The sequence below is a fragment of the Myripristis murdjan genome, chromosome 14 (assembly GCF_902150065.1).
Source record: "Myripristis murdjan chromosome 14, fMyrMur1.1, whole genome shotgun sequence".
Taxonomy (NCBI): Eukaryota; Metazoa; Chordata; class Actinopteri; order Holocentriformes; family Holocentridae; genus Myripristis; species Myripristis murdjan.
Window position 1 is genome coordinate 12,015,164 of NC_043993.1, and position 71,790 is coordinate 12,086,953.

Below are 71,790 nucleotides of genomic sequence, written 5' to 3' on the forward strand. Positions count from 1 at the left end.
AAAAAAAAAAACACTTACTTGCACACATTGTATTGTAAATAATAGAGTATTTATGGACAGATATAGAAGAAATATCCCACGATAGAAGATGGACTATGCATAAATTATTCAGACATTGTTATTTCACATATTAAATAGCTTTATAAGATGCCATTATAAGAAAATTGCACAATAAAAAAGTAGTAAATATACTGCCTGTGGTGAATTCATATTCATTTCCTCGCCTCACGACGTCACGTGGCGCCGTGGCTTAGTTGGTTAAAGCGCCTGTCTAGTAAACAGGAGATCCTGGGTTCGAATCCCAGCGGTGCCTTTTTGACACAGTCAGTACAAGAGGGAACTAATGAAAGCGTTTTTCCGCCAAATCTGACGGAAAAAGGGTTATATTCTTTTCTGCTACTGGCAGTGCTGGAGTTATTATCTAACAGCTGAAGCACAGATCTTTGTAATTAAGAGTAGCTGAGGTGCTGAGCAGTAGGTTATTTTCTACTTAATCATCAAAGTCAGTATCTGAATTTGTTCTTGAAAAGACACAGTTTTGAAATTCAAGAGCTTGAAGCTGACAAGTGAAAAAATAAGGGAAACTGTGCATGGATTAAGAAATTTTGAGGGGCAGTGTCTTGATCTTCTACTTAATTTTTAGATGGATAAATAGATTATTTATTATCCTTTAACAAGGAAATTTACACACATACACGTAGGTACATAAATACTGTGAACACCACCCCATGACCGGATGAAATGTAGGTCTAGAGGGGAAAACTGAAGACATATTAAGGCTCTTGAGTTCCATAGTGATGCTTGAAAGTCTCTTGCATATTTACTGCACCGTGACTAATGGTGCGTTGTTGGGCATGAAGAAGAGAAAAGAACCTGCTGTACACATGCACCCAAAAACACAGTAAAAGTAAAATGTTTGTAAAAAAAAAACAAAACAATAATAATAAAATAATAATAATAATAATAATAATAATAATAACTATCACACTGTCACAGGTGTGCTCCCCATGTCCCCCAGGTACTCAGCCTGGTTCTCTTGGACCCATTGTCCTGCATGTTCTTGTTCCAGCTCTACTCTTGTACCGCTTATTGCTGGTTGATTGAAGCAGATTCACGTGAACAGGGCATCTGTGAAAGTGTGTAAGAGAAAGGCCGGGACAAAAACTTGCAGGAACGGCAGGTCCCTGACTGGGTTGAGAACCACCATGGCACCAGTCTCACTAAAAAATGTTTAAAACTGCTTCCTACACTGGTGTTTTCTAGGGTCTTGGCATAGTAGAGGTGCAGGATGAACCAACCACCAGTTAGAGCCAGTTTGGACTGAACCATTTTCTTGTTCTTCTTGCACAATCTTCCAGCACATATTAGTGAATCACTCCCATTAATAATTCACATTCTTGATTATTTTGGGTCTCACAGACTACCTGGCAAATGTTTTTGGTTTTGGTCCCAATAAAAAGCAGTTGCATTGGCAGTTCAAGGGACAACGTTCAATAAAACTACATATTTATAAGAAACATTATGAAAGAAGTTGGTTTTATTTTATTCTTTCTGTTTACTTTGGTATTCTGTAGATACTAGAGGCTAAGCTGAGACTATGGATTGCATTACTCATTAAATTATGTAATCAGGAATTGATATGTGGTATTGGTATTATGTAACATTCCCAACGTGGTCTTACCCCTAGGCAACAACACACTCACAAGCTCAGAGTGACAAATTGCCATGAGTTTTTACAGAATGCAGAGAGAAAACCATTCAATGAGCTTAATAAATACAGCCTAGTGATGTTTTAACAGAGCGCAGAATGATAATTTTAACAAAAGATGGAGGCCAGAATACTGCTCTGTGTATTTCAGTAATGACAAATTAAAGTATGCTATCAATCAGTTGACAGAATGCAGAATGAACAGCTTCAGGGACTTTATGATATTGTTGCATTCGAAGACAAACACATAAGGAAAAAAAACAAAAAAAACAACCGTAGTAATGTGTTTGCATCTTGACCATGATTTTTTTTTTCTTTGTTTTGTTGTCGTTGGGTTTTTTTGGCCTTAATACAGGTTGATGTGGGATGTGCCTGTTGCCCTACTTTGTGTCCAGCAGGTGGTGCAGGTTTCCCAGGGCAGCAACCACCTGCTGGACATATTAACACACTCAGAAGGGAGAGTCTGTTTCTTGATCTGTCCAGGGTTGACTTTTTAAACATTTTCCAGCTTTTAGATAACTTTGATTAATATGAATATTGTTTGAAAGTTGACTTTTGAGAGTTATATAGTGTATTTATGGACAGATTTAATGCACCAAATGGTAGTGTGAAAAATGCTGTTCTCTTACTAATTAATTAAGATGTTAATGGAGAGTTATTCACCACAAGCATTGTCATGCCATTTATTGTGACATAGCTGGTAAATCCCATTTCAAATAGATGCTGTCTCACCATCGTTTTCTGCGTTTGTGCTGTCCTGATAACATCCATACATTTCCCTGGGCAGAGCTGTTACAGTGTTATTTCAGCAGCTTTATCCCAGATGTTTAAATTCAGCTGATTGAAATACCAATCATTTCTATTTATTGCCATCTTGCCTCCTCTCCTTCTGTGCGTTTGCCTTGTCCACATCCTCAACTTATCCTTGTCAGCACAGTCCTTTCTTGTTGTGCACACCACTGCTGCATCGGTCTCATCCTGACAGGCTAATCTCCTGTTTCCCCCCGGACTGACAGCAGTGATTCAGGCTCCTGCAAGCCTGATGCCTGCAGGGCTGCCACCATCCTGTGCCATAGCATTACTGTGAGTCCACATTTTTGAATGTATATCTATATATATCTATATCTATATATCTATATCTATATCTATATCTATATCTATCTATCTATATCTATATCTATCTATATATATCTATATCTATATCTATATCTATCTATCTATCTATATATATATATATATATATAAAGCGTTAATATTAAGCGTTAATTTTCTTGATGAATTGCTGAATTTGAAGTCGTTCATGGAGTACTATGTAAAATGGCAATGAATCAATGACCCTACACACTCAAAAGACAAAAAATGTGGAATAAGTATAAAATGTGGAGTTCATAAATGACATGCTAGTTTCAGATTTTTGTCACTTGAGTCTAAACAGTCCTTACCTCATTTGCCCTTCAAATTTGCATATAGGGCACCTTTAAAATTCTATTTATTAAAATTGAAATGTGACCCATGTAGATTCAGCCTTTATACAATAGTGGTGAGTCTGTATGGTTCTTATTTCTGCCAGATCAAGTTTAGTTACTCTTTAACCAGTACCAATAGTAATAATAATGCAATACATTTATACAAAATTCACCCAATTTTGGGTGCATGTATATCATAACTGTCCAGGTCTAAAGGGATAGATTATGCCACTGTGAAACTTTCTCAGTGCAATACGTAATTTGTGAACTGGCCTTCAGTGCTTTGAATATCTATTATTACCATATGGACTGAACCCAGGAAAGCCTGTTCCAGTACATTCCTCTTATAATATTTCATTGATACAGTGCCCTCATGAGTGCATCTACCCGAGGTTATGCAGATTATGTTTTGTCGTCATTATTATTATGGCCGACATGAGTCATGCCCTTCCTGTAGAATCCAGTCAAAGTTTGTCCTCTGCACCTTCTTTTGAGCTGTAGGCAGGTCCACTCATCAACCAAAACTGCTGGCCTGTGATGTCTTCTTGGAAAATTTATGGTTTCTATATTGATGTCAAAGCAGATAAAACTGCATCTATTTCATTTTGCACTACATATCCTCTGGCTGCTTGTGTCGCTATTCAAATTCATGAATATTAATTTTGTGGCTTCATCAGTTTATTTTGCGAATATTGACATGTACTCGTTTGTGGTGGCTTATGATGCCCCCTCCAGGGAAATCACACTCTGGTGGTGACAGTGGAGAACTGTGGTATGTTAACTGAGGAGGAAAATTACCAAACGCCTTGTCAGGAAATGACTGGCCGCAACTGATGCATGAGGAATTAGGCAATTTTGATTAAATAACAAACTTAAAACACATCCGATCACTTACTGAACATTGAATAATTCTTCGGTGTGTTCTCTGCAGATATACACTCTCTACCCTGCCAGTCCCAACAAGAAGAAGAGTTTTTGTTCATGAGACAGTCCTTGATACCCAAATGGTCTGTGTTGGCAGGTTTGGCACGTGACAAGGAAGTTATAAATTTGAATATACCTTTGTTTGAACAGGTGCGTGAGTCTGTGCCCCTGTTTATGCATCTGTTTCTGTGTTTGTGTGTTATGTTCTCAGATATACAGTATGTGTTTTGAGGTTTTTGTGGTTCTAAGTTCTGTATGCCAAATGCTATCAGGCCCAAAGGGCAAAGGACAGGGCAAACACCAGCAGATGTGCATGTCTCTCTCCATGAGTGTGTGTGTTTGTGTGTGTGGTAGAGAAAAACTGAGAGAGAACAAGCACTTTCATTTATCTTTATCACAGTTTATTATGTCATAATGTTATTTTTGAAAACTTGCTGGAGTTTGAATAATTTACTCGCAACCTCCCACTTGACTCATTTTGCTGCTTTCACCTGTCTGGTTCAATGCTTTCAGATCAGGAGACATGGAACAGGAGAGAGAACATGGAGTACATGTAGAGAACTGATTCATAGTCAATCAGGAGCGACAAATCACTTTATTGTCTTTCTGGTGGTCTCGGTAGCTCTCCCTATTGGTTTGAAATGTCAGAAGGTAATTTTTAAAACATAAATAAATACACATGAACACTTAAGATAATCACCCCAACAAGTGCAGTTGTTTGTGGGTTATGTCTATACTGGCCTGATTTTCTCCCTTGTGTGTGTGTGTGTGTGTATTTGTGTGCAGGTACTGTGCGTATGTCCATGTCTGCATATTCTATTTGGACAGAGAAAGCATTGAGGCAGTTGAAGAAACGAAATCTCTAAAGTTTATTTGCTGTCTCTAAAATGTACAGAGGAGACTGTTGATATTTCTTACGCTTTGGAGAATGCTTTAAGGACAAAACTATCAGGAGCTAGCTGTGCTTTTAACCAGTCAAATTGCTAAATACTGAAAGCAGATGCTCATTACAAAGATTTGTATTTAACTTTGAGACTAAGAGCCTGTAGAGTGAATCCATCCTCATTATTCCTCTTGAAACTACTGACTCGGTCGATCCATCTATCTCTTCTCTGCCCGTGAAACATCAGATGTCTCTTCATACTTGCAGCCCAGCCAGTATTTTGCAATGGATCGTGGGTAAGGAGGCCTGGCATAGTCCACACGTTTTGTCTGCAGATCCACCCTGTAGTATTTATCTGGCAAACAAACACACAAACCAACAGATTGTTAATGGAGAAATGGTTCATTTGGAATATTTTGGATAGTGAATACATTTAAGATATATGGTACATACTTACCTCTCTTGAAAAAGTAGACATTTTGAACAGGCATGCTCCTCTGCTCGTGTGTGGTGCTGTCAGTGTTGACCTCGCTGTAGTCGCTGTAGTCACTGTAGTCGAGGTAGTCAGCAAACCAATCAACATAACTCCATAAATCCTCAAAGAACAGGGAGCGGCTCTGCCTTCCTCGCTGTCCACGTCTCCTGCTGGGCCTCTTCTTGCGACTGGCTCGTTTCTTCGCCACCAGACGAGGAGGGGGTGTGGTTTTGGGACCGAGGTAGACACGTCCCACCATGGCAGCATCTACAGGGGCCCTGATGCCCACCCAGTCCCGACTGATGAAATGAGGACCTTTGTGGTGACCCTCAACTGAATCAGGAGGAGAGATGTAGTAAAAGAGAGACGTGGGCTCAGAGACAAAGAGAGGATGAGCGAGATTTTAACATGTTTACACTCACTAGCAGCCATGTAGCTACTCATGCGGACACATCACAGTGTAGTAATTAAGAAATTAAAGATCATAAGTCACACACAGACAGGCAGACACAGAGGCGAGACTTACTGCCTCTAAAGAGATCTGCGAAGAGATCCTCCCATGTCTGGTCACAGAACAGGTTTGTGTACTGTGTGAACATCACCGATGGGGAGGACCTGGTCATGCGAATACACTCCTCATGGGACGGCTGGTGCTTAAACTCATATTGGTAATATTGCTCCCCTGCAGACAGAAAAACATGTCTTAGCTGCACAAAATGGGTCTCACAGACCTTTAACCTAAAAACGTAACACTTTTAAATCTTATAATCTAATTTGCAACTGATGTATAAAACCTATACTCAGTGCCCAATAAATGTCAGTTGATTGCTACTTCCCATGTTAAACTTGGCTCATTATTCTTCTATGCTGAAAAGTTTGGATATCGTCTCTTGGCTTAGCTAATTTATTTCGCAATGGGATTTTTTATCGTGTCATAAATAAGCACCTCTCACTCCATCGTCACGATTACTCAACATGTATGTTGTAGGATGGTGATGAGGCCATTTTACAGTAGATTAGGAGTACGTTTCCCATCAGTTCTTTTTTTAACCCACTTTTTCCTTCTCATGATGACAGAGAACCAGAGCCTATTCCAGCATACATTAGATGGAGGTACACCTTGAAAATGCTGATACCATAAACCATCTGCACACACTACCTTTGAAAAAATAGACCTTCTCTTTGCCGTGGTGACCCGGTGCCGGTATGGCGAATGCGGCGTTAACATCATCTGGAACTTTGTCAAAGCCGACTGAAATGTCCCGAGGGTAGTCGTCATCCAAGACATCGTCCTCGAACCTCCAGTACTTATTCCCCTGATAGGCCATAAACCCAAAGCAGTGAGGCATGATGGTACAACTGTGAGGCTCAGTTTTTAATACAAGCCATGTATGTCTTGGTGTTGCTGTCGTCAAAACTGCAAAAACTAGGGAACACATATCATGAATTCATACATGTTATTCCAATGATCAACCAGGACTGTGACTGCTGGCTAAATGAAAGTTTTTTTTTCTTCAGAAAATCCCTGATTCTTGTTTCCTGGTCTCTTTTACCTTCTTTCCCAATGTGTTTCTTATAAGGCAGCACAGCATTTTGCAGGTTAGGCCTTGCTGGTATGAGGCTTAGCTTTTTATTGTCTAGATCTTCTGAAAGGTTTGCCCTAAATTGTACTAAACTTTAAAGTAAAAAAAAAAAAAAAAAAAAAAAAGATGTTAAAATTGAGTTGTGTTGCACTGTAAGTTGTTTGGATACCCTAGACAAATCCATCTACAGTTTGGTGAAGAAATCCACAGCTCTCTTGATTGAAGGTATGCCAAATGAAAAAAAAAGTGCATTACTTGACTGTGATTTGCAGCAGAGAGGCAAGATAAGCTCTCGCCTGCAGAAAGATGGAGACTGTACCTTAAAGATGTATGTTTTCCCCTGGCAGTTGATGCGTGTGAAGGCAGCGTCGATGGGGCCGGAGATTCCCCACACGTCCTTGATGAGTTTGGGGTAACCAGGAACAACAGCGCTCTCATCCAACTCAAAGAAATATTCACCTGGGGGGAAAAGCAGAGCAAGAGGTGTCATGAGACCAATGCTATTTCCCTTTTTTCAGATATTTTAGGTTAAGATGAAGGATAACTTGCTATGGGTTTGAACAAATTCACAGGCTCCTAAAGCAATTTCAAATCACCATTCAATAAAGTAAAAACATACATAGTGGACAGATTTAATGCACAAAATGGTAGTGTGAAATAAGCTGTTCTCTCATTAATGAATTAAAATGTTAATGGAGAGTTATCCAAAATAAGCCTTTCATTTATTGTGACATTTGAAATAGATGCTGTCTCCTCGTCATTTTCTGCTTTTGTGATGTCCTGATAACGTCCATACATTTCCCTGGGCAGAGCGGTTATAGAAGTGGTATATCAGCAGTTTTATCATATATGTTTAAATTCAGCTGATTGAAATACTGATCATTTCTATTTATTCCCATCTTCTCTCCTTCAGTGTTGTTTGCCTTGTCCACATCCTCAACTTATCCTGACAGGCTAATCTCCTGTCTCCCCCCTGACTGTGTGTAGCCTATTCTGAGATAAGCTGCTCTTATTAATTACAATGTTAATGGAGAGTAATCCACCACAGGCCTCTATGATCCTGACCTTCTACAGTTCTCATTGTATTTATTATTAATTGCTAATCCTGTCATCCTTACTGTCCTTATTATTTGTATTATTTAGTTTTACTAGTGATCAGTTTTCTTCCTCTTCTTCTTCTAGTAATAGTATTGGTATACTTTGATATTATTATCGCAATTACTATACATCTGTATGTGGAACTTGCATTGTACTATGTTCTGCATTATATTGTATGTCCCCTAACTCTCTCTCTCTCTCTCTCTCTCTCTCTCCCTCAACCCAACCCGTTGAGGCAGATGGCTGCCCACCCAGCAAGTTCTGCTTTAGTTTTTTCCCTGTTAAAAGGGTTTTTTTTCTTTGCCATTGTCACAATGTTCTTGCTCTTGGGGGAAATTTTGGTTCATAGGATGAGTCAAAGTCTGTTGGGTCTCTGTAAATTGCTGTGAGATAGCTTATTTTTAAAGATTTTATGCTCTATAAATATAATTGCATTGAACTGAATTGAAGTGAACTGAGAGGCAACAGCAGAGAAATGCAGGAGACACACAAATGTAGATAAACATACAAATTCTCCTGTGTGCCCGTACTGCAGGCCTACCTCTGAAAGCATAGATCGACCCGTTCTTCAGCTGCAGGAAAGCATCGAAAGGCCGACCACTGCAGGGGATGGCGTCGGGGTCTGAGGGCAGGGTGGGTCCAGGTGTGGTGGTGGGTGGAGGGATGGTAGTGGCAGGTACTGTAGTCGTGTTGAAGGTCGGTGCGAGAGTTGTGGCAGCATCAACAGGAGTATTGTTTGTTGCAGCCATTTCCTCAGGTGTTTCAAAGGTGTCTCCACGAGCAACTGAAGGAAGAGCAGAGGAGCTTAACGTCACACAGGAGTTTGTGTCACATACATTTGTTTCTCCTTCAAGGCCAGGGGGCTAACTGTGTGGGAGTCAAGCAGAAAAAAGAGTGTATTTTGCCCTGACAAAGGAGTTGTTGGAGCAGAAGTAGACAGCATATTATTTAAGAGTATTATGAATTTTTATATGAAGTCTAACCCTTATCACAATATTTGACCTTCGAGAATCACATTCAAAGTAGTTATGTTTGTTTACTTTTACAGTGCAGTATAGTCAAGGCCCTCAGTAAAAAGGAAAACCTGCATTCGTTCATGTACCAAAATTTCTATTCATTATTGATTCACTGGTTGATTGACTGATTTACCAAGTCTAAATTTTTTATGTATGAACAGCAGCTCCGTTTGTAACAGTACATAACAAAAAAGAAAGTGGGACAAGAAACAAAGATGCATTTGCATAACATTACAGTCACTGAGGACAGTACTTAGTGCAGATATTAAGGCACTTCAGTGTACATTTCAGTTGGGATTGCGCTCCTCATTTATTTAACTTTAGGCTTGACTGGTTCACAAAAGTGTGTGTTTCAGTGTGACCATACTAAAACATGGAGCCCTTTATCTCTGATTTGATGGCATCATTGTCCATATTCAATGTTCAGGATATGTTTGGGGTTGGAGGCAATGTTGCTCACCAGCCTCAATATGTTATTATGGTAGAACAAAAGACAGATATTTGTTTTGCTGACTTTTCTTGGGGCAGACAGTGTCGTAGTCTCCGCAGCAGCTTCCGTAGTACACACACATGGAGTCACACTGGCATTTCCTCTGGGCGTTGAAGGAGCCACAGTGACCCACACAGGACTCTGTGGAAACACAGCTTGTTGTGTTACTATGATACAAAATGCTCTGCTGTGCCGAAACAATGTTTAAAGGTGGCTTAGGGATGACAAGACTGGTTATATTGTGACACTCGGCATTCGTCAAAGATACAGTAATTTGGCTAAAAAAGGTGAGTTTGTTGTTGCACCAGATAGGTTGGTGCATCCAAGGTAACTGTTCAAACAGCGCAAGCGTGCATGCGTGTGTATTTTTGTGATTAATGCGTTTTACGAATTGCAAGGCAAAATGTTTGAGAAAAACTGTACAATGCTTATGCACTGATCACAATATACTGTATGGGCAGCAGGGGCATCATGTTAAATTATTTATATACTCAGTATTATCAAATGCTGGTGTTACCTTTATACTTCTCTACCATTAGACAAGAAGAGGGGGTAAAAGTAGTACAACAGCCTTCACAGGCAAAAGCGATAAAATATTTCACATGCTTTTCTTTGATGTTCAGCTTATGACGTTTATTTTTAGGTGCAGCATGCCCATATAATAATTTATGAGCTATCTGATTAATTTGAACAGAGTGTTGCAGCTGAAATTATTAGTATAATTAGAGAAGGAGCACTTGAAAGACTTACGCTCTGCAGCAAAAGTGGTGGCCAAAACGAGCATGAAGGCCAGCAGAACCACCGTTGGCTTCATACTGTCTCACTGGAAAACAAATATTCCACTTTGATACCAACAAAACCCTGGAAGTTATAAACAAAATATGCAGGGATTATCAGCCGTAGAGAACCATGTGTTTCTCTGCCTGTTTACCAGCTGAACTAGCTATGCAGGGATGCAGAATCCTGTGCAGATGATCAATAGACATTTACCAAAGCCGTTGACCTCTGGGTGTCTGTTTTTCCGATTGGCCAACTCTTAGCTGCGGTAATCATTAAACTCTGATAGCTGATGTCTGGCCTGCCTCAGGGACTCGATGCTGGCATTTTTGTGTGCTGTTTTGCATAGAATTGAACCGGTGATTTAATCTCTCAGGTACTTTAAACACTCCTTCTGCAGCTTTTTTTTTTTTATTTATTTAACTGTGGGAGTCAATTGATAACAAATTCTTGTTTACAATGATGACCCACAAGAGGCCAAATGCCACATGACTGAGAGACGTGGAGGGTGGACTCATTACAAAACAACAACAAAAACAATACTTAAAGTATAATATGGTCAGAAAAAATGAGTACCATGGAGAAAAGATAAAAATGTGATTTTTTTTTTTTTGATTAGTGTAATTATATTGACGAAATGGAAAAGTCTGTGATAGGCTAGGAACATCGATACATATGCAGATTTGACTTGTGACTGAGTGAATGAGAGATGTAGCAAGTGGTCATCCGAGTTCAAACACCGGGTAACCAGGGCAGTCATTTTCCTCTATTGATCCATCCTGTAGAAAAACAACCCTTAGGCAAACACATATGGAGGACTAAAAGGGACAGAATGAAATAAATAAATACATCTTTAAATAAATACTTAAAAGTGTCATTAATTAATTAAAATGGGAATTAAATAAATAAATGTGTCATTAAATAAATAAATATGTCATTAAATAAATAAATGTGTCATTAAATAAATAAATGTGTCATTAAATGTGTCATTAATTCATTAAAATACCAGTTCATTTAATGTAAAAACATATATATAATTATTTCATTATTTATTTAATTATTTCATGGACCGGTGTTGCAGTGCTTCATGAATTAATTTTATCTGTCAAACTCACCCATCAAAGTCAGTGGGCGGGACTAACGTGAATCTAGCCCAATCGATTGCTTAGGTCTGAAGCCTGGAAGTCTGCCGGAGCCGGAGGAGTTCTGCTGAGAGCCTCTCCAGTTAAAGTTACTGCTTCTCTGAGTAGTTCTGGGCAACTTCTCACATTTTGTGGCTGCACCTATCTAGCACGCATCGCGCGCCGCAGTAACATTTGCTCCTGCAAATCCCCCATTTGCTTGAACCGAGTAAAGGTTGCGCCACCAAGTGTGTCAGAATATCAAATCAAATTAAATCAAATCAAATCAAGCTTTATTGTCATTAAGCTACACATACAGCAGTAGTGCACACAAAATGAGATAGAGTTTTTCACTTAGGATCCCCGAGTGATGGTAAAGTCAGCAGTTTAAAAGTCTAACAGCTTTCTGGAGGAAGCTGTTGCTCATTCTAGCGGTTTTGCTTTTCACCGTTTGCCTGATGGAAGCAGCTCAAAGTATTTGTGGAGCGGGGGAAAGGGGTCTCTGACAGTGTTCAGTGCTCTACTCCTGCAGGGATGGGATGTTTCCATGGAGCCATGTCTCCGCAAAAGCAAGCACACAGCAGTCTCTCTCCTGCGGGTGTCTTAGCAAGCGTAGCTCGTCCAGCTTGTTGTCGAGGGAGCGAACATTAGAGAGCAAGAGCCACGGTCCTGCTGGTCTGGAGGGGTTAGCCTTTAGCCTTTAGCCTGTAGCCTTTAGCCTGTAGCCTGTAGCCTGAAGCCTGTAGCCTTTAGCCTTTAGCCTGTAGCCTGTAGCCTTTAGCCTGTAGCCTGTAGCCTGTAGCCTGAAGCCTGTAGCCTTTAGCCTTTAGCCTGTAGCCTGTAGCCTTTAGCCTGTAGCCTTTAGCCTGTAGCCTGTAGCCTTTAGCCTGTAGCCTGTAGCCTGTAGCCTTTAGCCTGTAGCCTGTAGCCTTTAGCCTGTAGCCTTTAGCCTGTAGCCTGTAGCCTGTAGCCTGAAGCCTTTAGCCTGTAGCCTGTAGCCTGTAGCCTTTAGCCTTTAGCCTGTAGCCTTTAGCCTTTAGCCTGAAGCCTGTAGCCTTTAGCCTGTAGCCTGTAGCCTTTAGCCTGTAGCCTAGCGTGGATCCCGGCTCTCTTCCCCCTCCTCTGTTTACGTTTGCACCGCTTGCGCTCCCTCCTCTCCCTGGTGACTGCCGGTGTAGACGCAGGTAAAATCCCGTGCTGCCGTAGTGTGTCCACATCAAAGCAGAGAGCCTCAGTTCTTGCAGCGTGCTTTACCTGATGTTTAGTAAAGTCTCTCGGCTGTAGGTTATGCAACCTGAGCGTCTGGGTTAAGCAAAACAGTTAAAAACTTTCACTCTAGAATATGTTTACTTGCTCTGCATCAATCGATTATCTGAAGTCGATCTGTCTTGGCTTGCTGTGCCGGGTAACCAATCAGGTGTTAGGATCCGCCCACTGACTTTGATGGGTGAGTTTGACAGATAAAATTAATTCATGAAGCACTGCAACACCGGTCCATGAAATAATTAAATAAATAATGAAATAAATATATATATGTTTTTACATTAAATGAACTGGCATTTTAATGAATTAATGACACATTTAATGACACATTTATTTATTTAATGACACATTTATTTATTTAATGACATATTTATTTATTTAATGACACATTTATTTATTTAATTCCCATTTTAATTAATTAATGACACTTTTAAGTATTTATTTAAAGATGTATTTATTTATTTCATTCTGTCCCTTTTAGTCCTCCATAAACACAGGCCTTCTTCTCAATTTGGTCCTGATAACCAGAGTGACGTATCAAGATGAGAAAGAACAGGGAAATATTCAGTGTTTTTACAGCTTATTGAGTGAGGTTTACTACGTTGGAATGTGGCCAGCGTGTGATTCACTGATAGAGAGCGATCACTGGATGGCTTCAGCACCACGGAGAGAGGTGCCAAAGCCCAAGTCAGTGCATCACCACCATGCCAGTGCTGGGGGTCGTAACGCGTTACTGTAATCACATTACATTCATATGTAATGCAGTAATGTAACACGTTACTGCTCCTAAATTCAGTAATCACATTATGGTTACAAATCAAACAATTGTGGCGTTGCTTGCGTTATGTAAGTTCTTCAAATATCTTCATGGTTGCACAACAGTCGCCTGACCACTGACCTCTCAAGTCGTCACCTCACTTGGAGTTCCTGCAAGAGATAGGACAAAATGGCAGAGCAGTCTACAACTTTTGAGGGGTGCATATTACTCAAAATTTGTCACGCAAATGGAGAAGAATGTGATGGTAAAGTGCAATCTGTGGTCAGGCCAGAAACAACTTTACACTGCAACACATGTTAAGGTTTAACATTATATTGTTAACTGGCAGTTACGTGACAATGCATCTAAGGTGATGTTGTGGAGTAATGCATAAGTAATGTGAGATAAGATAAGATAAAATAGTCCTCACTGTCACTGTACAGAAGCCTGTACAAAGAAATTGTGTTTGCTACATCTGAATGTGCATTTGGGATAAAAACAGTAAAAAAAAACAAGCAAACAAACAAACAAACAAACAACAAAAAACAAACAAACAAACAAAAATAAAAACAGAACAAGTACCAATGATGTTATAAAATGAATAAAATAAGAGTACTAAACTAAAAGGAAGACAAGGAAGGGAAAGAGGATAACGAGTTGTGTCACAAATGACTTTCTACAGGGAATAACTGAGTAAAGTAATGCATCACTTTAAAAAAAAAAAAAAAAAAAAAAAAAGTAATGAGTATTATGTAATGCATTACTTTTTCTGAGTAACCACCCCAACATTGATCACCACAAGGTGGAAAGCTTGAGCCACCACAACCTTTTGGTCTCCAGTTGTATGCAAACTAAAAGAACAACATTACTTCCACATTCGTCAGCCAGTTGATCTCTAGCCATCTGTTAAACATTAAAAGTCTTGTATCAGCCACCGCTGTGTATTTTTATAGAAACAAAATGTCTCAATCAGAGATCATTGACCCTATCGTAGCCTTCCTCTATTATCACTACTTTCAGTGCCAAGTCCTCTGTTACCATTCTAGCAATGCGTAAGTCAGTCCATCTAACAAAGTATAGAGATGAGGAGCACATACATAGTGTGTAAAGAGTGTTCTTTGTAATATGAAGGTTTGATGAACACTGTGCAGACAAAGCCTTGATGGAAATCTTCCTCAGATGCAGTTTAACAGGGTAAGCAGGTTCACTGCAGGTGGACTTTTGTTCTCAGGAGTGCTCATAACCGTAAGAGTATATCTCAGCAAGGGCTATTATTACCTTGGACTGCCTCCATATCTCTATAAGCGCATTATCACTTCATCAGATGTAATAATTTATTAGGGTGGGTTACCCTTGAGATGTAGCTTGTCCACCTGACGTACAGTTGAAAGAACATGAAGTGAGAAGTGTGGTTGTGTAAGCCACCGTCATCTCACCAGAGTTTGAGCAGTGAGGCCTTTTATCTTTTCTTGTCATTAATCCTCTGATCCGTAACAACAGAGGTGTAGGCCTGCTTGCTGTTGTACAGTTATTGTCTTCCAATTTAGTGAGGGCTGGTTTGCCTGTCTTGACTTCAAAGGGCGCTTTTTTGAAAGGCCCGTATGAAGTGTGACTAAAAGAGATCCCTGGAATCACACACACACACACACACACACACACATATATATATTATTTGTACTATATGGAATTTGAGTGTCGACGAATTATTAACCTGCAACAATGAACTGTGATACTAAAGTCCTGCGAGAAGCCAGGACTTTTGTGATTCAGCGCTCAAACAGCTGCATATTGAATCTGAAATCTGAAAAAAAAAATCTCTAAACATCTTTTCCATTTAAAATTTAGAATTATTTAAAGAGGAATTCTGTTTTGTTGAAAAAGTCACATGTATCCACTCTGCAGGAGCTTTGAAAACTGCTGTATTGACAACGAAGCAGACCAGCTGTGACACTTTTAGAAAGTCAATTTGGACTCCTGGAAAATGTTCTGGTCTATCACTTTCAGTTTTTTCCCCACTGTTTCCAGGTCAGTCTCTCAATGACATCAGTGTGAAAACACAAATTACAAAGGGACACAAACCTTTTCCTCTTGTTCTACCACAGGAGCCAGGGGTACTTAATGTCGACACTGAGCTGTCCAGGCCATGAGAATACTTTTTACTCCTATATTGGTAGAATACAATGCTACAGAGTACAGAGGATTTTTATTTAAGGACAGTCCAAAGCATATTCAACAATTTTCAATGAGATCACACACATTTACACAATATTTTAGGATGATGAACTACATAACAAAAAGGAGGAGACTGTCCTCCAAAAAACGACTGTTTGCGCAGCAGATTTTTATGACCTACAGTTCCGTTTTAAAGCTAAGCGACCTCTTGCGGTCCTTTAAAAAACGACACTGTGGTGCAGTATTGAGGGAATGACAAACTCCATCGAACCGTAACCAAGTATTTTTAGTGGCTACCTTTAGATCACTGATGAAATGGTCCCGTGGGTCATAAGCATTACAAGTTCAGGAAACACTCCCGTCAGTCGTATTCAAGGGTTGGAGCAAAATCTGTACAATATACAACAAGTTAAAATGCATAAACACTCATTTCAAAGGTTATATCAGGGATGTGAATATCCTGGGGTCATCATTTATCACACAGCCAATAAGTTGGGAGATCAAAAATATCTCAGTTACATTCACACTTCTTTCATGGTCTTGTGATAGATTTTTTTTTCCTGTACTATATTTAGTAAGACAGTACTGACTAGATAATAGATCACTCCATGATGTAATTACTCCTTTTGTCGCTTTTTAAAATGTTTTTTTAGTATGAGTTTACTCACTGATTATCTGATGATGAATTATGTTGCACCTGTATTGACAGTTAAATAGTTATTATATATATATATTTCTAACCCCAAAGCTGTTTTAGTTATGGGAATATCACTGAAAGATATACGGTATAAAAGCACAGCCTATAGAGAATATGGAAAACATAAGCCAACTATAAACTCATTTTCCACCTAGCATTGTGCTCATACACTTCTTTATCATTTTGAATTGATCTCAAATGATTATATTCATTTTTTTTTAACATAATGCTTAGTCAATACACAAAATATTGTGTACAAAATAAGTTGCAAAGAGAAATAATGTTCAGTGTTGCAAAACTGAAGCCTAACCTTTATTTTAAGTCAGCTTACATGTCACATGGTTACAGGAACAGATAAGCATCTACTGTGTCATTTCCTCTTAATACTAACTAACCTCACACTTGCTATGATGGGATTCAACATCAGACGGTACTCACTGCAAGGAGTCACCTTGTGTCCTTAGACACAAATAGATTTTTATCAGATACAGCCAAGAGTAATATAATACAAGCATTTGTTTGGGTTTAATAAGGTTTGCAGATTGTTTTATGACTTTATTGATGCTATTCCAGGCAGTTATCTCAAATATGAACTGTAGGAATAAGTTATGTATAAAACAAGCGTTAGAAATCACTGAGGTCCTGTTTTAAATGTGGACATTTCTGAAGATTAGACTTGTGCCTATCAGTCTTTATGGTTTATGTTTTGTTTTTTTTCTAGTCTCTTCCTCCTGAGCTTGCTGTACTGTGTGAAGCCACTATATTCACATTGCCCTGTATTTGAGTATAGGCTTTTTGGGTGCTGCTAAATGATGGCTATCATACAGAGTAACATTTGGTGATTAACACACACCTTCCATGACTTGCACAGTGACTACACAGTTGTTCTGTTTAGCCACCATCACTTTCAGAGTTGCTCATAACTCAGCTTACCACTCTGAAGGCATCGTGGGGATTATAGCTTGTAAGTAAATTAAATAATCCATTCCTACTTATAACTCCCCTTTATAATATTTTGAAATTATTTTAATAACTGCACCTGTAAACCGTGCATGTAGCATTTCTGAGGAGGCAACAAAACACATTTGTGTTTTGTGACTTTTAGCATTATGTTTTTTCTTGTTGAATTCATAGTGGTCATCTTAATGCAAGGTGTTACATTACTTTATGTTACATTGCATTATATCATTTAGCAGATGCTCTTATGTAAAGCAACTTACATTTTGTCAGCAGTAGTCAAGCCAACTGTACGTCACAGTCCACCATGAGAGTAAGTACTGTTCATAGCTTTTTTGTACTTACTTGGGAATGAGGGCCTTCTATAATAGGTCTGTGCAATACAGGTCAAAACAAAACAAAAGCTCATTAGCTAAATAGTTAGGATCAGTGTGTGGTTTGAAGGCCTTATGTCAGCCCCTCAGTGCCTGCCTACTCCTGGCCTTAGTCTTGGCTGTGTCTATGTGCATGTGAATAACACCTGACCTTTGGTTATACCTTCCTCTAGATGATAAAGCTTTCTATTGTTTGGCTATCTCTCTCTCTCTCTCTCTCTCTCTCTCTCTCTCCCTTTACTTTTACCTTCCTCTCTACCTCAATATCTCCTGTCTCCCTCTCTGTCAAGGATTCAGTTAATGTTTGATAGCTCACCAGAGATATCAACACCAAATCAGCGTGTTATTAGCTTCATTACCACACAGGTTCTGTTTTAAGATCTCTGCGTGGAACTCGTCTCTCCTTTTCTTGAGCAGCCGCTCACCTGTGCTTTACCTCTGAGTTCCCTGGCCCAGGTGTGTGGCTGTAGGTGTACCTATCCGCTTCACCTGGAGTATTTGGCCTTTGTCAGCTTTCCGTTTAGTTACCTGGGAGATTACTGGATAGTTTTTCACCTGTTGGTTGATCTCTTTCTGGAGAATCATGTCAAGGTGGCTGTGGCACCACAGAAACTACATCATCATTGTCCTCACGCCGCTCCTCATCCTTCCCCTGCCGCTGCTCAGCCCAACACCAGTAAGTGTGTTTGTTTATGTGTGTGTGTGTGTACATGTGCGTGTGTGTGTGTGTGTGTGTGTGTGTAAAGCAAGGCAAATAGTGGCATTAGATTATTAACTGAGCTGTTAACTTCTGTATTAATGTGTTGATTGATGTCCCGCAGCACAAGTGTTGTCCAGAGGGGTTTCAGTGCCTTTGCAATCTGAAACAGACACCAAGTGCTTGTGATGTGGTCTGACGGTGGCATCGCATTTGTACTGTCTTCAAAGGCAGAGGATTCAAATAAAAAGAGAGAAATGTTTTGTTTATAATATTTAAAACCATTTAACACAAGCAAACGAGCCACGAGGCAAAAAAGCCGCACATGGATCGTGTTTTTTTTTTTTTTGTTTGTTTTTTTTTTAGCAGGACTGAGAAACAACAGGAAAAAGAAGAAGAAGACAAGCACAGATGCAACCAAATTAAAAGTAAATAGAAAATATATGCCCTGAAACAATACTGAAAATATAACTATTATATAAATTTTCTGGCTTTAGGTTATCAGTACCAGGCCAGAGATGAAGCAGATTAGTACATAATATACAATTGGTGAAGTAAAAAAAAACCTGTGTGCACGTGCATTTCAGCAATATTTAGTAGTAATATTTCAAATATTACTTCAATCCTTCAATACAGCCTGTTTCACTGACCTTTCAACTTGAAACTTGAAATTTATTAACAGTAACGAGAAACATAAATATTCTGTCTGACAAAGAAAACATGAAAACACCAACCTATTACACAGCAAATATCGCTTAACTGTGGCCATGTGTGTCCACGACACTTATCACTGAGCAGATCTTCAATGTCAACCACTAAAGACAACAAAACATCTCTTTCCAAGGCCAAATTCCATCAGAGGCACAGCCACCTAATAACCCTGAGCCCCCAACAAGTTCTGCCTAAATGTTTTCATGGAATATTGTGGCCCGTGTGTCTAAACGCTGCAGCTGGACGGCCCAAAAACATGTAGTCAGCTGCATGTGTGCAAAAACGAAGCTTCACAGACGTAAAGCTCCGTTTTTTCTTTTTTCTTATTTGCAAGTTGGTGATTTTCTCCAAATGCTTGAGAGAGAGTGGATGATGAACAACATGCTATGGATTTTAACACACATTTGAGCCCATATGCTTCGACAGAGGAGTGACAGTGCACCATTAAAGAGGGGGCAAGTGCAGAGGAAAATCATATCCAGAAATTACCACAGCACTGTTTGAATCAAAACATGATGAAAATGAACTAGGATTGCATTAAAGTATACATTGATCTATTAAACATATGAAATATAGGTACATTATTGTTATTTTCATGTATATAATAGCTCATATGCATAAATTCCATGCACATATATTACATATATGATATATGAAATTCATGTGTTATAATATTTATATTTAATCATTTTAAGATTCAATCAGTTTGATCCATTTAAAACAGGCTACTGACACTGAGCTTCTGGAGGCTAGTGGAAATTTTCACGTCGGGGAGTTTAAACAGTTTGTGTGAGCTGGAGTTATAGAGAGGACCCAATAAAGACTTATCTTGAAAGACAAGAACACCGCAAATTGTTTGTGTTTATGATCAAGGGTTACTGCTATCGGCATGTGTAAAGTCTTATTGCCTTTTAAAGAGATGCGGGAGATAAGATACAGATACATACAGTGGTTAGAGTTGCTGCTTGAAAGCTAAAATCTGTACTTTACTGTATGACTGTGCCTATCTCTTATGGTGTTAATGTGTATGTGTGCACCTGCTTTACTGTCTGGTAGTTACACAGATGAAGGATCTCAACTTATTTTGCATGCAAGATGACAAAATACTGTGTTTTTATATCATTGGTCCTCAATGTGTTTGTGTGTGTGTGTGTGTGTCTGCTTACAGGAAGCACGATGTGGCTTTGCTATCATCCTCATGGCCTTGTACTGGTGTACAGAGTGTATGCCTCTGGCTGTGACTGCCCTGCTGCCAGTCGTCCTCTTCCCCATGATGGGCATCATGAAGGCCGGGGCGGTACGGTCATCATCTACACTTTACAGCTTTCTAGTTTGTTACCCACCAGGTCCTGTGTGTGTCCACCTGCACAAAATACAGTGATATTGTCATAGACTATAAACACATCACAATATCACCGCCCCCCCACATACATACGCAGGTGGAAGTCAGAGGTCAAAGGTCATATAGCTTACAGCTACTGACTTTGCTGATTCCAGTGTTTTGCTGCAGTTTTTATGGCTCATAAAACCAAATGAATGTCCTTTGGGTGGAAAAAAAACTTGATGTAACACGTTTTTGCCTCGCTATCAGGCTTTACTCCAAGGCAACATATCTTGAAATCTATTGGGTGGACTGCATAAAATTTGGGGAGCAATTTGTGCTCCTCACAGGATGGACCCTATAAAATCTGGTGACCTCGTGACTTTTCCTCTAGCACCACCCTGAGGCCAAAATGTCAAATTTGATATCTCAAAATCGGTTGGATGGATCTCCTTGAAATTTGGAAAGCAAATTCTAGCTTTGATGAATTTGTGGCCTTTTCTGTAGCACCACCCTCAGGCCAAAATGTATAAGTCCTATTGTCCTATTACATGCATCAAGTCAGAGGGGCAGCAGAGGCGGGGGGCCCACACTTGTTTGTGCATGCTCTAATTTTGATTCTTGATTCTTTTCAATTCTAATTCAGTGTGCATGAATGCCAAAGTCAGGTTTCATGTATGTCTGTGTTGTCTATTTCAGGTCTGTGTTGAGTATCTGAAGGACTCCAACATGCTGTTCATTGGCGGCCTCTTAGTGGCCATCGCAGTGGAGAACTGGAACCTTCATAAACGCATCGCCCTGCGAGTTTTACTGCTGGTTGGTGTGCGTCCTGCCCTGTAAGAGCCCTGCAACCTCAGATTCAACTCACCTGCGCAAATTAGATCAGATTACATCAGATTACTGATCAGATGGCTTGTTTATATGAATAGCTGCCAAATATCAGGGTCAAATAGTGCAAATACCCATTAAGTCACAATGAAATGAAAAAGGGCTTTGTCATATTTTAGTTATTGTATCAACAAATAATACACCCATTAACCAAAACTTGAAAAAAGAACTGCACACTGTTTACTGTAGCAAAACCTCATTACGTTTCCTTCCTGGGAAATCCTGTATTTTTACTGGTTGCCTCATAATGTACTTGTGGGTGTAGATAAAGATTTCCAGCTAATACTGTCACATTTTTTTAATTTATTTTTTTTATAAACCCTCCTCCATCCTTCTCATCTTCCCCTTCACCACCCTCTCCACCCTCTTCATCTTCCTAGTATTTGATTGACTTATATCACTGGCCACAATGGAAATATCAGTCCCAACCCAAACATCCTGTTTGGACCACAAATGTAAAAGTGCTGCTCACAAAATACCTAAAGAAAATGTAGAAAAACATTTAGTATATTTTTAATCAGCTGGCAGCTTACAAGAGGCTAGCTAAACTGTCCACACTTGGTAAACCTCACTCATCCAGTACTTGTTAAAACTTTAAATGCTAAGAAAAATTAGTGACCCCTATTTGACCCAGATCTGACTGTCACTCCTCTTTTCTGTACCATGCAGTTTTCTTCACCCTTCACAGTCATCTGCTTTATCCGCCCACCCAGGTTAATGATGGGCTTCATGATTGTCTCGGCCTTCCTGTCCATGTGGATCAGCAACACGGCCACCACAGCCATGATGCTGCCTATCGCTCAGGCCGTGCTGCAGCAGCTCAGTGCCACTGAGGCCCAGGCGGACGAGCGAGATCTCGAGGCTGCAGGCGAGGACAACCACGCCTTCGAGCTCGAGACCAAACAAACTAAAGAGGAGATGACAGTTGAGCCACCGGAAGTCATCAAGACTCAGCTGGATGCCACAGTATGTAAGTATAAATGTCTGTCAGAGAAAAGGGCAGGACGACACAGATAGATAGACTGAACAATCAATCAAAACATTATCAAATTGCAGTATGGCCAAGCACAATATCCAAATCTCAGGAGCTGCAGTTTTTTGATAAATCTAAAATGTGTGTCAAAGTATTGTTATAAATAAAGTATTATGTTGCTACAAATATGCCCTGTGTTTTCCAGATGTAAGAAAACATGTTTGTTTGGTACAGCAAAAGTCACCATCATCATTATGACAGCTTTTTTCAGTGAAAATGACAATTATAATGCAATAATTATCACTCCTACTAAGATCATTAATCATACTGCAATCACTATATCTGTGTAATTAATCACAATGTTATTATTAAAGCATAATCGTTCAGTACCTACTGTATCAAAATCAGTGATTTCACAAGATAAGAGAAATTATAGGATGATAAGTAAGCTGAGGCCTTGGTTGGCACATTCCCTCAAATTACAAATCAGATGAGCATCCCGTGCCGGAGTGGAATGCAGACACAAACCTGGAGCGGAGGGCGAAAGCGAGGGAGGAGAAGTACACGCTCCTGACCAAAGGCATGAGTCTGAGCGTGTGCTACTCTGCCAGCATCGGAGGCACGGCCACCCTCACCGGCACAACCCCCAACCTCATTCTGAAGGGACAAGTGGACAAGTAAGGCACTTATCAGACAGGCAAAATTATTTCAGATATTTAAACATGCACTGTTGTTTCTGTACTCCATTCACTCTGTTTTTTTTTTTTTTTTTCAACCCTGGTCTTCTCTTATTCTCTGTAAAGGATCTTCCCTAAAAATGGTGGTGTGATCAACTTTGCCAGCTGGTTTGGATTTGCCTGTCCCAACATGCTGATCATGCTGGTGTTCTCCTGGCTCTGGCTGCAGTTTATGTTCCTGGGCTTCAAGTAAGAAGCTCTCATCTGCAGGGTTAGGGGTTAATGGATTAGCCTACATGTAATTAGGATAATCTGATTACAACAATAGTAATCCTCTACATAAAAAATGCAGCAGTCAGATTACAGATGCTCTTGTGAAAGAGCAGCACAGACAAATGGCTATGTTTTTAATCTGGATTCACCTTCACTATTTTTAACAATAGGGGATGCTACTCAAAATTATTTTAGGAAAAGTCAAAGACTGAGGGGCGATAATTTTTTTTTTTTTTTTTTTTTTTTTTTTTTTTTTTTTAAACATAGTAACATACAGTTGAAAAACTGCCACAGGTAGTAGTTAGTAACACTGTGAAACTAAACAAACCAGTAACAGTGAGTACACAGTACACAGTGCTATACATGCACTATGTAAACTGGAATAAATTAGCTGTTTAACCTGATAAACTGTAAGTGATGAAGGCAAAGTAATCTGAATTCCACTGACATTCACTTATAATACAGCAGATACAGCAGAAAAACAGTAGATTATGTTACTGATAGCACACACACACACACACACACACACACACACACACACACACACACACACACACACAAACACACAAACAAACAAAACAAAACAAAACAAATCAGTGATCTGTACTGGATTTCATCATGATGGTAATCATCACAGCCTGACTCCGTGCTCAAATGTCATCTTTGTAATGACATTCAAAGTAAACCAAAAAAAGCAAGTGTACATAAATTGTGGAAAATATGACCCAACTGGGTGTGACATAAGATGATAACATTGTTTTGACAACATAATGAACTTTGAGCACACACTCATCCAAGGTTATCTCTGGCTTAAATCTTAACCAAAACTGGCACACTTTATATGTGTATGTATAAGTGAAATCACAATTCAGATTGCACATGGTCTAAGTCCATACATATAAACTTTTAATCACTTCCTTAATTTACCAGTCCTTTGTCTCTTTTTCTCCCCATCTTTGCCCTTTGCACTTTCCTGCTCAGCATAAAGAAATCATTTGGTTGTGGCATGAACAAAGACAGAGATAAGGAAGCATACAAAGTGATGAAGGAGGAGTACAAGAAGCTGGGTCGCATGACGTTTGCGGAGGGGGCGGTGCTGACCATCTTCACCCTGCTGGTGATCTTGTGGTTCACCAGGGAGCCAGGATTCGTGGACGGCTGGGCGACTGTGCTCTTCAATAAGGGTGGAGAGTGAGTCCCTCTTTCTCTGACATTACCTGCAACTCTTCACACTTTCTCTCCTTTCTTTCACTCCTTCTGTCTCTCTCTCCTGCCCCCTTTCTGTCCTGCAGAGTATGACACATAATAGTGAGAGGATACTGACATGGGACATCCATAGGGGAACATCTCCTCTCTCTTGGATTGAAGGATTATATACTCTAATATGAATCAATGCGTAAATATTTGTTTGTGCAAAGCATAGTGCACACATGAATGCACCATGACTACATGATGAGACAGAGTGAAACACAGCAGCAAAATCTTAAATTAAAACATGTCTAATGCCACTTGCTTGTTTCTCTCAGGTTTGTGACAGATGGAACCGTAGCTATCTTTATGTCTATGCTCTTCTTCGTAATCCCCTCCCAGCTCCCCGGGAGTGGAGGCTACGGTTACGATGCAGAGGGTGAGTCAAGAACAAATGTCTCAGTCTGAAATGTTTCTATCATTACTGAAAAAAAGGAAAAACGTAGGCCTACTCAAATCCACAATTCTGAAGATCACCCATCATCTTTTACAGACAAATCCAACATAACCCGCAATATTCATGATGCTCCAGTAGCCTTAATTTGGTTTTCAGCTCATTGGACCTCTGGGTGATGATTACCCAGCAGACATGACGCCGCTCCTTCAATCTAATTACTGTTTCATACTCAAACTTTCATTTTGGTCTCATAGGTAAGGCAGTGAAGGCTCCCCCCACTCTGCTGAACTGGCAGATCGTCCATGAGCGAATGCCCTGGAACATCATCCTGCTGCTGGGAGGAGGCTTTGCTCTGGCTGCTGGCAGTGAGGTAAACATCCATTAACACTCAGTCCGTGTCCTTTCTTTTCTTTTAAAAGTGTGAAAATGAAGGGAAGCACATAAGAAGCACGGTGGCACAGCAGTTGTGGGCCAAAGTTGTGACCCCAGTTATGGTTTAGTTCCTACTGAGATTGATCAGTTTGAGGATTTGACCCTCACAATCTATGTCTTAATGTATGATACAAGACATGACCACATGGAATAGCTAAACAGGAGTTTTATATGTATTTTTGGTGTCAGTAAAGCAAATGGAAAACAAGACCTGTATTTTGAGCTGTAAAGTTAGATCAGATTAGATCAGACTAGATTACTTTGGTTAACAGCTCACAGTACGGACACAGTATAAAAACAGCAGTATAAAACAACAGACACATTCAAAACACTAATGATAAAGAAAATAACATGTTTCCAATATATATATATATATATATATATATATATATATATATATATATATGTGTGTGTGTGTGTGTGTGTGTGTGTATATATATATATATATATATATATATACATATACATATACATATACATATATATACACACACACATATATATATATATATATATATATATATATACAGAGTTGAAAAGTCTGATGATTGTTGGCATAAAGGAGTAGTTCTTAAAAGCTTATTTTCCAATTTTCCCTCAACAAGTCAGTTTTTACTAATGGAGAAAATGGAATGGAATAAATCTCCACGGAAAACCTCGAACCATAAAATGAGCCGAAAATTTTCATGTTGGTGACTGAATTTAGTTACTCAACAAAGTAAAGATGCTGTTGCAATCATGAAATGGCAATAGTCTACATTCTCAAAGTTTTGTTTAAAAATCCCATTGTAACACAAATTAGACCACGAGCTCACTCATTTGAGCATGCACCAGTACTGAGTGAAGAGAAGGGCATGGCACATGGCTCATGCACAAGTGATCCTTGTCAACTCTGAAAGTGGTAACAGTACAGTTTATGTAAAAAAAAAAAAAAAATCACGAATTGAGACCCAGACATTGCCTTCAGTGGGTAACCAATGTGCATTAAAGTGGGTCAGTTAATACCCTGGACCAGAGTTAGGATCAGTTCACACTGGAAACATTTCTCCTGCATCTTCTTCAGCTTCCCTCCTGTCCCAGTACAAAATAAAAGCACTCTGACTCTTTTATAGAAATCAAAATTTCAACTTCCATGTGTTTGAAATATTTTGCCTCAATATTTTGCAGGAGTCACATCTGTCCGACTGGCTGGGGGCGCAGTTGGCTCCTTTGAAGAGTATTCCCCCGTTCGCCATCTCCTTGCTACTCAGCCTGCTGGTGGCAACGTTCACTGAGTGCTCCAGCAACACTGCCACCACCACCCTGTTCCTGCCCATCCTGGCCTCAATGGTAAACCAAACTTGCACTGTGTGAATTCTCAGACACAGGCACATAAACACACCACGGAATACACTCCTATCAACAGCATTTTAATGTATGTAACTGCTTTCCCGTAGGCCACAGCTATTAAGATCCACCCCCTGTATGTGATGCTCCCCTGCACCATCGCTGCCTCTCTGGCCTTCATGCTGCCTGTCGCTACGCCTCCCAATGCCATCGCCTTCTCTTTTGGAAAACTCAAAGTCATAGACATGGTGAGACCCAGACCCACTCACACACATATATAACACATAATCATATACGCATAATGTACTATTGCATTATTAGAGGAAAGTGTTATGTGATAGTGTTATGTAACCAACCATTAATTTGTGATTTTCAGTTATTTTACACTGAACTATTTTCTTTTTTGCTTCAGTGCATGCTCACATGAAGTTGGGTAAATCTGAAAGTGTTGTTATGCTGGTTTTCCATCCACAGCAAACCACACTAGCATGAGGGCAAGAGAGTTCAAATTTTTTGAGCAGAAGGAATAAGAGTCATGCCCCTCTCTTACGACAAAACACACTTCCTGTATGACTGTAAAACCTGTAAAAGTCTAGGAAAAGGCCCTTGCTGTTTGATTCTGAGGGACTGACACCAAAACATGGCGTGTGTTCTGCAATTGAACTTGTAGCTGAGCTGGAAATACCTTGGCATGACGTTATGTTGTCTACGTTGGGCCAGTCATCCATGAGAGTAAGAAATATCACACCAAACCAAAAAATGATCTCGCAGTGTAAGGTAGACAGCCACTGTTTTTTTTTTTGTTTTTTTTTTGAAGTAGCTTTTAAGTGTTTTAGGGAGGATTGTTCCTTTAACTTTCAATGAATGAGTTCATCAAACCTTTTGAATTCCGTAAAACATAAATATAATCCACTGTGCAATTACTACATCCAACTTACTGTACAATACAAGTGATTTTGCTTATTTTTAACATAATAGCCACAACATGTCCTACATTTCCCAGCATGCCTTTGGACAACCCCAGAGAATGGGTGTGAACTTTTTGTGGTTGAATCCAGGTGTGGTTAATACTGGAGAGAGCAATAGAGATATCTGTTCTAGATATTGTATTAGTCTAGATGCTTCTGCTAATATTTTCAAAGCAAGCAGTCATATTTTAGATCTCTGATATAATTTTATGCAGCTACTGGTTTCTATTCATTCCACTATGGTATGAACATGAACTTTCAGAGACTTCAGACTTTCATTACTCCAGTATCCATCTCTGTGATGAAGTCGTTCACGTTAGTTTTTGCTAAAAAAAATAGCTGCACTGTTGTGTTTTAATGACTTGAAATTGGGCAGAGTGAAATAGTCTCTCTGCCAGAAAATAGTCCCTGTGGAAATGTTTCTTTTACACAATGAACGATCAGCTCTGTGGTTTAAAAATCACAGCGAATTTGTTAGCCAAAGAGGCAGAACATTATAAGGTGTGTGTTACAATGAAAAATATTTGCATGATGATTGCCAAACAGTCACTGGTACGGCCCTTCAAAGCCACTTCATCACAGAGCTTTTCTCCACTGTGCAGTCCCAATCAATAGGCATTAATAGGCATATTCATGTTGTATCCATGCACTGAGGGACTGTGGATCCCTGCAGGGTGAATCCTTTTCTGTCTTGAACCCACATGTTGTCTACCTGCCTGCTATTTTCACAATCAAGGATACAAAAAAAATGAAATGAATCTAAATGTAAAGGTGGAGCTGACATTGTAAGTGTCTGTATGTGTCCCTCCAGGTGAAGGCTGGCTTCATGCTGAACCTCATCGGGATTCTGTGCATTAATTTAGGCATCAACACCTGGGGATACAGCATGTTCCAGATGCATACCTTCCCTGACTGGGCCAACATCACACACAACAAACCTTGAGCAAGGGGATAACGGCGAGAGATGGGGAGGAAATGGCAGAGGGAGGTGGTAAATGAAGCAAAAAAAGGACAGTTTGGATTTAATGGAAAGAACAAGAACAAGTATGTGAAGATAGAACTGGGGTGAGAATGCACTATTTAGATCAAGCATCCCTCTTTTGGTGCGCTGCCATAGTAAGAAAATTACCACTACTGCTGGAGAAAATGTGACATTAAAATGATTGTGTAGTTTACCAGGTTTTTCCTCAACCACACAACGAAATGTAGTCCTAAAGTTCTGAATCAGAGTTTTTATTACAGTAAATTACCCAATCTCTCAAGCCTGCAGCTCAACAGCCAGCAGCTAAGAGGCACCACTGCTTCCACCATTAGACCGATTGGCTGCTAATGGTGCTCAGTGCCTCTACATGTGGTTTCACTGACAGAACAAAAGGAAATGATGCTGCGATTTCAAACTGAGCTCATTTCCCAAAGTCAAGTCGTTAATCTATTTATCATCAAAATAATAACAATACTAATACAAGGATGGAATGCAGCCTCCGATCAATGTGTGTTTTTCCCAAGAGTGGTGGCCAATAGCTGGAGTGTTTTTGTTGTTATTGTTGTTGTTATTGTTGTTTTTAAAGTCGTGATTCTACTGAATAGCAGGCCCGGACTGTACATCGGGAGAACCGGGAGAATTCCCGAAGCGCCGGCCTGTCACTGGCCTGCTGGCCTGCCTGTCTTTTTTTTTTTTTTTTTTTTTTTTTTTGGACAGGTCGCCGGCCAGGCCAATCAGCTGTCATGCCGGTCCGCTCTCCGGTTGGCCTGTCCCTTACAGAGGGACAGGCCAGGCCAGGCCAGGCCAATCAGAGGCCAGCAGCCTGTGACAAGATCAAGACGTGATTGGTTTGTTTTGATTAACACCCGCCCCAACAGTCCGAGCACGCTGTAAACATAGGAGGGGGTGTGGCGACTCGCGCGAGTGTGTTGGACTGTGGAGGAGAGCGGAGGAGGCGGAAGGAAAGGTTTAGTGATTACATTGCAGTTGATAAATAAATTTTTCCATGGACCCCAATCCAAATCCGGGGAAAAAAAGAGGAAAGGTGGGGCAGAAAGGGAGAGAGAGAAAAAAAGAAAGGCACTCGAGGAAGACGCTGCCAAGTGCCTCAAGTTGCCCTTGTTATTCAGCCCCCCCCCCCCCCCCCCCCCCCCCCCCTCGCTGTCGCACCGTCAAAAAAAAGTGATGCTTCAGCAAGTGAGTTTTCTAAAACACACTGGTTCTTCTCAGTAGGAGATTCTTTAGGCCATGTACACTCTCAGTTAGAGTTGAATTAACACTGAGGATTAGATTTTACACGTACAGTGTAGAAATGTAGGACCTGGACTTGAAATTCAAAAGTTTTGAAATTAAATAAGGATTGAGGTTTTAAAATCACTGATTTACAAGCCATATTTTTTTTTACTGCCTTTGAGATTAATTTTTTTGTGCAACAAATGGGATATAATCATTCCATTATTCTTATAGTGAATGCAAAACACAATTAAAGCTGCAAGCAGCGTTGGACGGGCCCTCGCCCCCCCCGTGCACGTTGGGGACGGCGCGCGTGTCGAAGCGCAGACAATTCGTCCGTGTGTTCCAGTTTTAAGGGTATTTTTCGGTGCTTTCATTGTGAAAGAGTTTTGGGCTTTTATTTTGAAAGGCCGCGGAAGTCCTAGTGTGTGACTGACAGGACTACTGGCAGCTGCTGCATGATCACACCAAAATGCAGGCACACACACTCACTCACACAAACACACACACACACACACACACACATACGCACGTGCACACACACACACACGTGCGCACACACACACACACACACACACACACACACACACGACGCCAACAGAAACCCACTGGTAGTACATTCGCTGCTGGTGCCCCTCTGGCCACTAGCAGCGCCCCTCCAGCAGATGGCGCCCTTAGCATGTCCTAGTGTGTGACTGACTTGAGTACTGGCAGCTGTGTCATGATCAAACCAAAATGCAGGCAGACAGAGAAATCCTCATTCAATCCAATGGAGAAATCCAGAAAACCCACCCCTGTTTGAGGGGTCACAGCTCGGTCACCGTTTGAGTGACAGACTTGATTCAAAGCTTAAACGAGTCACGAGACTCGGATCTATAAATCTCCCATTTACATGATTTTGCTATCTTTTACCGTTTTTGAGTTATGGCAGTTTTAGTTTGAGAGTGTTTTCTGCTCCCTCTGAGCTCTTACAATGGGTGTGTATTGCGCATTCCTGAGGCAGCTAGAGTGAGTCACGTGTCCAGGCAGAGTGCAGAGCAGAGCACACCAGAGTCAAAAATGTTTGAAAACTCTTCACAGCTCCCACAAACTTGGTCCAATCCACATCAAAACTACATATTTTTGTAGGAATTTCCGTCCTCTTTCCATCTGCATAGTTTTCAAAGCTGTCAGACTTTTACTTTAGACTCCAGGGGCTTAATTAGTGCCAAGTGTCAGCCTCTTCCCACCAAACTCCCTGGGAAAAAATGAGGTTTTGGCTCTGGCCCCTCCGACTTGGAGGGCTTATAAAATCCAAACGAATCGAGTAATGACGGAGTTTTTAGCAACTTTTGTTAAGCAATGTGTCCTCTGTCATCTATTAAGTTTTCAAGCCACTGCCATTTACGGCCTGGGAGGAGATAGATTTTGTTCAAAGCGGAATTTTGGGCGAGAACGTGAACATTCCAACGCAAATTGCAGACTTCCTGTTGGTTTTAGGTCGGGGGTGTCAGCGCGTGATTTGTAGGGCTTGATAAGACCTACATTTCGGCACTGGTTTGGTGTTTCTATCACATTCCTGTGGGCCACAGCGGCTCCCTTTGTGTGCCTAGGTGGCGCTACGGAGTCCATTTTTGCACTTGGGGGGTCCGTTTGTCCATTTTATCAAATTTTTCGGCAGACCTGGCCTGCGTGCCAAATTTGGTGAGTTTTGGAGCATGTTTAGGGGGTCAAATTAAGGCCGAATGACACGTAAGAATAATAATAAAAAACGAAGCAATTACAATAGGGCTTCGCGCTGTTCCAGCGCTCGGGCCCTAATAATTCTATGTTTGCTATTCAAAGGTGGTGGTGGTATTGATAGCAGTCCTGTTGGTGCTGCAGAAAGAGAGGCCAGTGCACGACCATTGGCAGAAGGTACACAGCAATGTCTACAGTAGGGCATGTGATAGGTGGTACATGAGTCATTTGCATGTTCCTTGGGATTACATTACAAAAATGGTAGTTATTCTTTATTATTAATCACCAACCTGTAACAAGTTGCAGACATATGAAAACCAGGCAGTTGACATAAATATGGAGTGGCTATGTGACATCAGAGTTAGTGTTGGAGTGGCTAGTGCCTGTATGTGTAGGCTTCCAACCCCCCCCCCCAACCCGGATGGCCTGGGTGGATGACTACCTCCTGGCCTGAAATAATCTCCCAGTCCGGCCCTGCTGAATAGTGATTGTTTTTACAGACAATATACGAATGAGCAGAAATTAAGTTAATTGAATCAATTAATTTAACTTATTTTTGTGGTTCCTTTTTCTCGGATCCGAAAGAAGTCTTTGTGTCATGTGTTTTACTGCTCATTTAGTCATCAGTATTGTTGTCACACTGTTTATGCCATGAAAAATCAAGACCTCTGATGTAATGATCTGTATACTCCAAGTAAGCGCACATGAGCTCATCGATGACTGAGTGATTCGTAGACCTATATTAGGGATACTTGATCTTAAAATCAAAATAAGCTCACCAGGTAAATTCAGAAAGCTACTGTATGAGCACTTATTTATTGCACTTAAATATACTTAAATCATGAGAGAGTCTAGATTTGGTAAAGAATGACTTTTAAAGGAACAGTTCACCCAAAAAAAAAAAAAAAAAAAAAAAAAATAGCACTTAGCCATAGTATAATCTATACAATCAAGACAATCAAGAGTTGGCAAGATTTCCAATCTGCCACGATTGTTCCTGTCCTCCAATACCTCAATACAACGGGGCTTTTAGGCTATTGTTTTGCTTTGTGGAGCTCAAACTGTCAAGAAATTACATGTGAAAAACTCTCCAAATCTTTCCACCTGATGACTATGAATTAGAAGCCAATAGAAACAGTTTGCCTGTGTTTTTTGGCAGGAATGAATTCCTGACAAACCTCTTCACCTCAGCTTTATAAAAGTACCTAACTTCATTGTGCTGACATACCAGGAGACAGGGAAGACCATGGCAGTGCTCATTTGGAGACCTTGTCAAATGACACTGAAATGATCTGGATTCACCGACTGCACTAGGAATAGGCAGGAAAATATGTGTATTTTTTGTATTTTGGGTTAACTGCTTCTTTAAACAGTGAGACAGGTGAAACAGATGGCACAACAGAGATGCAAATCAATACTAGGAGGGTGTTACTAATGTTGTGTGTAGTCAGAGATTAAAAGGCAGGTTGAAGGCTAACAGTGAGATATGAGGCAGCCAGCGGGACACGATAAGAGCGGAGGTTTGACTGGTAACTATTATGCTCGGGTGAATGCGATAGTGGACAATAAACAAGACAGGAAATGGAGGAGAGAGACAGCGGTGTCAGCATAATTCCCAGCACAGTGCATCAGCCCACTGACTCATGTACAAGCCACTGCTACCACTTTGGTTCAAGATTACACACACCGTCGCTGTTTGTATCCTGAAAATAAAGCATCAGCGTGTGGATAAAAGGCTTTGTGTCTCTTTCGTTCATTCACAGCAGTGCACAACATGGTGACGAAGACAGCGTGGTATTTCAAAAAGTCCCATAAACTTTTATTTTGTTTTTGTTGTTTTTGTTCAGCCACAGCAGCCTGTGAATTGTCAAAAACATTTTTTTTTTTAGTTTTACATGAGCCACAGTTAATAATCGATCAACCTGCTCTATATGCTTGACAAACATTCAGTTCAATCTTTTTTCAGCGTTAGTCTAACTGGACGTCAACAGTTTTCTTCCTGCCATTTGCATTTCAGTACACCTCTACACAGCAAAAAACCTCCATCTTAAAAAGTAATTTAGCCTTACATTAAGTGTTGAACATTTTGTTTATGTGTGTATACCTTGCTTTAACATTTAAAGATTCCTGAAACAAGCGACACTGGCATTGGAAACAAGTTGAATTATCTCATCCCACTGGCAGATTTGTTCATTTCTTTAAAAATATGACACTAACCTGGTCAGATTGCTATTTTTTTTTCTGCGTAATCCCTGTAACCCACAATGATCAACCTGCGCAAACCCAATAACTCAGGAAAACCCTTAGGGAAAACCAAGGCCATCAGAATTTTTTTAATCATCGGGTTTGAGCAAGCAAGGAAAATATCAAGTGGACAGTGAAGCTCTCAGTGACAACTTGCTCCTTTTATTTTTTAAAGTTTTGCTGATCTGAACACAGAAGACAAATAAGGTGGTAGTTTCCTGCCAAATGCTTGCAGTTCCTCAGTATCACTCAAACGTGGCTCAACTAGTATTTGCAAATAATCTTTAGCAGTGTTTTAGCAGATGAGTTTAGCACAAGACAGAAGAAGCGAAGTTATCAAACACATAAAAGCATAAATTGACTCTCAAAAACTTTTCTGTGATCATTTAAACATACTGGCATTCATACTGACCCATGTGTCAAGCTGTACCCACCACCTTGCAGATGGCATGTTATGTTACAACAAAGTATTTGCATAAACTGTTTGAGCCAGGTCTGGTATCTGTGCAGATGGAGCAGTGAGAGCAGGAGGCTAATTACAACTATTAAGAGGCATCCCAAAATAATGCAGTTACAGGCTGTTCATCCGTTCGATCTGCGTAATAAATGCATGAGAACAACGTCGCATGCCTTTGACCCACCAGACCAACACGCTCAGGTCCGAACTCACTGGAATGTGTCCGTGAAAACACTGAGATGAAACATGTAGAAGAGAGGCAGAAAACACGTAACACAAAGAATGAGAAAACATACAGGAGGGAGGGAAGGGCTGGCTTAAAAAAAAAAAATAAATAAATAAAAACAAAGAATAGATTACATTCTGGTTACGAGAAAAGAAAGACAAAGAAAATGGTTTAGGGTCGGGGGTGATTTGCTCAGTAAACTACTTCTGCTACATTCCACAATCTTCAGTCCATTTAGTTTCCCTTTTGCAATGTTTCTCAAAGAAAAATAGCAACATTTACAGATCCAAGTTTTCCCTTTTTTTCCTCTTATGAAGAGTATCCTAAGAATTTCCCCAACAAACAAACATCAAAACCTTGAACTGGACATGGAGTTACACAGTGCCGATTAACAGAGTCATAGTGTCTTCATCAGCTAATGCAGAGAAGTCGGCTGGTACACTCATGACAAAGTAAGTTTATGGTCAGATCAGATCAGTTGTCCTTTGTAAGTTCCCTCGTTGTTGGCTCCGTAGGAATATTGTGCTTTGAGCAAATATAATAAACACACAGGTCCTACAATAGATATAGGTCACATGTAACTGGAGTAATAAATAAGGAAGAAGGGAGAAGGAATAAGGAAACAGGTCTGAAATCATCCAGATTCAAAATAACATCTATAGTGTACAAAAATGTGCTAACAAGTTTTGGAAATCTATTTGACCAAAGCAAACTATTTGACATAGTTAACTAGATGACCACATTTGACCATTTACCGAAAATAAAATTAGTTTATTTTATTAATTAATTAATTTTTTTTTTTACCAGACGTGATCATGCTTCAAACTGACATACTGACAGACACACCTAATCACACACAGACGATCATACAAAACACAGAAACCCCACACATGGACTCAAAAAGGGAAGTGCATATGCGCTTGCACACAGATACACACTAGCACACACACACACACACACACACACACACACACACACTCACACGTACGTATAGAATCTGAGGAATCTTTCCCTCAAACCTCTATTATAGTCTAAAAACGCTATGGCCAGCACACTCCCGGCACACAACACCACTCACGACACCTTATTCCTAACCCTAACATTACAAGATGTAGGGATGAAAAAAATAAATGCTGTCAATATCTGATATAGAAGATTTTGTGTTTTACTTTGTGACTTGGCTGGAGAGTGAAAACCATCTGATAACCTGCAAAACGTTCATGCAGCTTTGTATCGACCGAGTCATGTCTGGTTCATCATGTTGCACACACACACACACACACACGCACACACACACACCTTGGTGCACTTTTATAATAAAGCAGGAAGGTGGCCGTGCCGCACCAGGGGTCGGCATGTGTGTGTATCTGTGTGTGTGCATATGTGTGTGTGTGTATGTTTCATCAGGATTTGACATGTGCAACCAATACTCACACTTGCACATGCGTAAATGTACGTGGGCACATCTACACACCCGCCCACACACACTTGTACACGTGTTGTTGAAATTCATTCTGCATGGGCGTTTTTTTTTTTTTTTTTTTTTTACCTTTTTTTTTTGAATGGCATTCTCTCATGATAAGTAGGACCACATCTGTTCAGTAGGAGAGAGAGTGAGAGAGAAAGTGAGAGATAGACAGAGTATTGATAGATGGGAGGTTAACCCCTCCAGTGTACTCTAATTGTCCCTCAGTCCGTACATCCGTCCGTCCCACGGCAGCCTGCAGGCTCTACGGTCCGCCGCTGTAGGAGTAGTCCGCCTTGTTGTGCATCACCAGCTTATTGTCCACGAAGTAGAAGCTGTCAGACTGCGTCTCGTACGGGTGGAGGATCATCTCTCTCACTGAAGGGGGTGACAGAGGCAAAGCAACCCATAAATTAATCAACTTAAAGGGACAGCTCACTTATTTTGAAAAATTTGATCGCATTTTGTTTACTCCCTTGGAGGTATATGGGCCAGTAGTGATGCTGTCCTCTCATCAGTCTTACTGTGTGGGATCCTGGCTGAAACGCCTTAATGCTAAATGTTAAGAGTCCTGTCACTGTGTAGATATCCGCCCTGGCTAACTTTCTTTAAAAACAGCTGCCTAAATCCACTCAAACAAATGCAAATGTAATTACCGAGTGCACAAGGACACTTTTTTTTTTCTTTTTTTTTTTTTTTTTGCTCAAATTAATGTTAATGAATCCACAGTGGTTATTAGTGGTGTGTGGTAAACTGCAGCATGGGTCAACAAAACAAAGTTATGAATAATTGCAGGAAGGTTGCAGGCTGAAAATATGAAAATGATAACCATGTAAAGTAGGCTAGCGCACAGATGAATATTCTTTGCTTGGCCCCACACTTTTTCTCTCCCAGCATTATGCGTTCATGCAGAAGTAGGTTTGAGTTTTGTTAAAATAAACACCATTTCAGGCAGCTGCAGTTAGGTGAGAGGATTCGGGAGAACTTAGAGCTGACCTGTGACTTCTAGTTTCGGCATACAGCCTTTAAAATAAAAGAAGATTTTAGATGATCATAATAGAGCATCGCTGCTGCCCTACATACAACTTAGGGAGAAGTCAAATAATATCTATACATTCTTACTGTCTCTTAAAGGCATCACTGGTATTAAAATCATAATTTGTGAGTATTTATATGGTAGACAATAAGTGAGAGGTGGTGACATGCAGGCAAGTCTGGGGGAGCCCAACTTAACATCTATCCACATACACCTGTTGTGACTGCGCCTGATGATGTAGTAAATGTATAGAAATGATTTGAAAAATGTTGCTGAAAACACGTCTGATGTTGTTAATGAAGACAGCAGAGAGGAGGAAGTAGGCTGCATGAATATGAACGCAGACTGCTTGTGTTTACATTTGGCAGGATAGAAAGGATCCATAAATTGGTGGTGAGGGGTTATTTTTCATCTGTTAGTAAATGTGAGTATGTGTGTGTGTGTGTGTGTGTGTGTGTGTGTGTGTGTGTACACTCACTAATCTCCTCAGACAGAGGGGGGAACTCATAGATGTGTTCACAGGTGTTCTTGCTGCTGGGCATGCAGAAGCCGAACTCAAAGTCAAAGCTCTTGAGCAGCTTCTCTCTGAAGTAGTGCCTCTCGATCATCCTGAAGTTGTCTATCGGCATGTCGCCAACAGTGAACTCGACGCTGGAGGGATGAAGGCAGAGAGAGAGAGAAGAGTGGATGACAGAAAGAGCGAGAGAGACAGACGGGGGTGGGCGAGAGATCCAGCAAAAGAGATAAAAAGCGAGAGAGAAGACGGTAATAATTATATTCTTGACCTCATGTCAGTTCATGCACCGGCTGCTGCCAGCGTGAGCGGCCTTGTGCGCTCTTTGCCGTGCAGCGTTTTACCGGTAATCAAAGATTTACAGATTTAAACATTCACACTTACGTGGCTCCAACTTGCCGCAGCCGGAGGAAAGCAGGAGTGAACTGGTAGCGGACAAAACGGCCAGCATTTGGATCGATATCCCTCTTCTCCCCTGCTTTCTCTGAGGTGAAACAGAATAGAATTGAATGCAACAGAATAATTCCTCAGCTGGTGGTGGCAGTCGGGCTCAGTCAGACAGGTCTTACGTCTTTTCAGCAACCTATTTTCATTTCGTAATTGTTGATTAGTTACATTTGTGTGTTAAGTCTATATAAATAAGGGCAACATACATAAACTGTTGACATTGTGGGGAAATTTGCCTCGGGCATCACTACAGCTTCAATTTTCTGTGTTTCCCGCCAAAATTTCAAGATGAATTTTTTATTGAATATATTGCACATAACTTGGACTGCACATTCAAATTTCACATTTTTGCAACATCAAATGCAGCAGAAGTAGTCAGACACTGAACTGCATATTAAGTCTTTTGGGGGTTAATGCCTTAATACTTTCAATATGGTTGAGCTGAAAACAGACAAAATATAGCAAATACAGAATCAAACACCACAACACAAGCAAACAACACACCAGAGCTTTTCCAGTTCAAAGCTGTGCAAATGTGCAAAAAGCGCAATTTTCAGTGGAGAAATGGCATAGAAGTGAATCCATTCTTAGTCCTCTTGAACACACTGAATATAACAAAAAGGCAACAAGCAGGAGGCAGTTGATCTGGCCAATTCATTTTATTATTCATCTGCATATTTTATACATGTGCGGATGTTTTTCCAGATGAATGGATTTGTTTACTCTGCCTGGTTGAACAGGGCAGCCCCCAAAGTGCGAACGTCCAAATATGAAGCAGTGCTGCTGAAAAGGAGCATATTGTGTCCTCTCTAAACATTTCTTTGGGGGTAAATAAAGGCTGAAAAAAAAAAGAAAAAAGGTTTTGACTCACCTGTGGACGGCGGCTTGGTGATTTCAAACAGCACTGTTCCGGTCTCCATGTCTCTGATCTTGAACCTGGTGAAGTCGATGTTGTACACATTCTCATCTGGTCCGCACAGATAATCTGCGTGAAAGAGAGAGGACGGGGACCGAAAATTAGAAATCGCTTCAAGTCTGCTGAAGAAAGAAGGAGCCACTTGATTTGAGCCGCGCTTGAATGAAGCAAGAAATAATGCTTTAAAAATACACCAAGTACACCAACTCATCTCTGTTCAGGGAAAATATCCAACTCAAAAAGAAGCTCCTCAAAAAAGAATAAAACAGAAAAAAGAAGTCTGTTGAAAGAGGTAAAACTGTGAAAGTAGAGATGTACTAAAGTGCCTCTTTTAAAATGTCCTCAAAGTAAAAGTTACTGAGGTACTTTTCAGAAAACAGAACATTATTATCGGTGATCTTTTCCATCCAAAGTAAATCAGATGAGATGATAGATTTCTGACTCGATTATTTTAATTTAAAAAAAAAAAAAAAAAAAAAAAACTAAAATGAACAATGTAAAGCCAGATCAGTCCTCTGTTCTCTGCTGGCTGCCTGATCAGTGCACATGGCTCCATAACTGGCCAATTTATGTCAGTTCAGACTCTGGTGCTTTTGAAAAGCTCAGTGTGCACGCTGTAATGGTCGTGATTTCAAATGTAGCTACGTATAATACTTCAGTCAACAGACTTCAATACAAGTAAAAATACCAGCTTTAGAATAAAACATACTTAGAAAAGTACAATTACACAAAAAAGTCTCTACCACTACTTTCACTCTCACCTCTGTTCAACATATTACTGAGAAAAAACCTGTGAAAATGTAAACTGGGCTCTTTTTTAAGGTGATGCCGAGAGTCCATTTTCTTCCTTATTCAAAATGAAGAAAAAATAACAAAATTCAGCACAGGAGGCTTTGTTGCAATAATCCTAGACTGGAAATGTAAACAGGTAAGATTGTTAGTTTGGTTTCACACTGAGAAAAATAAACCACTGCAACAAACAACAGAAGATCCGTTAGAGAAAAATTATCTTTTTTTTTTTTTTTGTAAATAAAAAAAAAAAGCTCTCTGCTGCAAACAAGAAAATAAACAGCTTACTCTAAAGTGACTAAAATGATTTCTGGGCAAACACCAATGCATGCAAACACAAGCAGGGATGCACACTATGCATGCATGTAATAAAAGAAAATAATTCAATTCGACTTCATTTTCTTGACCCTGGCTGAATGTTTTTATTGATAATTTAGAGGTGATTTCTTTTAGAGCAAAATGTGTTCAAGTATGTCCTCACACACAGACCCAGGCAAACACACACACACACACACACACATGCACACAAAGTAAGAAAGACAAGAGAGTTATTTTTACTCCTCTAATCCTTCCTGCCATCACCAGGCGGTGTCACTGCTTATTAGTGTTCCCCAGCAGAGCAGACACTTCCTGCTTCCTGCACGACCCGATACCACTGGCAGGCAGGTGTAACGACAAAATCCCACTCCTCCCCCGAGACCCGCTCCCTGGGCTCACACCAGCAAACCACAGAGTACACAAAACGCTCCTGGGTGGAAAGTAAATCAAATAAGAAAACTGAGAAAAGATTGTTTCAGGAATTTCAGAGTGCATCTCTGTGTGTCTGTGCAGGGAAGGTGAACTACACAGTGACAAAGAGTGACTCTTACTGTGGCTAATTCACTGTGCATTAAGGCGGACGTGTGTTTTGGTGATCATTCAGCTGCTAAAAAAAAATGTGGTGCAGATGAGGCTTTCACCCTGAGGAGCTAACCTCACATCAGGCCATTTATTTGCCTCATGACAGGAAGTGAATATTAGGGTACAGTTCCTGTGAAAGTGCGAGAGCAGTGTGTGCAGAGCTATTAGCACACTGTTTCCTTCCCATCTGATGTTTGGGGATTTACCATTTGTCTCTGCATGTTTTGGACGGTTTCTTTCTGATGTGATTCAGCGCGACACTGTGATGCCTGCGCTGCTCTGTCAGTCTGGCTGCTGAGGCCGGCTCTCCTAAACACTCACATCAGCTCTTCATGCAGCTGCACAGCACCTGCTGGCTCACACGGCGCACCATGGAGCTGCCCTTGAGCCTTGTTCACACATCAGTTTTCTGACATGAAAACAGAGTTAAGGTCCGCATGAAGCCACATTTTGAGAGCATCTAACTTCCATACGGTGATGTATCGCTCAGCGAAACAGGAGAGACAGGCAGGACGTAACGAGGAATTTTATTTGGACACTGAAGTCCACCATAAAATGCTTTGTGCATAATGTGGAGCTGTCACAGATACCGCTTCCCTCAAAGTGAATACATTCGAGCCAGCAGGCCTGTAACCAAGGTATTTTGGGGAAATGAAACACAGTTTGAGGTGGCGTGCAGCTGAAGGCACACCAATGTACCATACTGTTGTTGGTTAACTAATGAATCTTAGCTCTGTGCCGCTGAAAGCACAAGACTGATTGATGTGTGGGTGTCATGGTGCTACTGGTTGAAATTACGCACAGTAAGCACATACAGTTTTTCATATTTTTTACAGGAAGAAAAAGAATTGGATTTTGATATAAAAAATACCTAGAAATTGTTTTGTTTTGTTTTGTTTTATTTTGGGGCATAGTTTGTTAATTAGATACACAATAGGACCAGGGATGTGATATTAGAAGAGGTAAAAGGCATTTTCAAATTAAGGATCATGATAAATGTTGGTTAAAGTTAGGGTCAAGGTTAAGTCTGGCAAGCGTAACATTTTGTTCAGGGTTAGTTTGGAAGCTTGGTAAATGAAACAGGTTGATTAATAAAGTATAACTTTAGTGGAAATGTTATGATTAAAGTGCACAACAGAACTTTTCACTTCCGTAAAAAGAGCAACCTTGAGAGAGTCACAGCACGGTCTGATAAGGTAATTATCTATGCTATAAATTTAATTATGCCATTGTCTTGGAGAATACTTGCTCCTGATTGGCTGGAGGTGTATATAAAAAAAAAAAAAAAACATCAAGCCCTAAAGCGAGAGCCCTGTGGTTTCCATCTGTGTTTTCTGCATCACACAAAACTCAGAGGAAATCGCGGACTTTGATAATGAAAACACAATCAAAAACAGAATATATTGTGGATGCAATTTAGAAAAATCAGGGTTTTGCCTACCATTATAAGTGTTTTTTTTGTTTTTGTTTTTGTTTTTGTTTTTTTACAGTGCCCAAGCCGAACAAACAGAAAAAACTGCTGACTCCCGTATTTTCGTGTCATTTACAGGCACACTGCTGCAGCAGCCTCTGTCCTCTGACGCCTGTCTGAAGAGTCACACACACACACACACACACACACACACACACACACACACACACACACACACACACAGACGCTGGGTGCTAGCCAGAGAGCTCATCCCTTCTACAAATTCTCAGCAGTACAACTACATCAGCCATTTTATAGCACTTTCTTTGATTTAAAAAATAACAATAATAATAATAAAAATAATGCAATGTTGTGTTATAAATTCATTGATATTCATTGAATTTTGCATATTTTCTTGCTGCCACACGATAAACACTTTCTGAAGTCCGAAACATTGGAGTGTTCCTTTAAGAGTAGAAAAAAACTTGGGGTAAATTAAGGCAGCATTTTGCTTATGGTGAATCTGATCATGACTCAGCTTCACCCAGGACTGTTTCACTCTCTGTCCTTTCACACACATAAAACACACACACAAAAAAAAAAAAAAAAACCCAGAGAAACACACTCAGAAACATTACATGGGTTCTATCAGTGTGTGTGTGTGTGTGAGACAGAGAGAGTTTCTGTGTAAAACAGAGACAGTCGGAGTGAAAGAGAGTGTGAAGGTGATACTAAATGCTTTTACTACCGCTGTCTATTTGTTCGTGCTCTCATTTCACCTCACAAAACCTGAGGCACGCTGGAGTGAATTACTTTCAGTCTGTTACCTACGGTGAGCGCACACACACACACACATACACACACACACACTGTTCGACACTATTGAAGCCACTGACAGACTCCAGTTCATCAGTGTCAGCTCTCCTCCTGGTCTGCGATGGTTAACACCTACAGACAGACACACAGCGTGAGCAGCTACTGTTGGCCTGTGCTCAGCTGTGTGTGTACATGACAGTGAGAGGGTGTGTGTCGGTGTGTTTGTGTGTGTGTGTCAGTGTGTGAGCCGCCTGGCCCAACTATCAGGCAGACCTATGTGAACACCAAGTTTGGAGGAGACTGGTCACCTTCCCTCGAAGCTGAACGGAGTCTTCTAGTGATGACATGTTGTTGTTTTTTTCCGTTTTTTGGGCCGACAGTCTATAATGTTTCCTCCATTTTGGAACCACACATCTAATATAGGCCAAAAGCTAAAATTAGGCTAAAACAAACCACAGCACTTGTCATAAAACGCAGGTCCACCCTCATAGCTACTCCTGCAGCGTTCAAGCAGCAAGCTGTCAAACACGACTAATTCATAAACGTGCAGTGCAAAGTCGGGAGATGCAGCTATAAAGCAGAAAACATGAAGCGGCAGAGGGATGGGACTTAACGTGCTTGACATGCAATTATTCTGACTGGGGATGCATGATAATATCGGCACATCATTGATATCGACTGATATCGAAAATAATACATGGCATGCTTTACATAATATATAAAACATACCACATTGTATTTTATGAAAAGAAGTAGCTTTTTATTGTGTCCGGTGAACGTGTACATTTTGAAAAGGTTTTTATCTCGTGTCTGCATCTGCCAGTGGGCCATCAAAATAAGAATAGGGATAATAATATGTTAATTACACTATTGCAAATAGGTGGAAAAAATATGTGCATGTATTTGTATGAGCATCAGCGATCAGCGAGACGAGCTGGAAAATACTGGCATATCGGATATGGGCAAAAAAAAAACAACAAAAAAAAACAGTGTCATGCCGTGTCTCTACTTCTGACAGCTGTTGTAGGTTCAGTAAAGCAAATTAATAGCAACTTACATTTTAAAGCACATCACAGCTTAAAATTTCGAGCTTAAATGGGGTAATTTATGTCATATTAACAATTTATTCAACTAGACTTTTTATTTTTTTCCCTATGAATTAAATAATTAATTGCTATGAATAGACACACTTAACTTCCACTGACATTGTTTTAAGGGTTTGAGCCGGGCTGCCAAAACACAGGACCCACAGGTCACATTTGGCTCTTCCAAAAAAACAGAAATGCTTTCAATAGGGACCTCTGCTTTGTCTATTTTTTGTGTGTGTATGTGTGTGTGTGTATTTTTTATTATTATTATTATTTATTTATTTATTTATTTTACAGTCATATTAACAAACCACCTGGTAGCGGTACTATTTGCTGGCTGCTTGGCTGTGAGAGTGCTGGGGCCTGTGGATTTCTTTTGTACAACATAAATGGCTCCTGCAAGGTTGGCAACAAAGAGTTAATTTACCCAAGTGAACTCAAAGAGGGGCACACACAGAGAAAGTGCTGCTGTATTAACAGGAATTTGGCACACAAACAGAAGAGCCTCTTCAGAAACACCAAAGTACATCGCTGTCGTCTTGTCAGTCACAGCAAACAGCAACAAGGAGCGAGAGGAAGTGAAATAAGTCTGCTGCTTATCGGTACATTAAAGCTTCTGTTCTCTCTCTCTACTCTCTCTCTCTCTCACCTGCACACAGTCTCTTTTCACACAAGCACTCAGTCACGTACACACACACACACACACACACACACACACACACACACACACCTCAGTGGAGATACACGTCTCCACTTGGTCTTTTAAAAATGTACTGTCACACATAACCCAAAGTGATTGCAGTGTTTCTTTCTGTATGAAACAAGTGACAATTTCCAGAATTTTCTTGAATGTCGGGTCATTTTCTTGATACCAGTGGGCTGAACTGCCTTATTGTGCCTTTACTTGTTTCAGCATATTTATTCTTGTTCCCACAAAAAAGTGAAATTACATTCTCCACAACTGGGATTATCTCATCTCAGCAGCAGATTTTTTTTTTCCACTTGTTCTCAGAAAACCAAAAAAGATTTTAACACTGAATGTGAGACTGACTTACTTGTTGAAGTGGAGATTTGATTTTTGCAGCAGCCGCACACCCACTGGTCTAAAAGCTTTCCTGCCTCCTCACTGCAGATCTGGCAGATATTACCCGTCTACAACCAGACTAGGTCAGGCCGGCAATTCAACACACTCTGAATAACCTAGATTCAGCCCAGATAAACAGTTCTGAGTTCATTTCATCACTTCACCCAGTTCATGTTTCAGTGCGACTCCCCAATCCAAACCAAGGACAACCAAGTCATTACGAGCCTTCCAGAGAGGGGGCTTCAGATCACTGGCATATGACACCATATAATAGGCTTACAAAGCCTACATGCATACTAGCTAAAATTACAGCTGACACTGATAGTGTCAGTCTGTCCCACTGAGGGACACTGTGGGACTTCAGGATGCTGATTGGTTACCATGAACAGCACAGTCAAGCAATTTATTGGCATCACGTGACATGATGCCATGTCACGTGCCAGAGATGGGTAAGTAAGGGACATAGGACTGTGGCAGAGAGGACATTTTTAACCACTAATCCTCTAAGATTAGCCAGCTGGAGGTTAGGAGAGTGTGATTGTTCTGCAAGAGGAGGAGGAGGAAAGATGAAGGCTTGGGGGGGTTGGGAGTTGCTCAGTACAGCAACTGTTGACTTCAAAAAGTAGCCAGTCAAAGGCAACTGGACTTGTTGTCAAGTGCAGTTCCCTTTGACTTGGCACTTCTTGATACACTACAACCTGGATGACTGAGAATATTCACAGACAAACGGCCAACTTGTTTCCAGGCCACTCTCGGTCTCAGGTTTGTCTGAATGTTGTGTCATTATGCAGATTTTTGCGTACCTGCCAAGAAATGCATCCACTCTGCAAATTTGTCAGATATATGTATTTAGTTGAGAAACCTGGACTGTAACACACGTACTGCTTTGATTCATGGTATGATGATTGCTAAGAGATGTATCCTGAAATTGTGGAAGTCTAATTCAGCTCCCAAGTTTCAGACTTGGAAACTTGGGGGAAACTTGAGGGAACTCATCAGCATTCTACATGTGGAGAGACTGAGATACGAACTTTCTGGTAATATCCTGAAGTTCTCCAGGATATGGAACCCAGTGCTAGAGCAAATGAATGACCTGTGACACCCTCTTTAACCACCTACCCTGCTCACAGACGGTTGTACAGTGGAGCATGTCATTGTTGTAACTCTTGCCCCCCACTTTTTTTTTCTCTCTCTTAATTAAATTCTCTTTAATTTCTGTTTTATTTTATTGTATCTTCTATGTCTGCGTTACCATTGCCTTTTTTTTCTCTCTCTCTTTTTGTTTACTTTCTTATTACTGTCTATGTATTGGTCACTGTCTCGTTGTCTCATATTTGATGTAATTTAATTGGAAAATTACCATAAATATAGTGTTCAAAAAAAAGAAAAGAAAAAGATATATGTATTTAGTTCAGAATCATCAAGCTGCAGGCACAGAGACCAACACAGCCACAGTTTTAGACCAACATTTCAGACCAGCGCTTTCAAACTGGTTAGAGATGGTTAAGTTTAGGAAAGGGTTTGCTCAGGTTCAGATTACGGTGTGGAATGATTATCCTCAGCAATCTGGGTTAGGCTCAGGCTAGGCTTCAGCTAACGACTAGTGTTGCCAATCATGTCTTGTGTGAAATATGACTACATCACAAAAAAAATCTGAAAAAAAAAAAAAAAAAAAAATCTGCCAGTGTGATGAGATAATCCTACTTGTTCCCGTTGCTAATCAACCAACCATTGTTTGCAAAATGTTCTTTAATCAAGTGTCTTTTTATACTTGTGGGCTGATCTGCCTTCTTTCAACTTGTTTATACTTTATATACACCCAGAAAAAAAAATGAAACAAGTGAAGTTGTACTGAAAACAAGTGGGATTATCCTGTGCCACTGGGAGATTTTAGGTTAGGACTGAATGACCATCATCGCCATCATCAGTATTATTATTTCAACTCAGAGGACACATTGAGGGCAGTGTGCTGAGACATGAATGAAACTAAATGACTTGCTACGGTGGATATTTTTGCAGAATAAATACATATCTGATGAATTGAATGAAACAGTTTGACATGTAGCCATTCCACAGGGGAGACCTTCCTATTCTACTGTCAATGGCGTCTTTGTAGCGGCGCTGCACCGTCAACTCCACTGATCCTTGACAACCTAAAAGCTCGCATTCAACTTTGTGAGTGCTTCTCGCGATCTACTACTGTGGATATTTCCTGTGGAGCAGCGGCCTTTTTCTGGCATGGAAGCTGCTGTCTTGTTGGCATGGAAACCGCACACTGTCATGTGCCCTCTCGCTCACCTCACAACCGCTGATCAGCTGTAAATGAGAGGTCCAATTCAAGAGTGACACATATAGACGAGCACTTTCCTCTCAACGTCTCTGCACTGTAGATGAAGACTAGTGTGACATCACCCTTTTGCCCTGTCTCTCTCTCTCTCTCTGTCGCACACACACACACACACACACGCACACAGGGAGTTGATCCCTAAACATGCAATTCCGATTTCAACGTGCCAATCAGGACACCGCTGTAAATACACACAGATTATGCAAGAGTGTTTCTGTAAACAAGAAAGCGTGAGCCTGGTTTTAGAAGCGCTGTAACCCCAAGTTCTGTTGTGTAATGGCGAAAAGAAGCTGACATGAAAAGTCAGATGGAGAAACAAAAAACAAACAAACAAACAAAAAAAACATCCCTAAAATAAAAACTGGGAGTAGCCTACAGCGCATGCGTGCACAAAACACACAGCTTTAGGAGTTTGCAGCTTATGAGAGCATACAGCGTGCTATTTATACCAGAGCCAACACATTCATATTTATGGACCCTGATGTGAACCCTTCTGCAGTCATCTGAAAAACAGATAATGTGAAGGGCGAAAAAACACATACAAGCTCTGTCTGCCTACACTTGTAGGACGTTACGTAAGGACAAAGCAGAGGGATGAAAATATGATAACGCTCAGAGTGACCACTTAGGTCTGTTTTTGGCGAGGGGGAGCAACCAATCAGGTGAGAGAAGGGAGGCCCTGTGGCCCAAATGGACTAATCCGGTTTAGTGCCTTGCATGAAGGTAAATCCAACTAATCATTGTAAGGAGGGGGCAGGGAGCGAGGGGGAGGGAGACGGAGAGGAAGTGTGGGGGAGAGGCGAAGGGCTGAGGAGGTGAGGAAGGTCTGGGGCAGGGGTGTCAAACCTCATCACTGAAGGGGCCGAGTCAAAAAATCACAGCCACATCGAGGGCCAAACAGGACCTCAAATTGATTATTCATACACAAGTACGAACTTTACATGAAACATTTCTCCCTAAAAATGTCTTTCTATCAAACGAAACGAGGATATCTAAAACCAAACTGACTAAAGAGTGGAAAATGGCATGACAAGAGTCCACTGCATCATTCCTTTTTTTTTTTTGTCTGGCGTATTGTATCGGCAAGCCTACCCTGAATCCTTTCACATGACTAATAGTTTCGTCACATGGAGTCAAAAATAACCGGAAATCTACAGTCACATATGTTGTTACTCATGCATGCACATCACTGGCATGCAAATACAGCGATAACTAAAATATTTTCATGTTAAACCGCCTTAGTAATTTGGTCAAAAGATGCCAAAGTATTTCAAAAAGTCAAACATTGAAATATAGGCAGGCTGACTTGCGATTACAAAACACAACCTTCTACGTGTCTTGAAATCAACTGATTTCCACTATTCCTTTTGGTCGGCTTTCTAGTGCGCTAGCTAGCTAATGACTGTCTTGATGCAATGAGGTGGTTAGGCGGAGGAGGAGGAGGAGGAGGAGGAGGAGGGGGCACACAGGTGTTTTGTGGTGCTGATGACGCAGGACGGTGCAGGGCATGTTTGCAGTATCTGCACTGTGGGAAATATGGAAGCAGACCAGTATTATTAGAAAATCAAAAATCATCTTGTGGGCTGGGTATAATTGTGCCAGGGTACCAGGATACCTGGGTACTGAAAATGGAAAAAAAAAAAAAAAAAAAAAAAAAAAAAAACTAAATGGATGTCTGCATGGCTGCACTGAAAAAAGGAATTGTTTTTGTGTTTGTAAAACTTCACGTTCTTTGGCTTATCAGTTCATTTCCTGTGCCTTATGTGGGAAAGATGAGGGTAGCAGTATCACAACCACAGATTTATTTAGTATGTGCAAAACATCCTAGAGGCTCAAAAACAACTGCTGTTTGTTTATCTACTTTTCTACATTTTTCTGGTCTTGATGCGATTTCATAGTGAAATTTTTCATGATTTCACACAACACATTTTTTTTTTTTTACAACACTTGATAACACTGATTATAAAGTTGACATCTTTGGTATAACAACTTCATTTTCCATTTTGTGATAGCACCTGCAGTAGTCAGATTAACAACATTTAATTGATACCAAAAAGTTTCTCTGAATCAAAAGCTGTTGAAGAGATTAACCGTATCTTTCCAAGCGTGTCTCAGGGTTTAGGGATTATTAGCATGTGTAAGAGATGTATCAGTTCAAGAGATTTGGCTCAGGACATTTGCGGCAGCGGTACTGGGTGAAAATTCACATCGAACAGGTTGAGATTCATACTTACAAGCTTAACCATCTCCTCAAAATAACAGAAATTGCGCTTGCTTTTGCCAATTAGACACTGCTCAGTGAACAACCGAGATGATGTGCAGCAATTCATCTCAAACGCAGTGTGAGCTGTGATGCAGTTTGATAGCATGCAGGTGTAGGAGTGAAGTGTCTCACCCCTGCCTGACTGACCTGTATTTGTCTCTTCATGATCATGGCGCCATGGCAACAGCGGCGTGGTAAAAATGGGGATGATCTTAAAGCGAGGGACACTGGAGAGAAGAAAGGATGGGGGAAGGATGGGTGCAAGGGAGGAAGAAGACAACCGGGGAAAGAAGAGAGGAGGGATTGAAAAGAGGGAAAGAAGCCAAGGCAGAGGACAGATCGGTCTGGCAGACAGGAAGGTCAGTTTAGGGTCGGTGTGCTCAGACTGAGGGGCGTGGAGGGGCAGAGCACGAGGTCGTCTTAAAAAAAACATGGGTGAGGGTTGTGGTAGCTGCACACCATTTGATTTTATGAGCCTTAACAGTTGGCCTCCATTTATTGTCAATGAGAAGGGGATCACGGGACAGGCGGCAACACAGATCAGGCCCCATGGAAAAGAAACCACAAAATTTAGATTATGTCAACAAGCATGATGGTAATGCAAAAACCAATCAAAAATCAGGCTCTGAAACTCTCCCGGTCATTAAAGTTTTTGTTCGTGGTTCCACTTGGCCTGGTTTCATCAACTGCAGCCTAATTCAGTTACTGGAGGCTGACGTTTAACTACAGCAGATCCACTTGGATGTGTGCACCAAAACACTGCTAAAGACCTAAATAGGTTACATGAGCTCTGAACGCTCTGGCTAGTAAGACTGAGCTGTATAAACAAGTTCCTATTTGGGAGTTTAATCTGTGAAAAAAAGAGTCTTTGGATTGTAGATCTTCATTTGATTTTGTTTGATTTCGACACAGCAGAAGTAACATGTTGCAGACTTAAAGGAGCAAACTCATGTAGTGTCCTTAGCTCTCTGTGTGTGTCTGTGTGAAATGAATCCGCATCACTCCTTAATATATCACACACAATATCTCAGTGTGTGACTTATGGGTATTGGTGTGTGATTCTGAACTATGCTCATTATATTTTGCTAATTATCCTCAGATTGATTTATTGTCTATTGGGGTAACAGATGTGAATACAGAGGAATACTGAACAACTAACCAGAGGCACGTAAAGGGACGACCCAAATTCCAGCCCTCAGCTGTGAAAGAGTGCGTTTGTCTTTGACTCCTGTTAGAACCCAGTCAGTGTTAGCACATCTGCTGAAAAAACACTGCTAATATAATCTAATCTGGCTCCATGAGCTTCATCATAAGTCATGTTGCCGCTGCTATAGGTGGAGTGAAAAGACAAGACAGAGCTGGGCAGTACAGTATGCCAATACTAAATATTACAATATTATAAAATAATACTTGATATTGTCTGGGATTTTGGACATATCATAAGCCGTGGTTACACTTGTCTTTTCACTGCGGCTTTTGTCGTCCAATCACGCCGGGATGCATTAACTGTACGCTCCGAGGTCAGCTCTTGCCTTTGGATCCGATCAGCCGGACCGCATGCCGAGGCGGCCTGGCTTGCACCGTGTTTGGATATCAGTGAGGTGTGAGCAGCATGTGGACACAATCCGGATAATTTATCAATTTATATGTCCCACTATATGTATTTATCAATACATATAGTGGGACATATCCACGTGGGAATATGTCCAATCAGGTCCAATCAGGCTGGTCACACTGAAGTCTGGACACACACACACATGCAGACACAGCTGAGTTCTGATCTGGTGCATCTGATAATGAAGGTCACAGTGAAAGGACAAGAGTAACTACGGCTATAGTATCATTATATGGCATACATGTTGTCTTCTCCTGGTTTTAAAGGCTACGTTATACATAATAGGTATGATTTTCTTAACTTATTAGACTGTTCAGGCTGTTTTATTATCATTTGCCTTCACCTGCCTGGTCATCATATCCACATTACCAAATATCTTGAGTGCAAATAATTACGAAACCACAAATAATCGGCCCTGCAATACTGTCACAACATCGTTTTTGACTCGTCTCCTAAAGTGCAAACCTGATGAAGCAATATGCAAAACACCATATTCTTTGCCAAATTGCTGTTTACTTGCAAAACACATTTAATAAATACTGTATTTACCAAGTGGGTATAGAGCTTTATTAGTGTGCTGCAATACTTTTGACTTGTCTTTAAATTTCCTGTGCTTGACCGGCACCTTGAGTCATTACATGGTTATGCAGGAGACGTCTGTTTTTATAATCAATATTGAGGTATTCAGCCAAAGATACCGTGATATTTGATTTTGTTTTTATCGCCCGACCCTGAGCCAAGCAGCAACAAAACACAAACCAAAGCAGCAGTTTCTGAAGGGAATTCTTACTCCCAAGGTTGTTAAGGACAGTCAGAATATTATGTGACTGCACATTTTTATCAGATTATGCATTAAGGACACCAGTTTTAGAACAGGCCAGTCGACTGAGCAGAAAGCCTGTACTGTCTTTGGCTAAGTAGGCCTTTGCAAATAAATCTAAGCTCCCTGCTTCAACAGCGAGATGGATGGGCCATGACATATAGGGCAATATAATGAATGCCATTTTATATACCCCTCTGAAAGTCTCTTTTCTGTGACTGATATCTTTCCTGACACCATTTGAACAGCGCTGTCTTTCAATCCCCGCCCATCTGGTGCTCCCAGCGGGTTAAAACAAACTGTGACATTTATTTGAAAATACCGTTTGTCTCAGGGCTGTTGTAAAGTCTGTTGCACCATCCAAGCTAAGATGTGCTAACTATTGTCAAGTCTAGTGTATCATGCCACTTAGAGAAGGAATCAATTCCAGCCACTTGAGAATCTACACCAGCCGCGAGGAAAAACAAAGACAGACGAATCTCAAAACAAGACAAAAGCTTCAATGGCTGTCTCTCCTCAGGAGACAGCTCAGGTTCTTCCCTTCTTTCTTTAACAGCAACAAAAAACTGTGTCAAGAGAGAAAGACATACAAGGACACACACACACAGAAACACACAGAGAGTGAGAGCAAACGAGAGAGAAAGAGAGCAATATCATCTCCAACACAAGAGGAAAAACAAGTCCAGCAGGTGAAGAGCCTCTTCTCTGTCACACAGAAGCTGGTATGTATGAGTGTGACATTGTGTGTGTGTGTGTGTGTGTGTGTGTGTGTGTGTGTGTGTGTGTGTGTGTGTGCGTGTTGGGACTGGGAGTCTTTTTATTTCAGCCTGCAAAAATGTTCCATCAAGTTTTTGATCTGATGTGGGAATCTGCCAATAAAATGAAAGATATCATTTGAGTTTGCCTGTGTGTGTGCGTGTGTGCGCATGTATGCGCATGTATGTTGACCTCTCTGTCTCTCTCTAATTCACAAAATGAGAATAGAACCGAGGCATTAAGCTCTTAAAAGCGGCTGCGGGTGGAGAGGGGAGCAGGGAGAGGGATGGAGGATGGGAAAGTAGAGGAGGAAGTGTGTGGGAGGGCCAGGAGGGTGAGCGGAGGTAAACAAAGATGCATGCTCCGCTGACTGTAACCAAGGGGAGATGCTTCACGTTGCCGTAGTGATTCAAGCATGTATCCACGTTGCTGTGGTGATTCACGCATGCCTCTCCTCGCCTCCAGCAATGACGCTGGGAGGCAGCAAAGTGAGAGAGTTTCCAAGATCATAATAAGGTCCAGCGTGGGAGACAGAGACATTATGATATCCCCGTACGCACCGCTCTGCAGCTGGGCCTTGATCCCAGCGCACGCTCGCTCATGGGGATCAGTGTGACAAGAGACACGCAGATAAAATCAGACAGTCAGACATGGACACACTCCCATACACATAAATTAACTGTAATGTATCATGTCATGTAGACGTGCAGTTTTTCTCCTGTTCAGCATTTTACGTTGCTTATCAGACGGAGAAGAGAGGGGAAAGGACGAGGTGAAGGATGTGCCAAGAGCAGAGCCATCCTCTTCCTCTTCCATAACTCAATAAGCAGTGATTTTGCTGAAGCGGACGAGTAACATCTCATTCTGTATCCGAATATAAACGCCCTCTAGTCTGATCAGCATCTTGACAATGTGGAGGTCAGGTATATTGTTTGATTATTCTGAAATTATGAGTATTGTTTTGACTCGCGGGCAAACACAGTGAAGAGGACATGTAAAAGACGATAAGAAGATATTCATTATTTAACTGAGGGGTTATGTTAACTGTAAGGGTAAAATAAAATAGGCTGTAAGACACTCATATTGCTTGTGGGGCTGTGTTCAGTATACCTGATCAGTCTGCACAAGTTCCAAAACCATTTTTTCCTTCCCAATACCAATCTCAAACACCTGAATGTGCCAATGATACCAAGTACCAATCTGATATTATAAAATGTGACAGTTGTATACTACTTAGACTGTATGGATGTGATATAATTTAATCTAAAGTCTTGCATGCTGTACACATTGCCATTTTACTGGTGGGACTGTCCACTGTAAAATATTGCCAAATTTCTGACATTTTTTTCCCCAGTAGTCTGCTGTCCACTGACTTAAGCAACAATAAACGCTGTTCTACTCATCATTTTTTTTTTTTTTTTTTTTTAATGCAGTGGTGAAACACCAAGCTCTGTAACCTGTTCCAACCCCTCGCACCGATATTTTTTACAGTTTGGTGTGTATTACATCTGTAGGCCATTGACTTGCATTTGCTAAATTACCACAGGAAAACGCAAATGCACTTAAGGATTTTTTTTCACCCACTTATCGGAGCGAACACGGTCACAGTAGAACAAAAAAAAAACAAGCAGACCACACAGTGAATGAAGAAATGAGTCGAAGTCGAGAGCCAGTAGTTTGAGAAGACAGACAAAGGAGGAGGTCAAGGTGGTCAAGCGAGGCAGGAAGTGATTTGCAGTGAGGGCCCACTGCATAGCGGTGCCCAAATTTTTTTTACATTTTTGGCTGTATCAGATGCATTTCTGATATTGGTATCAGAATCGAACCAACTCTACATCAGTCCACAAAAAAATTTAAAAAATATCAACAACTGGTGGTCCAGCTGTTATGTGTGGATGCTATAAACCTTAAAACTTCTTAAAAAAAAAAAAAAAAAAGAAAAAAGAAAAAGGCGAGAGACAAAACGTTGACCATAACTGAGATAATTAGCTTGTGTCCAAAAGATTCTGTGCCTGTGAACGTGCTCGGTATGTACAGTGCTGTAAATGCCACTGTAAATGTGTTGAGCAAGGTATTATGGTGGCCTTTAAATAGACAAACGTCCTGCTGGTCACCTGTTAGCTAACTAGTGTGTTAAGACTTCAGATATAGGTGTTCCTGCAAGTAAGAGCACTCCCCCCCCCCCCCCCCCCCCCCCCCCTCCCTCCTTTCCCTCCCTCTCTCCCTCTCTCTCTCAGAGGCTTGGCTGTGGGCTTAAAAGTGTTACATTTAAAGCTCAGCTGGATCAGATGGTGTACACAGTTACCAGAGGATTCATGACATTGTGAATTAACAGCATGGCTCAATTCAAAGCAGCCAGAAAAAGGGAAGTCTTTCCAGAACACAATACACAGACTGTCTCTGGCTCATTATCTTTCATTTAACTGGCACAACAAGAGTGGCAAGGAGGGCACTCTGCTATGCCAAGGCAGTTTCTATCAACACCTTGTGAGAAAACCCACTTGCGCTGGAGTTTGAAGACCGCATACATTTTGCAGAAAAAGCCTCTGTGTGAGATACTAGACGTTACACAAGAATTTTTGTAACTATTAGGCTACATGTTATTTTAGAAAGATACCTCAGTAATAGACTCTTTCCTTCTGACATGCTGTACTATCAGACACTCTTTCTCTCTTGTTACAGAGTGCACTCAGTTAATGTTATGCTGGGTAATGACCTGACTAAGAAAAACCAAAAACTAAGGGTTCAAACCGTAATGTCACTGAATAGGATGAGCTTTTCTCAAATCAGGTATTTTTCCAAATAAAAATACATTTTGGACAATCGACATATAAAACATTGGCTTCTAAGTAATGGGAATTTAGAGGAGGCCTGAGTTTTTGGTTTGTTTATCTCACCTGCGTCTCTGATACTTCTCTAGAGACGAAGGTGAGGAGATAACAGGCTCAACTGGATGTGAGCTCACATTGACGGAAAGCACAGAGGTCGTTACACAGGAAAATGCACTAGTCCACTCAGGCACCTCTTTAAACACCTCTCTATCAAAATCAAATCCTCACCTGATAACACATAAGTAATTAGCTATTAGAAATTAGAAAGAAAAGGTATGGCTAGACAAAGGGTGTCTTGCTGTCACAGAGTTAGTCAAATTACTTTTTTAAACCACACCACTATGTCAGCCCATCTGAATTTGTTCATTACTCCATCAAACACCATTTCCCAGCCTGACTGCACTGTTTAATGCTTTAAAACACTAACTCGGTGTTTTGAATCACACTTGCCACCACACTTCCCACCTTCCATGTCCACACTGTGTGCTACAACTAAAAGCTTTTCCAACACAGCAGTGGTAGTGGGCCTGCACCTCCCCTCCACAGGTTCTGGGTTTACTTACTAGGATGCAAACAGAGAAGGCCTGCATGATGCATGCACATCTGCTAACATGTTGGCACCAGTTTGGCCCCATGAGGGCAAAAGAGGCGGGCTGATTTGCTCCAGTGATGCCTCACTGGGTGTTTGGATGTATATTCTGATAGATGAGGGGACACGGTAATGACGTGGTACCTGACTCACCCACTGGGGCCGTTATCATTTAACACCCGTGTCCTCGTTTCTCACTCCAGCAGCCCCTACACAAGCGGATGCCAACTTACTCTCTGTGATCTTCTGCAAGCCCAGTACGTCCTCCGGAGTGATGACGGTGTTGGCGAGCAGTTCCTCCTCCGTGGTCACCGGGACCCCCGCGTCGGTCGAGTTGCAGCCTTTCTTCACTTTCATCGCCGCCGCTTGCTTCGGGCTGCCTCCGGTTCCGTTACTGCTGGTGCTGCTGCTGTCTGTGCTGCCGCTGCCTCTGGTCTCTCCGCCTGGATTATTACCGGCGGGCTTCTTAGCGCTTGATGGGTCCTGGCTGTTGCCTCTGCTGGTACAAGAATAGCTCATTCTCCGCTCCTCCTCCCCCTCTCCTAACCCACGGCTTCCAAGATACAAAACAGTTGCCTCCCCCTCTCTCTCTCTCCCTCCCTCCCTCACCGAAGGATGCACAGTTGCTGTCTATTATCCGGTGCTTAATTCAAATCCGCTCTTCTTTATGAGCCTGCAGTCTGGGTGCTGCAGACGCGCTGCGTGCGGGGCTGTCGCCGGCTGAGCGCTATAACGCAGAGAGCAGGCGCTCTTCTGTGCAGCTGCCTCTTTAACCGTATTCGTGTGCAAGTAAAGCCAGAAATCTGTGAAAATAATCTACTGGGCTTGCAACTGAAAAAAAGAGGCAGCAGATGGCCGTTGCTGTCAAGGAGGGGGAGCGTCTTAGCTCACCACAACAGCCTCCTGCACGGCTGACAGGCGACGGCTGATGGCTCCGCTGCGCACAACCATCGCTGTAACTGGCTGTGTGTTTGCACAAGCGCCAGGCAAGGCGACATTATCCGTGACCAGTGAGATACAAACTGCCGCCTTGTCGCCCCTGCCTTTCAAATCGTGGTATGGTCCGTGTGGAAGGCGCTTACAAAGTGATGTTAATCTCAGTGAGCCAAAAATCAATAAAATGCGCGCATAATGTTCCTGTAGAGACTGACAGATTGTACGGTCAGAGCTGGTGGATCCAAAAAAAATTTGTACTTCATGGTTATGTACAATTTACACAGTGTTCCTACAGGGACTTGTGTGTCTGTGGTTCTCAATAGTGAGTGACCTTACCCTACTTCATGGTCTTCTGTCTTCATATCTAGCTGTCTAAACTATTTAAAAAAACAAAACAAAACAAACAAACAAAAAAAAAACATAAATTGTGTCAAAGTCATGCAAAGATTTTCTTTTTTTATTCTGAAAAGGAAGAACGCTTGCAACATCATAATCCAATTGTTAGTTCCTGGTTGCTATATTAAGCCGGCATGGCTGCATTTGATCTGGACATATTTTTAGCTGCTGTTCACTGACAATGCATATGACCGCAGCATGCAGCATATGAGAAAACTGGCAATAAATATTTTTATTTAGCTATTTCGGACACAGTATTATTATTGTTGTTATCATTTATTTTAATTTAAATTATTTTACTTCATATTCTTATTCTTGTTATTGATTGATTGGTTGATTGATTGATTGATTTTTATTTTTATTTTTTATTTTATTTTATTTATTTTTTTTTGGAGGGGGGGCAATAAATCCTCATCATCAAGTCCTTGTAACCGGTTGAAAGCTGAAGACAAAAGCAGCCTGCAAAGCGCTCTGAAGGGTTTTAATGCGATTCATGTCTGATTCCCTGCTAATGCATATAAAGCCGTGACTCATGTACTGGAGATCTCGGTTTATGACTGCAGCCATCACAGCATGCTCTAACCCTGTCACATCAGAACAATGACACAACCCAAAACAATAAATCTCAACCTTTCAGAGATCACTGATATGTCGACAATATTATCATTGACTGGAGATTTCAGGTCCTTACATGCTCAGAAAGCCACTCCTGGTTGTTATTTGAAAGCAGCTGCAATATTTCAAACTTTTGCCTCCTGACTGAAGATGAAGGCCACAGAGAGCTGAAGAAGTTGTTGAGTGTGTGATGAGTCCCTAAATTAGTGCTCTTATGAAGTCTGGCAGGTCAGGGTTTTTGTGGAAATGTTGCACCCTAGAGGCAATCTGCGTTTACTGCAAAACACTGACTGGTTCCTGTTTTCTGGGAAAGTGAAGAAAGAGGAAATAAATCACTGATAAGCACAATAAAATGTAATACAAATTCTAACAGGCTCTTTTGATAAGCACCTCTGAACATTAAGCGCACAATCAATAAATAAGGATGAATAGTGGCTGCACAGTGACTCTCTGTTCTATCTTTTGTGGCTTTATCTTCTTACGCCCTAAAAAAAACCCAAACACCCAAATATAAAACTACTTGCAGAGTTATCTTACCAAGTGAGATCAAAGTCCCTCCGAGAAGAATAAAATTACTTCAAAAATTATTGGTTAAATTCCCAAGATCATAATGCCCTTGATATAAAAATAAGCAGCTTTGAAGATAATCTTTTATTACGCGGAAAACACATCAGAGTGTTTGATTTTTAGCTGCTCTCCTTGCAGTTGGTTTTGAACGGTCCAGGTGTTTAGGTGCTTTTGTGTATGTTGGCGTGTGTGTGCATGTGTGTGTGAGCTTATGTCCTGTAGGGTGTTCGATCCATGTGGTTTGGTGTATTTTTAAACCCATGCAGAATAGATGCAGGGATTGTAATGTGAAGGTGTGTGATATCTGTATGTACAGTTGAGAGTCGGCTATATGGTCACTGCAGGCTCTTCACATAGGCCTGCTGAGTTTGCTTGTCCCTTTGTCACCTCTGAGCTGCTGCTACCATCAGCAGAAATACACGCACACACACATACACACACACCCACCGACCCACATACACACACCTACATGTACACACACACACACACATGCCTCACTTGTGTAATTTTCTAATCTGAATTAAGTCACTATGAACAGGAATATGCTCATTAAAGTAACATAGGGGACTGAGTTTCTAATAAGTGATTCTGTGTCCACTGTGTGTATCTCACTCTGTCAAGCAGGGAATCACACACACACACACACACACACACACACACACACACACATACACATACACACACACACACACACACACACACACACACACACATACACACACACGCGTGCGGGCGCACACACATACATACCACAGAGAGAGTCTGGGCAATGTGCTGACCTCAGTAAGCTGTTCCTAAATGTTCATTGTTCAGAGCAGCAAGAGGAGAGAGGAGGCTGTGGGCCGGTTAGCTGGTTAGCATTGTGTGTTCTCTCTTTATATCTCTCTGTCTTTCTCTCTCTATGGTGTTTTGTCCGTCCTCTGCTTGTTTGCTCCAGTGACACAATGAAAACAGAGCAAGATGCACCAACTCAAAAAAAACACAGCACTTCACAGTCAACTCCCTGAAGATAGGACTAAACTTTGCTGTTTCCAATGGGAAACACATCTGGGATAAAATTGTGCTCCAAATAAAGGAAGATTGTGAGTAGTAATGCAGAAGAAAAAAAATCAGAAAAAAACAATATACTGGAAGGAATAAGACAGAAGATTTATAGTTTGAAAGTAAAATATAAAATGTAGTTTTAAAAACAAATACACTTTTAGTGCCAGTCAGAGGTAATTTTCCTGTTATTATTCTTATATTAGTAGTGCATGGGAATGTATCTACATTTTTTAATCATGAATAACCCATATTATTCTATATTATTTATAAAGCCCCCTTAACCCCCCCCCCCCCCCCCCCCCCCCCCACCACCACCACCACCACACACACACACACACACATACACACCTCCACCCCCACCACCACCCACCCCACACACCTGTGTAATAATCATTTATTTACACTGCTAGGTGACTCTGCCAATTACAGCTAACCAGTCAATACCAAAGCTCTGCCAGTCCTGCCAATATGGCCATTCAGTCTGTGCCATTGCCCCTGATGAACCTACTCCATCCATTGTTCTTTTACTCAGTTGGACACAGATAAGATCCAAAAATAGTAACAGGTGATCCCATTCACAACTCATCTTGAAACCACAAAGGAAAAGCGGGGTAAATGTTACGTCATCTCAATGTCACTTCCTCTTATAAGAGTTAAGAGTTATGAGTATTTAGTGATATGTGTTCAGGAGGTCACAGGTTAATAATTTTGGATGGACTGGATTCAAGAGCTTTTCAGCGTTGTGGAGGATGATGCTCTTCTGTGTCCATCGGTGTCTGTCATGATACGTTGCTGCCATTTAAATTTTTTGAACGGGAAAAAGTCACTCTCTTGGTTTATACCAATGATGGACTACAAAACCTTAAAGTTTGATTTCCAACATAGCCACTGTTTTCCTATTTTTTCCCATTTTGGTTTACCTGGTTACCATAAACATTGGTCCTTTTGTTTTAAGAGGCTATATCACTTTGTAAATACATTTTCAAGTGCTGACAAACAAAATACAATCTGATACACATGCTACACATCCTACACATCCCACATATGTGTTTGTCAGTGTGAAGTGTGTTTATTTTATGATATTGACTAATCAAGTGACTCATATACAGTATGTGCCCGGTATTTGGAGGATACCTAGTTTGGCTTTCCTATCTTTGCAGGAAAGTCTGAAAAGTGACACTTTGAGTGTTTATTTCTTTAAAAATGAAGACAAAAGTACATATTTCATAACTATCACTATATCATTGGAGGGATGACTTCATAACTTTGAAACTTGCTGTGAGTTTCAAAATAATTGTTTTGAAGACTCCACAACAACTTTCAAAATGGAAAAAATAGTAATATGAAATATAAATGTGCTTGCTACAGAGGCAGGTAGGTCTATTTCTGTGATAGTAGAGCTAGATATTTTGTTGGGAATATGCAAAACTTTTTGTTCCAACATATAGATTCACCACATAGGTGTGTGAACTGCGGTACAGACTCTGGCCCTCATTGTGTTTGTGTGAATTAATGTGTGTCTGTGCGTTAACCCCTCTGTGGCTCAGACAACAAAACAATGGAGTCCAAAGCAAAGTGCTGACATGAGTCCAGGCATGCCCCCCCCCCGGCCCCTGACACCCAGGGGTGTATATATACCCCCGCACACACCATCTCTGCAGACCGCTCAGTGGAACCCTGCGACACACAGCTCACCATTTTGGGTAGGTCTGATCTGGCCTGTGTTGAATGAGGACTCACAGTTTGTGTGAAATAGTTAATAATACAGTACAGTTTCCCAAACTACGGACAATATGCAGCATGGGCCACCTCTTATCATCATCTGTCAGTTAACGGGTGGCAACTTTGCTTGATTTAACTGAAGCCAGAATAGCTTATCCTGTTTAAGTGACTACCTTTACTACAAATATTAAAAAGGGACTTATTTTTAAATTAAGAATTATAACAAAGCTAGAGAAGGCACCAGGAAGCTTGAGGCTGAATATCTGAAATTTATCTCAGAGTTAATTGGATGACACAGTAAGCAGCTCTGGACAGCACAGGAATTGGTTTGTGAGGAAATTCAAACAATGGCATGAGAGAGTGTTTTTACAAATATGACAAATAGATGTCCTGGAATTTGGTTGGAGCATAATAAAGACTTATTCGCGGCTGATACATGCCCTGACTCTCTCTCTCTGTCTCTCTTTTTCCCTTCAGGTACTACTGAGATAAAGGACAAAATGGCTCTGACAAACCCTATGCCCATGGGTCCTTGGAAGGTGAGCGTATGGGAGATATACTCAAAACTACATTACCCATGAGCCTAGGGAAACTACAGAAAACTACAGAAAAAAAAATAGAGCATTTATGACACTATTCTAAAATGAATTCTTCTAATCACTGAACAGAGGCTCTTGACATCTACCTATCACCTTCAGCTCGGAGAAAAAAAATGCTGTGCTGAACATGAATAAACGGTAATCAATACTCGGTTCTTGTGTGTTTTCCAGATCACTGTGTACGACCAGGAGTACTTCCAGGGAAGACGTATGGAGTTCACCGCCTGCTGCCAGAACATCATGGAGTGTGGAATGGAGAACATCCGCTCCCTGAAGGTCGAGTGTGGAGCGTACGTATCCACAGAGCATTTGTCCAAATACAGAAACAGTAGGGCTGATTTATGAGCCGAAGTCAAGACAGACTCACACTCTAAGTATACTGACTTTCTGTTTTCTTTTTCTCTGGTATTTTGCCTCTCTGTTCACAGCTGGGTGGGCTATGAGCACTCCAGCTTCTGCGGCCAGCAGTTTGTCCTGGAGAAGGGAGACTACCCTCGCTTCGAGGCCTACAGCGGCAGCAACTCCTACCGCATTGAGAGGATGATCTCCTTCAGGCCCATCTGCTGTGCTGTAGGTTCCAAATACAATCAACTAACATCCCTTATCTACCCCAACTCACGCTGCGTTGCATCTCAATCCACTCTGCAGATCATTTATTTAGCCTATGAAACAACGTGGCGCTGGGTTTGTCATTGTTTAAACTCACAGAACTTTATTTTAAAATTCAGTGGAGATCCTGAGTTTTAAAAATGTTTTGCTGAATTACAAGGGAATGTGTATAGAGTGATGCACATACATCTGGATATTTTCTATTTAATGGTATTTTTGGTCTGAATATTGCACTCCATATACATTTAAAGAGGAAATCGAAAAATAACGATGAGCCCTTTTGTGTCTTCCCCATCTTGCTCATCATGGTTCAGAGCCACAAGGAGTCCCGCATGACCGTCTACGAGCTGGAGAACATGATGGGTCGTCAGTTTGAGCTGTGTGATGACTACCCCTCCCTGCAGGCCATGGGCTGGATGCACAACGAGGTTGGATCCATGCACATCCAGTGTGGAGCGTAAGTCCATTTTTTTAATCATGATGTCTGAGCGACAGGCACTTTACTCATCTTCAGCTAAACTCGCCTCATAACGCAACTGTGCAGCCAGAGAGCAGCAGCTGTAAACACAACTTCATTTGATGGAAAAACATAAAACATATTGGCAGTTACAGCTAGACTACACACTCAAGTAAAAATCAAATGAAAAATTACTTTTTCAGTTTGTTAGCTAGTTTTCCATGACAGAATATTCACCTATTCACCTCTTTCTTTATGTATTAAAATGTATTGCTTTATTAAAATCACATTACTTCTACATCCAGGAAAACAGTGCAATCATGCCGCTTCCCATCAAATAAAACTACTACTGATCTACACGTTTGAAAAAAATGCATCTCTGCGTTAAGCCCCGCCCCAACAACCAGCTTCAACAGGAAATACATTAAAGGCTCTCAAAACTGTGTTTCACTGAGACTTTGACACTTTCAGATAGCAATACCACTACTTCTTACAGTTAATATTAAACTTACTCATGATGTGTTTTATGCTGAGTTTAACTTGGTCTTGCCTGTGTCTGTAGCTTTGTGTGCTACCAGTATCCCGGCTACCGTGGCCACCAGTACATCATGGAGTGTGACTGTCACGGAGGAGAGTACAAGTGTTACCGCGAGTATGGCTCCCACGCCCAGACTCCCCAGATTCAGTCCATCAGGAGGATCCAGCACTGAGAGGGGAGCCTCTCCTTCACACCTCCTTTCCTCCTCCTCCTCTTCCTCCTCCTCCTCCTCCGCTCCTTCCTCCTCTCCTTCCTCCTCAACTTCTACCCCTCCTTCTCTTCCTCCTCCTCTCCCCAAAACATCCCGGCTCCGCTGGTCCGGCTAGTCAAGGCTGGATCCCGGGCTGGATTTCAGGTGCTTTCTGGCGTCACTTGTTTCACAGCACTTTGTTTTTAAAGAAGCATCACAAAAGAAAGGAAATATGAATCACACTGTAAGAAAGACAGAAAATGGGAATGTGAAAGAATTGAGAGAAAGAGTTTGGAAAAAAAAAAAATGAAAAAGGTCCCGTCTCCAAAGAGTGGCTGCAGAATGGTGAAACACCTGGGAACTTTTGCTCCTCTTCACCCCCACCATCAATGCCATCATCATCATCATTGTCTTCTTCATCAGCACCAACACCAGTATTGCTGTTACTGTAACATTCATGACTACATTATGTCCATGACTGATGAATAAAGAGAATGAGCAGAGAAATAGAGACTCACAATACTGTGACCTGTATCTCAATCACCTCTGTGTGTTGTTTTTCTCTACTGACTCTCTGCACCTGCTGGTGAGCTGCAGGGCGAGAAACAACTCACGCCTAAAATCATGAGGGTCATACTTATACATCAACCTGCAATACAGATACAATACCATCAAAAACACCATCAAACAACAGTCAGTAAATGTCATTACCATGATATCACCTGCATATTTGTGCACATGAGCAAATCTCTTCCAAAAGCAATAATTAAGTACTTTTTGACTTTGATATCATCTACTTCTACTGACAATGAATGCACCACAAATGTACTCTCACAATTTTGGACAATGTGATAGTACCATCACAGTCTCCTAAAAATTAAGTTCCCATACAACTAAACTGTACTCTCAGTTATGTTTAGAGGGAAATGTATTTTGGCGTGGATTACATTTGTCTAATCAACTTATCTCCTACATCATGTCAGGTGGCATTTTATTTAGTTTCATTACCTTTAGCCACCAAAACTACTTGGTTAAGATTAGGAAATGTTTGCTATAATGAACATTAGCAAACATAATATTAGTTTAAACCCAACACTGCTCTCACAGGATCAAACTCATGTCTCAGGTGGAAGTCATGTTGACCATCCACAACCACGCTTTGTTGCTCTGTATACTTCTGTATTATAAATGTATTTGTGATAAATCACAAATGTAATCCACAACAAAATACATTTCTCTTGAAACATGACTGGCAATGTCAAATACAAATGATGACTTTTCAAAACTCATATAACTTAAAAATAATCCCATGAACTAAATCAATTAATTAAATAAATAAAGCAAAATCAAAAAAAAAAAAAAAAAAAAAAATCAAGTTACACACAGGAAGACCTCACATTCATTTAATGCTGAGGGAAAAGATCCAGAAAATGACACCCTATTGATTTGTTCTCCAACTTTGGGAGCAGGCATTGTGTTCAACAAATATATGAAAAGGGAAATTGATCTTTATTATTATTATTTTTTTTTTATGCAGATACACCATTATTGAAATTCAAATCAATATGTTGTAAGAGACACTAATGGTTCATTAACATATTAAATATATTTTGCTAACACTGCGTGGGTAATATTGCCTTATTAGAGTTTAGAGTTTAGCTGATGGGGCTTGATTCAAAGAGCTGTGTTTTGATTAACAGAATTATTCTTCTGAAGCAAAATAATGCCTTGCCTATCTATATGGACCTTTTGTGATAGTGTTTCATTTCCTGGCTTTTCCCAGAGAAAATTAGCTTTTGCAGACGAATGTTAATACGTATAAATACCATGTTGGTGCAAAATATGAGTTCATGGGAACACATGACCTCATGATTCATATTTTAACCTGGGAAAGCAAGTGAATGACCTGGGTGACTTTCTCTGATCTGGCCCTCAAGTCTGAGACTTCACCCCCCATACACACACACACACACACACACACACACACACACACACACACCCCTCCTCAGACAAAGCCTAGGAAAAAAACAACTAGGAAAAAAGCTAACTCAATTTTGCGGATGTCTGTGGGATCATGTAGCTGCTATCTGATCCCATAAGTATCGAACAAACACATAAAAAAAGTCTGACTCCAGAGGCATCAGTGAGTTTGCCTGTAGAAAAAAACTGTAAAATTCCACTGAACGGTCTCTGTTTGGGCTGCGTACAGCTCTGTGTCCTCTTGATAACTTTAAAAGGAGCTGTTAATTAGAAATCCTTCAAGATAATTATTTTTACTCTTCGTCTCTGAGCCTCCCTTTAAACTGTCTGGTGGCCTCACAGGGAGGCCTGCCTTTGAAAACCTCTAGTCTAAAATATTTCAGTGTTTACTCCAGAAAAGTTGTTAGACCCTGTGACAACTGTCTACAGTTATGTAAGGCCAAAATCTGAACGGGGGGTTGAAAACCACATAATTGCCACATAATCAGTGCATCATTGTATTACTATGCCATGCCTGTATTTCATACCTGATTAGGCTCTCCAAGACTACCTGGTATGAGAGATACGTAGGTTTCTGGTCAACCCCATACACTCTGAGTCTTTTCAGAAAGTACATCAATCAATATCAATCAGTCTATCAATATGGACAGCAAGGTACTTCTACAGTCATACAAGATTAATGGAGGGTTGCGGATAATCACTTTGTGTCATTTTCTGAATCGATAGATAAAGCAAAAGGGTGTTAAAAGCTAAACTAAAATCAACAAAAATTAGGTGTGCAGAAACTTTGGTGTCTTCCAAATGCTAAAGAATTAGATAGATGATACTGTTACCAGCATCATCAGTGCCCCTCCTCAGTCTATAATCAAATTGGAAAGGATCTAACAATGGATTTTAATCTGCTTTGAGTTAGGCGACCAACCAAAAGCTATCAGTCTTCAATATAATCAGAGCTGTCAACTGGACAGGGCTTCTTAGGAACTGGTATAATGTCAGTGAACAGTGTGCGAGTCCAGAGACTGCTGGATTTGTTAGATGTGGTTTGTTGTTGGAATACACAATAATGTCCTTTTTTTTTTTTTTTAACCATGCTATCCATACAAATGTCTATATAACTGGTTACAGTCTCAGCAAGCTCATTTACATTTGTGTCATGAAAAATGTTCCAGTCTTTGCACATGAAGCCTCTTCTCAGTGTCTCCATGCGATCGTCTGACCGCACAGTCACTGGTTTAAGCAGCGGTCGGCTGCGTTTAAGCACAGTCTTGTATGTGGGTGTGAGATGTACTGTGTTGTGGTCAGAATTTGCAAGAGGTGGTTTGGGTAATGAGTAGCAATGCTGGGATGTGACAATTAATACTTTATTCTAGTGGGTCTCATGTTAGCAGTGTATCTGAAAGCCTTTTTACTGTAATATGAAAATCTGAAGATCCAATGCATCTCAGTTCTGCGAGTTTTTCTGAAAGTGTGCCCTCAGACCCCAGAGGTCTTAGACAAACCATGTCCATTTTGATTTCCCTTTACATCGCCTGTCTTGCTAACCCTTGCTCATAAGTCTCACCTCTGTCCTGTAGGACTCTTCTCACAAGGGCCACCAAACCAAAAAAGCTTCTTCAGCTGGACAGAGTGAGAAGGTGTACTGGTCTCTGTTCCTGAGTGTATTCATATGTCTGTTGACTCCAGCGTTTCTAAATCCAGCATTTCTGAAAACATACAAATAGCTTTAAAGAATTAAGCCTCCCTTCCTTATTTCCTTGTATCACTGCTTTCCTTTCTTTCCTCTCTCTTCACATCTCCTCCATTCATTCCCCTTTCCCTCCCTCCCTTCTTCCCTCCTATATCTGCCTTCCTGTTTTCCCCCTCTTTCACTTCCTGGACTCCATGTGACTGAATGACCTGACCAGCTTGCCTTGCCTTTTGTTATATTGTCCTTCACCAGCAGGAGGCAGAGATCTCTGCTTTTTGCAGAATTTGCTCACCCTCCAATAATCGTCCTCCCTCTTATCTTGTAATATCCTCTTTCCCTCTTCTCGTCTTATTAGCCCTGCTCTCTCTTTCTCTCTGTCTCCCCCTCTCTTTCTCTCTCTCTCTCTCCCCCTCTCTTTCACTCTCACTCTCTGTTTCTGTCTCTGGGGATATCTTTCCTAAGTGCCTTCTACAGTAAATCAAACCGCAAGGCTTTCATTCAGGCAGAGCTGAGGGAGAGTGGTTATGTCTGGTCTGCCTGATACAGGGAAAGGCTTTATCAGAGGATAACAGAAACAGAAAGACACAGAGAGGGGGGCTGAACCGAACTTGAATTTTAAAGAGGCCTGGACCAGCGAGATGTGTGGAGAAAAGCTTAGAAGCAGATCATGAATGAAGAACAGCTGATTTGTCCGAATGATGTGAATGTGTAAATAAGAGACAGAGGACAGAGTTGTGCGTGGATCTTGATAAATAAAACTGAAATAAACACAGTTTTGCCATCGATCGATTCAGTGTTCTCTGTAATGGGGCATTGCACAGAGAGAGACACATAACAAGTGAACAGAGCTGTTTTCTGAAACACCGAAGGAGGATTGAATCATATGTCAGGACAAGGCCAAGATGGTGTTGGGAGGAACAATCAAAAGATCCATTTAAGGTACAGAATGTCACTAAATTTTAGGTTTTAGAAAGATAGGAAGAGAGGCATATTTAAGGCACAGAATGTACTGAACATGTGGGCCAAGATAGACACAAACTAGAAACAAGAAGAGTTTTCACAGTAAAAACATTAGTGGTTCCGGCAATAATGACAAAGACTAATCCCTTCTCTGAAAGTATGGAAGTAGCAGACCAACCTCCGTACATTTAGTGTAAGGCGTACAGCCATGTATTGTTACAGATTTCTCTACAGTCCCCATCTATTTATCATGAGATGGAAAAAAAAAACACAACACAATTCAGCTTGTAGCACCTTATACGAGCTTAAACCTTATCAAGCCGTTTCAATATCCAAACTGTTTCAATATCCAAATTGCATAAGGATCACCAACTCTCGCAAAATAACACAGTAACATATTGTGACAACATATGGTATGGTGGTTTACGCAAAGTGCCACCAACCTACCTAATTCATACAGTGACTCTCATCAGCCTAAAAGAGCCAGTATGACAACACTAGTCCAAATACCACCTTGGGTTCACTTCCATTTCTCTCCTCAGCCAGCTAGTTTACAAAATGGTAGAACTGTTTTGGGCCATAGAGCTGCCACTGTATGACCCCTCAAGCTGAACATGGGAGCACAGCGCCGCTGCATGGTCATACAGTGACAGTGCTACGGCGGAAAACGGGTCAGCCATTTTGGACCCAGGGGATGGAAAAGAGTGATGAAAATCATTGCTATTTTGAAACCTATAAGCCCTATTTACAGATTATCTGCCATCATCCTCAGACATAGAGACCGTCATTTCAGCGGTCGCTATTGATCCTAATATCGATGTGTTGTAGGCTCCCACTTGGCTAAAACAGTGGTCAATCGGGCAATTGTAAATGGCTTTGAAAAACTAAGATAACAGTGCTTTTCTGAAAGAGGAAGCTCGATGTACACTCTCAGCACGTTCTCCTTTGTAAAACGATCATTAAGTCAACAGAAATGCTCCATTTGGAACAGAACTACTTTATTTGTGCCGAGCACGACCTTTCACATTGTAAGCTTCCACAGTGTAGCTGCACTCTGCCCAGCCAAGTCCTATGTGGAAACAACCAAAACAAGTCCCAAAAGATTACCACTATTGTAGACCATAACTGTTGACAAAATGCTCGGTTTGTGACACCTTTTTCAGGAGAATATTCTGAGATCAGTGAGAACATACAGCAATCTTCCCATTTCTGAAAAGCAATGTTAGAGAACCATTTACGACTGCCCCACTGACAGCTTGTAGTCGAGCAGGAGCCTGCAGCACGTTGATATCAGGCTCAATACTGACGTTACCACTGACATGATGCTCTCTACATCTGAGGATGATGCTAGATAATCTGTTTACAGTGCCTTTAGGTTCCAAAATAGCAAACTTGCCCTTCAACCCAATGTGTTGTTGAGCATCCTTACAAATATTTTTTCAGTTTGTGTCGCCACTCAAAAATCATGTTGTTTTCTATCTCATTCATTTTGGAGCATTACAGTTGCAATCGAGCTCTCATTTTCATGACAGGGAAGTTTGATGGATGTATTATAATCACATAGAGCAGCAAATACCACTATATAGGGAAGAATGGGAATTATCACTTTAAATTAGTTACCACAAATGATATGCCTCTTATTTGATCTGATACAGGCAGAAAACCATAGCTGGTGTGGGAAATAGTTTTATTGATCTATATAGTTATTCAGATAATACTCACAATATGCATGAAATCACTGATTTAGTAGTATTTTTTTTTTTTTTTTTTTTAGTTAGGAATGTCAATCATAGACATCATTATGTTATTCAGAGAGTTTGCTGTGAGTCAGACTTTGAATGAACATGAATTGAGTAGAAGTTTTAACCGAATGAAAACTTTGTATTCTTTGTTTCATAAAATAATGAGCTTACTCAGTACTTTTCCAGCTGCAAAGAAGCAAACTTGTCTGCATGTAATAAGTTCACTGTACACTGACATCTGCACCAGATGGTGTGTGAAGAGACAATGTACAATAACGACTCTGTTTCCTCATGTGTGAACTGTAGAAAAAAATAAAAAAGACAGGACAGGTGTGCACTGCAAAAACTCAAAATCTTACCAAGATTATTTGTCTTATTTCAAGTCAAAAATGTCTTATTCCTAGTCTAAATATCTCATTACACTTAAAATAAGACATGATCACCTCAGAAGTAAATTGTTTTTAGACAATTGTCTCTTGTTTCAAGTGAAAATTTGCTTGTTTCATTGGCAAAATTTGTTTCTTGTTTCTAGCTAATTTTCACTTGTTTCAAGTGAATTTTCACTTTTTCCACTGGCAAATTTTGCCAATGAAACAAGCAAATTTTCACTTGTTTCAAGTGAATTTTCACTTGAAACAAGTGAAAATTGTCTAAAAACAAGTTACTTCTGAGGTGATCATGTCTTATTTTAAGTGTAATGAGATATTTTGACTAGAAATAAGACATTTTTGACTTGAAATAAGACAAATAATCTTGGTAAGATTTTGCGTTTTTGCAGTGTGACTGTAGAATTGTGATAAAATAAACCTATTTGCTACATTGTGAGTTTATTTTGAGTTATTTTAGAGGTGATATTGGACTAGTGTGGAGAAGAACTACCACTACCTGGCCTGAGTGGTAGGTTTGTCCGCCCACACTGTGTCAGTCTATGGAGACTCTCAGTCATCCAGGTCTCAGTTTATCACAGTAGAGGTGAAGAGGTAGTGAGTTAAAGGCAAATGGAGTTTGTCTTGAAGATGTTTCACCACTCATCTGAGAGGCTTCATCTCTTCTAATGACTGGCAAGCAGTTTAAGACTTTGAGGGTCAATTACTTTCACATGATGATGTCACATGACGATTGTTCAGGTCACATGTGATGAAAGACAAAAGCAGACTGAATGAGGCCTTGGTTTGTAATTGACTCTAAATTGGGTGCATTACATTCCAACACATATAGACTCAGAGAGAGAGAGTGCAAGTCTGTATGCATTTACAGTATATGTGTGTCATTATTATTCACCCTCATATCTCTCCTGTGATTGGTTTGAAAAAGAAGAATAAAAAAAAGGAAAAAGAATGATGGAACAGAGACAAATATATATATATATATATATATGTGTGTGTGTGTGTGTGTGTGTGTGTAGTGTGGATTAGTGCTGGTATGGCAGCCAGGAACAAATTATCCATTTAGTAATGCGTACTAAAAGGTGGAGAAAATGAAATCTGTTTGGATTTTATTTTATATATAGCATTTTAGGTCCCAGAAA

General features: G+C 40.7%; 4 protein-coding genes and 1 non-coding gene across 6 annotated transcripts; 3 read left to right on the forward strand and 2 right to left on the reverse strand.

Annotated features, from left to right (window-relative positions):
* Positions 1–239: 239 nt before the first annotated feature.
* Positions 240–313, forward strand: trnat-agu (transfer RNA threonine (anticodon AGU)). Its single transcript has one exon. It is a non-coding gene; the product is annotated as a tRNA-Thr (tRNA).
* Positions 314–4,477: 4,164 nt separating this feature from the next.
* vtnb (vitronectin b) lies at positions 4,478–10,635 on the reverse strand. Its single transcript, XM_030069757.1, has 8 exons — positions 10,394–10,635; positions 9,668–9,784; positions 8,679–8,921; positions 7,359–7,498; positions 6,616–6,772; positions 5,983–6,138; positions 5,439–5,789; positions 4,478–5,336 (listed from the first exon to the last, which is right to left on the reverse strand). The coding sequence occupies exons 1-8, from the start codon at positions 10,455–10,457 to the stop codon at positions 5,200–5,202; spliced, it is 1,365 nt and encodes a 454-aa protein (XP_029925617.1). The 5' UTR covers positions 10,458–10,635; the 3' UTR covers positions 4,478–5,199.
* A 7,709-nt stretch (positions 10,636–18,344) lies between these two features.
* Positions 18,345–28,806, forward strand: slc13a2 (solute carrier family 13 member 2). 2 transcript variants are annotated; one of them, XM_030068071.1, is made up of 12 exons: positions 18,345–18,437; positions 20,338–20,466; positions 21,190–21,326; positions 22,092–22,317; positions 22,847–23,028; positions 23,155–23,277; positions 24,283–24,492; positions 24,828–24,945; positions 25,215–25,316; positions 26,546–26,707; positions 26,815–26,952; positions 28,484–28,806. In XM_030068071.1, exons 1-12 carry the CDS (start codon positions 18,345–18,347, stop codon positions 28,613–28,615), a joined length of 1,752 nt encoding a protein of 583 aa, XP_029923931.1. In that variant the 3' UTR covers positions 28,616–28,806. The 2 variants fall into 2 exon arrangements, with proteins under 2 accessions (XP_029923931.1, XP_029923932.1); XM_030068072.1 differs by lacking the exon at positions 18,345–18,437 and having other exon boundaries at positions 20,353–20,466; positions 22,092–22,302; positions 22,886–23,028; positions 25,206–25,316.
* Positions 28,807–33,495: 4,689 nt separating this feature from the next.
* Positions 33,496–56,830, reverse strand: unc119a2 (unc-119 lipid binding chaperone a2). Its single transcript, XM_030068076.1, has 5 exons — positions 56,454–56,830; positions 38,867–38,980; positions 37,933–38,032; positions 37,513–37,685; positions 33,496–36,376 (listed from the first exon to the last, which is right to left on the reverse strand). The coding sequence occupies exons 1-5, from the start codon at positions 56,737–56,739 to the stop codon at positions 36,264–36,266; spliced, it is 786 nt and encodes a 261-aa protein (XP_029923936.1). The 5' UTR covers positions 56,740–56,830; the 3' UTR covers positions 33,496–36,263.
* A 4,623-nt stretch (positions 56,831–61,453) lies between these two features.
* Positions 61,454–64,339, forward strand: LOC115370978 (beta-crystallin A1-like). Its single transcript, XM_030068077.1, has 6 exons — positions 61,454–61,481; positions 61,978–62,039; positions 62,271–62,389; positions 62,528–62,669; positions 63,023–63,165; positions 63,728–64,339. Exons 2-6 carry the CDS (start codon positions 62,001–62,003, stop codon positions 63,873–63,875), a joined length of 591 nt encoding a protein of 196 aa, XP_029923937.1. The 5' UTR covers positions 61,454–61,481; positions 61,978–62,000; the 3' UTR covers positions 63,876–64,339.
* The last annotated feature ends 7,451 nt before the right edge of the window (positions 64,340–71,790 follow it).

Coding starts and splice junctions, on each gene's coding strand:
- vtnb (XM_030069757.1), bottom strand. CDS start 10,457: ATGAAGCCAACGGTGGTTCTGCTGGCCTTCATGCTCGTTTTGGCCACC. Junction 8,922..9,667: donor CACTGTCTGCCCCAAGAAAA/GTCAGCAAAACA, acceptor CTCTTCCTTCAG/TTGCTCGTGGAGACACCTTT. Junction 6,139..6,615: donor GAAGGTCTATTTTTTCAAAG/GTAGTGTGTGCA, acceptor TTCTGTCTGCAG/GGGAGCAATATTACCAATAT.
- slc13a2 (XM_030068071.1), top strand. CDS start 18,345: ATGTCAAGGTGGCTGTGGCACCACAGAAACTACATCATCATTGTCCTC. Junction 22,318..22,846: donor TGACAGTTGAGCCACCGGAA/GTCATCAAGACT, acceptor AAATCAGATGAG/CATCCCGTGCCGGAGTGGAA. Junction 23,029..23,154: donor CTGAAGGGACAAGTGGACAA/GTAAGGCACTTA, acceptor TTCTCTGTAAAG/GATCTTCCCTAAAAATGGTG.
- unc119a2 (XM_030068076.1), bottom strand. CDS start 56,739: ATGAGCTATTCTTGTACCAGCAGAGGCAACAGCCAGGACCCATCAAGC. Junction 38,981..56,453: donor CTTGCAGAAGATCACAGAGA/GTAAGTTGGCAT, acceptor TCTTTCACGCAG/ATTATCTGTGCGGACCAGAT. Junction 38,033..38,866: donor CACCAAGCCGCCGTCCACAG/GTGAGTCAAAAC, acceptor GTTTCACCTCAG/AGAAAGCAGGGGAGAAGAGG.
- LOC115370978 (XM_030068077.1), top strand. CDS start 62,001: ATGGCTCTGACAAACCCTATGCCCATGGGTCCTTGGAAG. Junction 62,040..62,270: donor TGCCCATGGGTCCTTGGAAG/GTGAGCGTATGG, acceptor TGTGTTTTCCAG/ATCACTGTGTACGACCAGGA. Junction 62,390..62,527: donor CTGAAGGTCGAGTGTGGAGC/GTACGTATCCAC, acceptor CTCTGTTCACAG/CTGGGTGGGCTATGAGCACT.